This window comes from Cervus canadensis, chromosome 18, assembly GCF_019320065.1.
Source record: "Cervus canadensis isolate Bull #8, Minnesota chromosome 18, ASM1932006v1, whole genome shotgun sequence".
In the NCBI taxonomy this organism is placed as follows: domain Eukaryota; kingdom Metazoa; phylum Chordata; class Mammalia; order Artiodactyla; family Cervidae; genus Cervus; species Cervus canadensis.
In genome coordinates, this window is record NC_057403.1 from 33,004,367 (window position 1) to 33,076,455 (window position 72,089).

The 72,089-nt window shown below is 40.4% G+C and overlaps 2 protein-coding genes and 1 non-coding gene across 4 annotated transcripts in view; 2 read left to right on the forward strand and 1 right to left on the reverse strand.

The window, feature by feature from the left end:
- Nucleotides 1–12,397: 12,397 nt before the first annotated feature.
- On the reverse strand, nucleotides 12,398–22,605 carry ZNF19 (zinc finger protein 19). Its single transcript, XM_043437739.1, has 5 exons — nucleotides 22,560–22,605; nucleotides 20,440–20,503; nucleotides 17,519–17,645; nucleotides 16,853–16,966; nucleotides 12,398–15,735 (listed from the first exon to the last, which is right to left on the reverse strand). Exons 2-5 carry the CDS (start codon nucleotides 20,470–20,472, stop codon nucleotides 14,648–14,650), a joined length of 1,362 nt encoding a protein of 453 aa, XP_043293674.1. The 5' UTR covers nucleotides 20,473–20,503; nucleotides 22,560–22,605; the 3' UTR covers nucleotides 12,398–14,647.
- A 6,903-nt stretch (nucleotides 22,606–29,508) lies between these two features.
- Nucleotides 29,509–29,581, forward strand: TRNAG-CCC. The gene has a single exon. It is a non-coding gene; the product is annotated as a tRNA-Gly (tRNA).
- Nucleotides 29,582–70,681: 41,100 nt separating this feature from the next.
- The window catches only part of CHST4 (carbohydrate sulfotransferase 4), a 6,857-nt gene continuing 5,449 nt past the window's right edge, over nucleotides 70,682–72,089 (forward strand). The window contains exon 1 of one of the 2 annotated variants that reach the window (XM_043437640.1): nucleotides 70,682–70,919. The gene's annotated coding sequence lies outside the window, so the exon portion shown is untranslated. The remainder of the gene's footprint in view (nucleotides 70,920–72,089) is intronic. The other variant, XM_043437641.1, reaches the window with a different exon arrangement.

Sequence of the window (72,089 nt, forward strand, 5' to 3'; positions counted from 1 at the left end):
CCAGTATTCTGGCCTGGAGAATTCCATGTACTGTATATCCATGGGGCTTGCAAAGAGTTGGACATGACTGACCTTCACTCTCAAAGCTTTCACCTTCACTCTCAAAGCTCAGCTACAAGTTTCTTAACTGTGTTAAGGCCTCTGATGGCCATAGCTGAGTCCCAGCATCCCCCTCAACTTAAAAATACCAGAAGCATGAAACCAGTGAGCATGGCTGATTAATCATTAGTCTATTGAGGTGTATTACTCAAGGGGAAAGAATGGATGATTTTAGGTGAGATAATCTTGAAGTAAGAACCAGATGCCAGATATAGTTCATTTATAGAAATCTTCATGGTTCATTGGCCTAGTACAAGGAAAGAGGCACATTTGTGGGTGAGCTGATGATTTATCACAGCTTGATAATTATGCTCTGCCTATTAATTATGATAAGCATGATGATTGGAAATGATTAGCTTTATGTGATATGCATGATTTTAAAAATATGTCCTGTGCAATATTAATCACTTCAATTACCCCTGTGAATGTTTGTGGGGACTGGAATCTAATGTGAGTTGAATTGTTAATGTGTATGGAATATCAACAGGCTGATGTACATACTTATATACACAGGATAGAGAAATAATTCATGATTATACATATCATATACTATGCATGAGAAGGCATAGTATTTATTTACATAAGTGGAAGGGCACAAAATGCACAAAGGACACCATAATATTAGTTTTTAGACGTCATTTTTAAATACACAGCACTTAAAGATCGTGTAAAATGTTCCATAAGCAAGTTGTCCAGGGAATCACTGAAGTAGAGTTCAGCTTTGGGTGTTGATGGAGGGCTGGAGCATCTTCCTTGAATCTTAGGGGAAAATGTTATTTTCCTTTTCTGTTTTAGAAGAACAAACTAATAAGTACACTGCAAAGACTCTTCTTTTTAGGAGGTTCTCTACAATAATGCTTGGTAGTGGTATAAGGACTACAATCATAGGAAAGTACAGAACAGATCCTCTTTGTCAAGTGATAATAAATGAGTGATCAACAGCTTGTCCTCCAATTCATGTCACTGTTAAGAGGTCCCCTAAAAATATGCTGTTAATAGGTCCCCTACAAATACTTTGGCCACCTGATGCAAAGAAATAACTCATTGGAAAAGACCCTGATGCTGGGAAAGATTGAAGGCAGAAGAAGGGGACAACAGAGGATGAGATGGTTGGATAGCAATCACCGATTAGATGGAAAAGTTTGAGCAAGCTCCGGGAATTGGTGATGGACAGAGAAGCCTGGCCTGCTGCAGTCCATGGGGTCGCAAAGAGTTTGACACAACCGAGCAACTGAACTGAGCTGAACAAGTATTCAGGATAAACACTGGCTAATAGGTCATAATGTTATACTTTGCTGTTTTACTATATGAAGTATTGGGACCACTGATAAAATTAGGAATGAGATGGTTAATACTAGAACACCTCCTATTTGTTGTAAATGGATCACAGAATTGCATATGAACATAAGAAATATCATTCTTATTTGATGTGAGGGAGTGCACTGAGGAGGTTAGGTGGAATATAACTCTCTGGGTACCCTAGAAGGTCAGGTGAGACTAGTATTAGTAAGATTAAGATTAGAAATAGAAACAGGACACCCAAGATATCTTTAATTGTGTAGTATGGATGAAATGTGATATTGTTCATTCAGGATGAGATCCATTTTGGACTATTAGAGACTGTTTCATGAAGGAATAATAAGTGAAGAACTGCTAAAGCTGCAATAATGAATGGGAGAATAAAGTAGAATGTAAAGAACAGGGGAAGGGTGGCTTTATCAACTGAGAATCCTCCTAAGAGTCATTTGACTAGATTACTTCCAATGTCAGGAAGTACTGAAAGGAGATTTGTAATTAATGACTAATGCTCTTCAAAAGGATATTTAGTCTTGTGGTAAGACATAACCTATAAATGCTGTGACTATTACCTTAAATAGTATGATGATTCCAATGTTTCATATGTCTAGAAAGTGTAAGATCCAAGTATCAGCCTCTTCCTACATGGATAAACAAGCAAACAAAGAATAAGAATAGGAAGGTCCAATTGCATGTAAATACCAGATAATTCATCCACAGTTTACATTTTAGTAGATATGGGTTACAGATGAGAAGGCAGTTATTGTATCTGATATATAATGTATTGTTAGGAATAACCCTGTTAATATTTGTATAATTAAACAAATATAAAGCAGGGATGAAAATTTCATCACGCTGAGCTATCATCCTAAAAGATGATATTGTGACAGTGCTACACTCTATACCAGCAAATTTGGAAAACTCAGCAGTGGCCACAGGACTGGAAAAGGTCAGTTTTCACTCCAATTCCTAAGAAAGGCAATGCCAAAGAATGCTCAAACTACTGCACAATTGCACTCATCTCACAGGCTAGTAAAGTAATGCTCAAAATTCTCCAAGCCAGGCTTCAACAATACGTGAACCGTGAACTTCCAGATATTCAAGCTGGTTTTAGAAAAGGCAGAGGATCCAGAGATCAAATTGCCAACATCTGCTGGATCATCGAAAAAGCAAGAAAGTTCCAGAAAAACATCTATTTCTGCTTTATTGACTATGCCAAGCCTTTGACTGTGTGGATCACAATAAACTGTGGAAAATTCTGAAAGAGATGGGAATACCAGACCACCTGACCTGCCTCTTGAGAAACCTGTATGCAGGTCAGGAAGCAACAGTTAGAACTGGACATGGAAAAACAGACTAGTTCCAAATAGGAAAAAGAGTACATCAAGGCTGTATATTGTCACCCTGCTTATTTAACTTATATGCAGAATTCATCATGAGAAACGTTTGGGCTGGATGAAGCACAAGCTGGAATCAAGATCGCTAGGAGAAATATCAATAACCTCAGATATGCAGATGACACCACCCTTGTGGCAGAAAGTGAAGAAGAACTAAAAAGCCTCTTGATGAAAGTGAAAGAGGAGAGTGAAAAAGTTGGCTTAAAACTCAACATTCAGAAAACTAAGATCATGGCATCCGGACCCATCACTTCATGGCAAATAGATGGAGAAACAGTGGAAACAGTAGCAGACTATTTTTCTGGGCTCCAAAATCACTGCAGATGGTGAATGCAGCCATTAAAAAGACGTTTACTCCTTGGAAGAAAAGTTATGCCCAACCTAGACAGCACATTAAAAAGCAGAGACATTACTTTGCCAACAAAGGTCCGTCTAGTCAAGGCTATGGTTTTTCCAGTAGTCATGTATGGATGTGAGAGTCAGACTATAAAGAAAGCTGAGCACTGAAGAATTGATGCTTTTAAACTGTGGTATTGGAGAAGACTCTTGAGAGTCCCTTGGACTGCAAAGAGATCCAACTAGTCCATCCTAAAGAAAATCAGCACTGAATGTTCATTGGAAGGACCGATGTTGAAGCTGAAACTCCAATACTTTGGCCACCTGATGCAAAGAGCTGACTCATTTGAAAAGACCTTAATGCTGGGGAAGATTAAGTTGAGAGGAGAAGGGAATGACAGAGAATGAGATGTTTGGATGGCATCACTGACTCAAAGGACATGAGTTTGAATAAACTCCGGGAATTGGTGATGGACAGGGAGGCCTGGCATGCTGCAGTCCATGGGGCTGCAAAGAGTCGGACACGACTGAGCAACTGAATTGAATGACTGACTGACTGAGCTATTTGATAGGGCTGGTAGATCAATAAATGCATTGTTAACAATTTTGATTAATCGGTGGGATTTAATTAATGTTGGTCATTAGTGTTTCTACAGTTGGGACACAGTGATGATTTTTCAAGTCATTGGCTATGATTACATTGTATGTAAGAATAATGACGACACACATTATATTTGCTTCAAGTACTATTTTGGTAGTTCTGTAGGTTTTTCTTCAAACCCTTCACAAATTTATTGTGGGCTTGGGTATCCTAGATTGAAAAATTCCATGGACAGAGAAGCCTGGCGGGCTACAGTCCATGAAATTGCAAAGAGCCAGACACAACTGAGCACCCACTTCTATGGGTTAATAAAGTGGTTGTGTACTGTAATAAATTTTGGTGTTTTGTTTTGTACTTAATGATTTTTAAAATTTGTTTAAGGGAAATATATTTAGTAGTTTTAAGGGGAATGTTTAATACTTTTTAGTTATACAACAGCTATGTCTACTGAGCAGTATCCTGAGGTTTGAGATTCTAATAAAACCTTCTTAGGTATACTTCTTTCATGTTATGATAGAAATGCAAATTAAAACCACAAAGTGACATCCATTCACATACAATAAATGGTTATAATCAAGAACAAACAAAGATGTTGGCAACAATGTAGAGAAATTGGAACCTTTACACATTCTTTGTGAAAGTGTAAAATGGTGTGGACAGTTAGTACACATATTGGCATATGGACAATATGTACACATACTGGCATACACAATGTTTGGCATTTCTTCAAAAAACGTAAAATTCAATTCAAGCTTGATTTAAGAACTCCATGCCTAGGTATATGCCACAAAGAACTGAAAATGGTTGTTCAAACAAAAACTTGTAAATGAATATTCATAGCAGCATTGTTGACATTGGCCTAATGGTAGAAATAATTCAAATAACCCATCAGTGGATGAATAGATAAGTAACAGAGGGTGGTTATATAAAGTTCCATGTTATTCCACCATATACAGAAATGGAGTAAAATAGTGCATCTGCTGTAGAAAAGAATACAGTATGGTGGTTCGTCAAAAGCATAAATTAATGTATGATTTGTCAATGCCACTTCAGGATATACACCCAAAAGGTTTGAAGGATGGAGTGAAACAGATATTTGTACACCCATATTCATAGCAGCATTACTCTGGCCAAAAGGTAGAAGCAACCCAAGTATCCATGATACATGAACTGATAAGCAAAATGTGATATATACACAAAGGTATATTATGCAGCCTTAAAAACTGAGGAAATTCAAACACATGCTACATCATGTATGAGCCTTAAAGTCATCATGCTAAGTGAAATAACCTGGGCATAAAAGGATGAATATTATATGATTCCACTTCTATGAAGTATTCAGAGAACCAAAATTCAGAGACAGAAAGTAGAATGCAGTTGACAAGGGTTAGAGGGAGTTAATGTTTAATGGATGTGGTTTCACTTGGAAAAAATGAAAAAGTATGGGAGATGGATGGTGAGGACATTTGAACAACGAAAATGTAGTGAATGTCATAGAACTATACTTTAAATGGTTTAACTGGTAAATGTTATGTTCAATAGATTTAATCACAATGGGAAATGTGAATGAAGTACTGACAGAAGTTACAACATGCATGAACATTGAAAATACCCTAGGAAGAAGCCATATAGAAAAGACCACCCAGATCATACTCACCTTGTGTGCTTTAACTCCATCAAGGTTGTGAAAATGAAAGTCTCAAGATAACTTCCAGAAAAAGAAAACTGGATCAGAATGGAAAAGACATTTTCATACTTTGGGACAGGTGGTAGAAGTGGGCCTGTAGATTGGATCAGAAGGTGAAAATCATAATGATTTCTCATATTCGGGTTATAGGGGTGTTCCCTGGGACAGTGTCCCTTTTGAGGGTAAAACACGATAGAAATTATCATTTAAACTGGCATATGTGGCAAATCAGTGATGACTGGGAAATGTGAAGTGAAAGTTGCTCAGTCATGTCTGACTCTTTGTAACCTCATGGACTATAAAGTCCATGGAATTCTCCCGACCAGAATACTAGAGTAGGTAGCTCTTCCCTTCTCCAGGGGATCTTCCCAACCCAGGGATTGAACCCAGGTCTCCTACATTGCAGGCAGATTCTTTACCAGCCGAGCCACAAGGGAAGCCCAAGAATACTGGAGTGGGTAGCCTATCCCTGATATCCTGAGCTACCAGGGAAGCCTGGGGAATGCTGAACCTACAAATAAAGAATACACTGTACTGCTACTTCAGGTTTTCTGTATGTTTGAAGTTAGCAGAAAGTAAATAACTTTTCAAAACAAACACGTCATCTACTTTTCTGACATGGTATTAAGACATCAAACTTCATAATGGGGCCAAGCCCTACCCACATTCAGCTCTCCTAAAATGGTTAATTACTCTTAAAGGAATCCAGATATTATTAAGAGGTACTGTGGGAAGATTATATTAGTAGCGACTATGTCTTGGGTGTTATGGATGACTTAGAATGTGGTAGAAACAATGACATTTTTGAATTACAATTTTCCACATCAAACTGCCAAAAGTTACAAGTAATACATAAATTTAGTAAAGTTGTATGATACAAAAGTAATACACAAAAGTCAGTTGAGTTTTTAACACATTAAGGAAGTATCAGAAAGAAAAATTAAGAAAACAATCGCATTTGCAACTGCATCAAAAAGAAAATATCTAGGTGTAAATTTAACCAATGATGTGAATGAAACACTTGCACAATGAAAACTGGAAGACACTAATAAAGAAACTGAAGAAGAAACAAACAAAAATATTCCATGATTGAGCATTGGAAGATTATTGTTAAAACGTTCCTCCAGCCAAAGCAGTGCACACATTCAATTCAAACACAATTAAAATGGCATTTTTCACAGAAACAGAATTAACAATTCTACCATGTGTGTGGAACCAAAAAAGCCCTGAAATAGCCAAAGCGGTTCTAAAGAAGAAAGCACAGCTGGAGTCGACTCACTCCCTGACTTCAAACTACACCACAAAGCTTCAGGAACCAAAACAGTGTGGAACTAGCACAAAAACAGGCACACCCACCAGAGGAAGAGAACAGAGAACCCAGAAGTAAATTCAAGGACATACATTAGATTTAAGTCCCCTCAATAAACTGATGCCCAGGAAACTAGATACAACACACCAAAGAAAGGCACTGGAAACTGTCTACACCACACACAAAGCTACCTAAAATCCACAATTTTCCACATCAAGTCCTCTTCTGGCTCCTATGAAAATGGATCACTACCCCCCACCCAGGAGTCAGCCACGTACAGGAAGCTTCACCCCACTTTTTCTTTGCCTTTTACCCCTGCAGCAGTGCCTCCCAGCAGGTCTTGAAAACACTGAACTCTCGTCTGTACATGTAAGTGTGTCCTGAGAAGACTGAACTGTCTGTGTTAACTCAGCCAGGCATTGTCTGGAAGTCAAAGCCCTGGCGAATCCTGAGACAACCAAGCTCCTATCAGCTGCATGGAATCAGGTCCTCTAGATGAACATGCAGGCACCTCAAAATTCAGAGAGGTAGACTTGGCTCTGCCTCCTGGCCAGCTGGGAAGTGCAGGCTTCAACCACTCAAACCTTTCAGTTGAGGCCCTGTGCCCATCTGACAGGTCTGATGAATCCACTAAATCTGAAAACTCAAATGGAGCCAAAAATCCCATGACAAGCCACAAATGGAAAGAAAAAGATTTTCAAAACACTTACATGATAGAGGATTTGTACTCAAATTATACCAACAACTATAGAACAAACAGCCCCATTAGAAATGGCTTTATATCTGAACAGGAGACCTACTTGGCCAATGAAGATAGTAAACAAGCATATAAAAATATGTTCCGTATCACATATCATTAGGGAATTACAAATGAAAACAATGAGAAAATACTGTACAACTTAAAACTGCTGAACTCAAAAAAAAATGATACTACCAATTGATGCAAGTGTGAGAAACAACGGAAACTGTCCTTCACTGCTGGTGAAATGGATATACAGCTACTTTGCAAGACATTTGGGAAGATTTTTGCAAAGCTATACAAATATCACTGTGGAAAACAATATGGTAGCTCCTTAAAAACTTAAAGTTAATATATGATCTCTCAATTCCACCCCAGTATAAATACCCAAAATATTTGAAAGCAGAAACTGAAACCTATTTGTACAACCATCTCATAGCACCATTATTCACAACAGACAAAGGTGGAAGAAATTCAACTACCCACTGACAGGTGAATGAAAAACAAGATATGGTATGAATGAATAAACAATGGGATACGATTCAGCCTTTAAAACTAAGGTAACTTTCAAACATGCCCACAACGTGGGTGAAGCCTGAAGTCACCATGCTAAGTGAAATAAGTCAGTCATAGAAATACAAATATTGTACAATTCCACTTACACAGATATCTAGAGAAGACAAAAATAATGTGGTTTCCAGGGGCTCAGGGTACCAAGTTAATAAAGAGTTTCACTTGAGAAAGATAAAAGTTCTGGAGATGGAGGGTGAGGATATTTGTACAACAGTATAAAGGTAGGTAATGCCACAGAACTGTACACTTAAAATGTTTAAACGGTAACTGTCATGTTATATATTTTTAATCACAAAGGAGAAAAAATTAATTAAGTACTGATAATTTTTACAATATGGATGAACATTGAAAACATTCTCAGTAGAAAAAAAGCCACATAGAGAAGGCCACCCAGATCACATGTTCATCTTGTGGGCTTTAAATCCATCAAGGTTATAAAAATAAGGGAAAATCTAAGTAATCATTCCAAAACAAGAAAACTGGGTCAGAACAGAAAAAGTTATTTTCACACATTTGGACAACTGTTAAAAGTTTTTGAAGTGGGCTTATGAATTAAATTACAATGTGGGAACCACAGAATTTCTTGATTGGGGGGTTATGTGTCATTCTGAGAGAATTCCTGTTGTGGGTAAAACACACTAGAGTATTCTGTGTGAAGGAGCAAATGTGAATACTTTTTACTGCTGTGAAATTTTGTTTGAAATTATTAGAAAGTAATTTACTTTTCAAAACAACCATGTCAATACCATGCCAGAAAAACAGAAGACCTTGAACTCTGTTATAAATGCCAAGACTTACCTAGAGCCAGTTTAACCAAAGTTGTGATATTAACTGGCCTTGTAGGGGTCCACATGTTATTAAGACATATCATAAGAAGATTACATTAGGAGCCACCATGTCTTTGGTGTTATGGATGACCTGGAATACAGTAGAAACAGTGGGATTTTATTTTTTTAATAATTTTTAAAATAGTTTATTTGCAGGCATCAGGTCTTAGTTATGGCATGTGGGATCTAGTTCCTTGACCAGGGAACAAGCCTAGACTCCCTGCATGGGGAGCACAGAGTTTTAGCCACTGAACTACCAGGAAAGCCCAACAGTGGGATTTTAGAATTACAATTTTCCACTTCACACCACATTAAAAAAAAATGCTGGAATAAAATTCAATAAATTTGTAAAATATAAAATCAATATATAAAAATCAGCTAAGTTTCTATGCACTAATAACGAACCACGAGAAGGATAAATTAAAAAAGCAATCCTACTTATAACTTCATAGAAAAGAGAAAAAATACCTAGGATAATTTTAACCAAGGATATGAGACTCCTACTTGTACTTGGAAAACTATAAAGCCCTGATTTAAAAAATGAAAGAAGACACAAATAAATAGAAAAATATTCTGAGCCCGTATACTGGAAGAAATACTATTACTAAAATGTCTATTCTGCCTAAAGCCATCTGTAGATTCAATGCATTCTTGATCAGATTTTCAAAGGCTTTTTTTCATAAAACTAGAAATAATCATCTTAATATTTGTATGTAACCACAAAGGACCCTGAACAGCCAAAGAAATCTTCTGAGAAAAAAGAAAACAGCTGGGAGTCAGAAGTCTCCCTCTGACATCAAACTATATCGTGGAGCTAAGGTAACAGAAACAGTGTGGAACTGTCACAAACACAGATGTGCAATAAAGGAAAAGAATACAGAGCGAGCCCAGCAAAAAACTCACATGCGGATAGTTAATTCATGAGAATAGGGCCAAGAAGCTACAACATGGACAGTCCCCTGAAAAAAATGGTGTTAGGGAAACTAGACACTATATACCAAGTAATTAATTCGAAAACACATGGGATGAGATTAATATAGACAAACTTTACAACTTACATCCAAACTTACCCCAAATTGTCCACAGACAAACTTAAATTAGGAAACTGTAAAAATCCTGAAAGAAAACATAAAAAAAAAAATCTATATGACCTTGGATCTGGGGATGACCTTAACACACATCACCAAAAGCCTATCAACAAAAGAAAGAAGTTAATAATGTGGATTTTATAAAATTAGAAATTTCTATTCTGTGAAAGGAAAGCCAAAGACAAACCACAAATAGATGTTTGCAAAACACATATCTAGTAAAGGATTTGTTCTCATTTTGTCCTAAGAACTCTAGAACAAAAAACCTCATTAAAAATGGGCAAAGATCAGAACAGACTCCTGGCCAAAGAAGATATGCAGAGCAGAAATAGTCACACAAGAATACACACAACATCACAAACCACTGTTGTTGTTCAGCTGCTAAGTTGTGTCTGACTCTCTACAACCCCATGGACTGTATGTAGCCCACCAGGCTCCTCTGTCCATGAGGTTCTCCAGGCAAGAACACTGGAATCGGTTGCCATTTCCTTCCCTATCACATACCACTAGGGAAATTCAAATCAGAACGTGACAGTACTGCACATCTATTAGAACTGCTAAACTTCAAAACATGACAATATCTATTGCTGGAGGGGGAAGAACAAGAACTCTACTTCTCTGCTGGTGGAGTACAGGTACAATCATTTTCGAAGACAGTTTGGCATTTTCCTATAACTAAACAAGTCTTACCACAGGATATAAAAATCAAACCTCTAATATTAAGACAATTGTTTTGAAAAACTGTGTTCAAACAAAACTACTATAAATTATATACATCAGCTCTATTCATAATGGCTAAAAGCTTGAAGGTACTAGGATATTCTTCTATAGATGAATGCATAAGCATATTGGGGCACTGACATGTGAAGGGCAAGAGCATATGCACCCCAAATATGCCTGTTTAATATAAGAATTATTTTAGGCTGATTAATTTTCTAAATTGCAAACACATAACTATAAATCCATCAGAAGTTACCTTTTTATGAGGTCACTACAGAGGGAGCCTCAGCAAAGAATGAAGAAGGGTACAGGGAAAATCATTTTCCCCATCCTACATAGGCAATGGAATAGTTTAGCTATTGAAAGAAATGAATCACAAACCCAAGCAGAGACAAAGATGACTCTACATACATATTGCTAAGTGTTAAAATATAAAATAACATAATGCAGGAGACAACAAACAAGAACATAATTTATTTGGCATCTTAAGAATTGCTATTCGGAAGACAGACTGAGGTAACCCTGAAAGTGTTCTTGGTGAAAGATTCTTGTTTTGTTTTTTGTTTTTTTCCCATTTATTTTTATTAGTTGGAGGCTAATTACTTTACAATATTGTAGTGTTTTTTGTCATACATTGACATGAATCAGCCATGGATTTACATGTATTCCCCATCCCAATCCCCCCTCCCACCTCCCTCTCCACCCGAATCCTCTGGGTCTTCCCAGTGCACCAGGGCCGAGCACTTGTCTCATACATAGAATCAATATTGTCAAAATGGCTATACTAAAGCAATCTATAGATTCAATGCAATCCCTATCAATAAATATCAATGGTATTTTTCACAGAACTAGAACAAATAATTTCACAATTTGTATGGAAATACAAAAAACCTCGAATAGCCAAAGTAATCTTGAGAACGAAGAATGGAACTGGAGGAATCAACCTGCCTGACTTCAGACTATACTACAAAGCCACAGTCATCAAGACAGTATGGTACTGGCACAAAGACAGAAATATAGATCAGTGGAACAGAATAGAAAGCCCAGAGATAAATCCACGAACCTATGGACACCTTATCATCGACAGAGGAGGCAAGAATATACAAAAGACAACCTCTTTAACAAGTGGAAAAAAGACAACCTCTTTAACAAGTGGTGCTGGGAAAACTGGTCAACCACTTGTAAAAGAATGAAACTAGAACACTTTTTAACACCATACACAAAAATAAACTCAAAATGGATTAAAGATCTAAATGTAAGATCAGAAACTATAAAACTCCTAGAGGAGAACATAGGCAAAACACTCTTTGACATAAATCACAGCAAGATCCTCTATGACCCACCTCCCATAATATTGGAAATAAAAGTAAAAATAAACAAATGGGACCTAATTAAACTTAAAAGCTTTTGCACAACAAAGATTCTTGTTTTATCCCAGAAAAATTCTCATCTCCCAGAGATGAGACAGAGAAATCAAGAAAGTAAAGCAAGCATTTATTTAAGCTAAAGTACACTCTGAGTGGGGAGAGCAGACAGGCTCAGGTGAATAGCTACCCTGAGGTTTTTTGGCAAGCCAGTCATGTGAAATGTAATATTCGCTGGGCAAAGAGGAGTTTGGGGGTCATGTTCTCTGATTTTTATCACAGCGCCATCTTCCTGGAGGGAAGAGGGATTTTTGTCCTTATTTAGCATTGATCAGAAATGTCACAGCATCGGTGCAGGATGGACACTTATCTACAAGGCTTATTTTATTGTAATGAAAGCATAATGAGCAAAAGGTTACATTCAAACACACCAGATATTCCTGCATTTTCCCACATTTCTTTGTTCTGCCTCCAGGACACTTATCTCTAAATGTATGGTTTCCAGCATGGAAGTTCCAAGGATCCCCCTCTCCTCTGCACAAGATGCATGGCTTCCTGCCATCTGACCCACGCTCCCCTTTCTCTGCTCATATCTAGCTTTTTTTGTTGTTTAGCCACTCAGTCATGTTTGCCTCTTTGTGACCCCATGAACTATAGCCCCACGAGGCTCCTCTGTCCATGGAATTTCACAGGCAAGAATTGTGGAGTGGGTTGCCATATCTAGCTACCTTCCTGTTTTAACAAAAACATTCTGGAGGGAGAGAAAGAGACAGGGACTTTTAAAAACAAAAGGCAGTGAGGCTGATAAAAGTTGCCTGGTGACAGTCATGACTGACTCTGTTGGAAGTCTGGAAATGTTTTGTCCTTAAAAGAATCACCAGTTGTTTCAGGGTAGAAGTAAAAAAAAAAAGTTGATAGATTTCCATGAATTACTTTAGTATAAGAAGCCAATAAGTAAACAGGCTGCCTGCCATGAGTTTCTGACAGATGTGCTGGAAGATTTCAACAGGTGAAAGACACAAACAAAATAAACCCTAAAATAAGGAAAATACAAACAGACCAACTGACCATCCTCTGGCCCTTTCTTCCTGCTTGTTCTCCTCTCCGTGTTCTGGGACGTCGAGAAATGAGGAAGAGTTGTCTGGCAGCTCCCCTTAGACATGACTGCACCTAATGTCTTCGCCTCCCCTAAGCATGCCCCACTCATCAGGTACACCATGCCAGACGGAGGCTCAACAGTCAATGATCCCGATGTGTCAGCACTTTTTTGATTACAAGGGACTAGACACACTCAAGTGAAATAAATATTATATTATAGATGACAGAAAGTAATCTTTACAAGAGACAAGTTGAAGAGTGGGTTCAGAGGTGTCAGATCCAAGGGCTCACATAATGTGCAACCTTGCCCCTCTCTGACTGTCAGTCCTGCTGAGTGTCTTACGGTGTGGAGTCACAGGCAGTCTCTCACCAGCACCTCCAGGATGACACAAGCTCAAAGTCCATTCTACTGCAACTAGTTTCTCCCTCACTAGGGTTCCATGAAAACTCATGACTTGGAATGCCTTTGGTCTGGCTTGGATAACATTCTCACCCTTGCACCGATCAAAGCAATCAGAGGACAGAAAATGGAACTGGCTAGTCATGTATCATGTACCCATCTTCCAGATGGGTGGAATGCAGGGTCAGCCCTCTTAAACTGTCTGGACTGGAAGCCCGTGAGATGTAGCTCCCTAAGGAAAGCTGAGGTGCTGTACTTAGACATGTGGACAGATCCTGGCTTGGTGAAAGCAGCAGATCCCACTGCACAGCACAGAATCTGAAGCACAAGGTAAAAAGGGATTTAGAGTCAGTGGCTAGAGCTACCTGTTGAATGCTCTTGCTATCCAGCCACAGCAAGTTCTTCCATTTGCTGAAGAGCAAGAATGATGATGGTGGTAAACTCCAGGCTCCAGCCTTGAACACCAGGTTCTTGCATCTCGAGAGACTGGCCCAGAACAGGTCTCATGCCCTTGCAAGGCCCACAGACCTGTCTTAGTCCTGGGAGGTGGGAGCTCAGGATTCAAGCCTGCCCTTGGCCACATTAATCAACCACTCCCCCAAACCACTCATTTTTCCAGCCTCTTCTCTCTGTGCTACAAAGAACAGACACCAAATCCTAAGGGTGATAAGGAAATCCTTGCTCAATGAAGTACTGGGAGTTTCAAGGATTATTCAATACCATGGAATTCGTAACTGGTAGGCTTTCCAAAGTCCATATGGGTGCATGTGGTTCTCCAAACACCAAGAAGCCTGTGAAACCATCCATTAGGAGGCCACACTGTTCACATATCTTTGACTCTTAACAAGTACAAATGTCAAAAGTTTGCAACAACTGGAAGGTGAAAGGATTGCAGGGCCATAGTCTTCTGTCTGGTTGCTGTGGCCAGGGCCACACTCAACATTAGGAGGGTTATTAACTTGGTCTGGGATTCTAACTGGACTATCTTGGGTCATCTATTGACATATGAACCAACAGCTGTAGCCTGAGGGAAGGAACCTGCAGCTAAGCTGGGCCTGTGTCACACATTCTACCCGAGTGGAAGATGGAAGGCAAAGGAAATATCATGTACTGTTACCAGTAAAAGGGGGTAAAAAATTCTGGGAGCCCAAAACAACCAACATCCAGCACAGGCTTCTCTCCAGGGTGGACACAATCTAGCTGGGAAGATGTCCTAAAGGTTTTTTCATACTTGACATAGTCACAGGGTTTCTTTCTAGTATGGACTCTTTGATGCTGAAGCAGATTTCTTTCGCTAGTGAAAACTTTTCCACACTTATCACAGGAGGTCTCCTGAATATGGATTCTTAGATGTCTTTTCAACTGAGCCTGAGTACTAAACACTTTTCCACAACATATACAGTCAAAAGGTTTCACCTCACTGTGGACTTGCTGGTGCCGAGTTAGTTTTGTACGGAAATTGAAGGCTTGCCCACATATTTTACAAGAGTAAGGCTTTTCCCCTGTGTGAATACGCTGATGCTGACTAAGATGAGAAGTCCTTCCAAAGCTTTTGCCACACTCATTACACTCATATGGTTTCTCTCCAGTGTGGATTTTCTGATGTCGCAGAAGTGGTGTATTACCAACAAAAGCTTTTCCACACTCATTACACTTATAAGGTTTCTCTCCAGTGTGAATTCTCTGGTGTATAACAAACTCAGAACTACTGGTGAAACCATTTCCACACTCCCTACAGAGATAGGGTCTGTCCCCACTGTGGATTCTCTGATGCCTAATCAGATTTGCATTATCGTTAAAGGCTCTCCCACACTCTTCACACTGATAGGGTTTCTCACCAGTGTGGATTCTCTGATGTCGAATTAATGAAGAATTGCCATTAAAGGCTTTTCCACACTCATTACACTCAAAAGGTTTCTCCCCAGTGTGGATTCTCTGATGTCTAACATAATAAGAAAAATAGCTGAAGCATTTCCCACACTCTTCACATCTGAAGGGTTTCCTATCATAGTGGATTCTTAGAACCTTTCCTCTAACATTTTTCACTGTGGGGATTTCCTGGTGTTGCTCCAGTTCACATGTTTCTAGGAAGCTGCTTTTGTTAAGAACGTTCTTCTGTGGTCCATGTGACATCATCATGTCTCTTTCTTCAGAAATTCCCCATGTTGGTGTTAATTCACTGTCCATGTGGGTCCTGGCATCTGACATAACAAACAGAAGACAAAAATGCCACCTGAGAATTATACCAAAAACAAAAGAACATTGAAAATTATAGTGGTTCCCCCTTATTTGCAGTCCCTCTTTCCACAGTTTCAGTTTCCTTATCAAGCACAGTCCCAAAATATTAAATGTAAAATTCCAGAAATAAATAATCCTTAAGTTTTAAATTGTGCACTGTTCTGAAGAGCATAATGAAACCTAGCACCAACCCACTCCAACCAGATGTAAATCATCCCTCTGTATATGCTACCTGTCTATTACTAAGTAGCTGATTCAGTTATCAGATAGACCTTTGTAGGATTTCAGTACTTGTGTTCAAGTAACCCTTATTTTACTTCATAATGGCTCCAACGTGCAAGAGTGACACTGGCAACCTGGATAGTCTCTTGCTGCATCTAATTTATCACAGGTATGCATATATAACAAAAAGACATGATAGATACATAGTTGAATCTTTGTACCCAAGAAAGCAGACCCCACAGTTACAAAGGTCCTGGAGTCAATCCCCTGTGGATACCCAGGAATAGCTACATAGGGTTTGATACTACCCGAAGTTTCAGGCATCCATTGGGGATCTGAAAACATATGCACCATATGTGACTATCCCTGGTGGCTCATTTGGTAACAAATTTGCCTGCAATGCAGGACACCTGGGTTCAGTCCTTGGATTGGGAAGATCCCCTGGAGAAGGAAATGGCTACCTACTCCAGTACTCTTGCCTGGAGAATTCCACGGACAGACGAGCCTGGTGGACTACAGTCCATGGGGTTGCAAAGAGTTGGACATAACTGAGTGATTAACACTTTCACTTTCACAACAGAGATTTTAGAGATTACTAAACTCCTAACATCAGCCTGCTTTTCAGACAAGGCTAATAAAATGAAAGTGTCAAATATTCACAGGTAGAGAACAGTTGACAAGGAAATGGATTTGAGAATTAATGCATTAATTAATTAATCAGAAATATATGCAGAAGAGTTATGGTGGAAATGGTTTCATATTTGCCTATTTTGAGAAATCATCTATTTAAATCCTTCCCAGCATGGTTCATTTTAAACATACTGCTCTGTAAAGCTCTATAGTCACTGCCTCACTTACTTTTATAGATGTCTTTGGTCCCCTGTGCAGGAGGATTATCCTGTGTCTCCAGGCCCGCAAGCAAATCCCCTCTCTCTAGAAGTGAGACTAATATAGGTTTGGGAATTGGGTATCCTGAAAAGGGTAGAAAATGGCACCTTTCAGTCCTGTGTCTGCTGTGTCAAAAGAACAAAAAGCTCAAGAGTCTCAGTGAGACTAGAACAGATCCACAGGAAAGGGCTCAGGACTGGGGAAAGCCAAGATTTTTGCTCAAGTGGAAAATGAGCATTTGTGATCTCTTCCTAAAACTAGACCCAAGAGTAAGTTAGTGATCCTGAGGGACATATACAAACAAAGGGAAGGAGTCATACCCTTCCCTAGACTAGAGGGAGACAAAAGTAAGCTGAAAACTTATCTAACAACAGACACTATTTACCCTGCAGAGGCCCTGGGAGGATGCAGCATACTCATACCAGGGGACAATTCCCTACATTGGGACCAAACTGACCCAAGACTTGTCCCTACCCAATAACCTCCCAAGTGGGTCATTTGGTCTCAGTCCCAGAACCATGGAGGATACAAGAGATGACTTCCCGCTTTCCACACCACACCCCTGGCTGATAAGGAGGAAAAAAGGAAGGAAATAGGAAAGCACAGATCTGAGAACCAGGAGAAAAGTGGCCTTACCCAGGGACATCAAGTTCCCACAGATCTCCAGCATCACACTTCTGTACAGGGCCCTCTGTGCAGGAGAAAGGCCAGCCCATTCTGTCCGGGTGAAGTAAACAGCCACATCCTCAAAGGTCACCACCGCCTAAAACAAGAGGTTCATACTGTGCCAGAGCCAATTCTCTGGCTCCGAGTGTGGGGCACAGGGGACAGGGACAGTGAGCTGAGTGTTAAATGACTATTGGTACAACAAAAAATCTGGAACTTCTCTCACTAAAAGTTAGAGCTTTCATTTGGACACAAAATTTAGTCTCATGAAACCTAACATCATGTTGTGAAAACCCTGGAAAGTCTCCCATGAATTAAAATCCCTAGAGCAAAATCTCTTTGATTTTATAAAACTTTCAATCTTTTATTATTGCACCTACAAGTAAACAGTTAGCTTTAATCTCTTCAGACACCCACTTAGAAGAGACATTGCAGGACTGACCTGTTCCCCCTTCATTGCCCCGAGTGCCCAATCAATCCATCTGTTCCCCATGCATGCTCACTCTACCCCAGACTTCAAGTTCACATGACAGGAACAGAGTCATGGTTTGCCCTGATGACTGGCCTCATCCGACCTCATCTCCTGCTTGAAGAAGGGGCTGTGCAGCCTGTGCTCAAGAATGTCCAGCAGAGAGATCTCAGTGCTGCATGGGACAGTGTATTCTGCTTCCTGATGGATTTTCCTGGGAGAATATGCTTCTGGAATCAAATTGCTGCTGGGTAGTTCTTTTAACTGCTTTTCTTCATACACCTCCGAAATAATCTGTAAATGTTTCTGTCAACTAAATATCATGCTTTTCCAATAGCCACCTTTTCCCAACCCTGATAGCCCCACTCTACCTTGCCAGAAAGCTCAGGATCTGGCTTAGAATTTTTATTCATTCCCCAGACTTTGATATCAAACTTGGTTACCTGAATATGCAGGGAATGTCCTCCCACCTTTCAATACCTCAACTGACTTTGCAGATCTCATCAGCACTGTCACCATCTAACACCAAATGCATCCACCCGATCTGCCTCCTGCCAAACTGGCTCTATCTTCAATTCATGTAACTAACCAGCACAGAGAGTGAAAGTGTTGTTTCTCAACACGGAAATAGTACGAATTTCATCCCAGTCTCCTAAGTTAGAAATTTGAGATTCATCCTGGACTAACTTGCCCTACTCACCACTCATTTCCAATAAGCAGTCAGTAATCAAATCCTGCCAATTTTATTTTCTAAATATTTCTGGAATCTGGTTCCTCTTCACTATCATATAATCAGTTCACTAATACCTGCTGGGGATACTTAACTCCAGTTCTAGGCCTGTCCTGGATTGACTCCATCCTCAGTCAGCTATGCAATCATGGACATATAATGACAAACTGACTCAGTCAACAGAATGACTTCTTTGAATGAGATATCATGAACTACAACAATGGTTCTCAAGGTGTGGTACCCCACTGCACTAGCAGGATCACCTACGAACTTGCCAGAAAGGAAAATTCATAGGCCCCATCCAAGACCAATCTGTGCTTTCATAAGCCCTCCAGGTGATTCTTATGCACACTAAGTCCAAGAACCCTGGACTACAGGATAAAATCCGAGCTTAGGAAACCAAGTTCTATCAGGTAACACATGATAAGGGGAAAGCACAAGATTGTACAGAGAAACTGGCTAGGAAGCTCTGCAAACAAAATCTAAGAAAAGGAATGACAAACCCTGAAGGAGGTCAATATAAAAGATGGGACAAATGGAAGAGAGAGTAGCCAGAAAGAGTCAGACTATGAAAACAGTATCAAGGGAGAACAGAGTCAACAACTACTCAGCAACCTAGAAACTGAGTGGTCAGGATTATGACAGGGTGATACCAGTAACTGACAACTTATATAAGATCAGAAGATGGGAGCAACAGGGTAGACAATGTCAGGCAGAAGGACAAGTCAGATATCAGAAATCCAGGACGGGGACTTGGGATATGGTTCATAGATGCTGAGTTACTAGATAAGTAAGTACCAGGAAGAAGGAAATAGTTAAGGAACACCCAGCAATTCATCAGTCTCAAAAAGTGAAATCAGCTAAAGAAGTCAATTTCCTTATCCCATAAATGCTAAAGTATTTAATGTTCACTTCACAGATGAAGTTAAGGTGCAAAGAGGTTAAGTGACTGGCTCAAGGCCACAATGTCACAGAGGCTTTACAGGATCCCTAACTTCAGGTGTTTTGTCCTAGTGCAGATTTTTCCTGTCATAGCCCCCTGCCTTGATTAGCCAAGTCAACTTCTGAATAAATGATACAAGCTCCCTTCTTCTTTTTTTTTTTTATTAGTTGGAGGCTAATTACTTAACAACATTTCAGTGAGTTTTGTCATACATTGATATGAATCAGCCATAGATTTACATGTATTCCCCATCCCGATACCCCCTCCCACCTCCCTCTCCACCCGATTCCTCTGGGTCTTCCCAGTGCACCAGGCCCCAGCACTTGTCGTCTTCTTCCTGCCATCGCTCTGCCCCTACTTCCCAAGAACCTTGTGATCTCCCTGATCTTGATTACTCCCACTGTGTAATGGACACCTATAATGCCAATCTGAGTCCCTCATTCTCACAGGGCGCTCTGCAGGAGGAACCACTAAACCTGGGAACCCACTAGCTCAACAGAGATCCTCAGAGTACAGGAGACTATCCTTTTGCATCCCTGGACACTCTATGCAGCCACTGCTTGCTGGACTTCTGGCTGCTCATTCCCACGTCATCTGCTTTCCCCCAGCATCCAGTCCGACTGCAGAGAGTCAACAAGGGTCTTCCAACTGCTTTGGCTCTAAGGCTTCTTGCCAGAATCATTTCTGTCATCCCCCTCTTTCTTCACATCAGATCTCTCCAAGGCTGACCTGAAGGAATCACAGCTCACCTGGTGCCAGACTTTCAGGGGCATGACAGCCATTATTGGGCTCTCTCTCAATGAAGGGCAGGGGCTGAGGGAAGAAGCAAAGAGAAACAAGAGTAAGCCGATCCAGGCAAAGGCTCTTTTTTTAAAACAAATCTGCCAATAACAGCAACAACCATTTACTAAATGGCACTGAGTACATGGCATATTGCTATTTCCCCACAATATGCCATGAGGTTTGAATTCTTAGGAAATTAAGATTTTGAAAGGTAAGTAACTTGACCTTGGGTACCAGAGACTGTACTCACCAACATCGTGCAACGCTGTCTGCCCTAAGACATGAGAACAGGGGAACACGAACACACAAAGAGCAAACAAGCACGACATCAGAAAATTCAAAGCAAACCCTATAAGAAGGAACCTAGACCTTTATTTTCAAAAATAAAATTTTACTGAGAAACATAAATGGTTAAAAAAAAAAGAAATATGTTTTTGGATGATAAATACATATCCACTCAATCACCTCAATAATTCTTTAAACCTTTTCTTTTTCCCACATAAGAAAACAGTCTAAGAGAATAATTTTCTCTATGAAGGTCACTCAGCCAGTGAATGGATGAACTTGGATCCCAAACCAGACGTGCCTGATTTCCAGAGGCCAAGCTTAATAACTACATCAAATTGCTTCCAACAGGAATCCCAACAGGATTTTTTTCTTTTAGAACTCAATAAAGTGATTCTAAGGCTAAAAAAAAACAGATAAAGGTAGCCCCCCCAAATCAGAAGAATCATCTTAGAGTAAGGTTTCCTTTTCTTGATCTTGGGGCAGACATCTTTTTTTGTTCACCACCCTCTTCTAGGACCCAGTGATAACCAGAAACCAATTAGCAAAAGACCATGAAAAGACACTTCAACATGCCAAAATGTCTGGGTCATTACTTTAATTGTATCATCCCCTACAGACACTTTGTATTCTTGTTACGCACTCATAGCCTACCAAAAAGCCAGGATCTTCACAAATGAAATTCACTGCATGTGGCCATTTCCTGCTAGCCTCATCTTTGTGCCACCCTCTTTTCTTTTAGTTTAGCCACACTGGTCTTCTTTCAGCTTCTCTATTATGCTAATTCAGGACCTTTGTACCGGCTCTGCAAGAACCACTCTTCTTCAACCTTTAGAACCTTTGTAACTAATAGACTGTGTGCAATACTTTTCAGAAGTCGGCCCTCTGTTCATATAGGTAACTGCCAGCTCACCACAGCCTGTCTCTACAGACCAGGTCAGGGCCCCAGGTTACACACTCCACTAGCACTGTATTCTCTTTCTTGTATACCACTTCTCTTAGTTTAAGACACTGTGTTTTCTTTATCCAACTTTTATCACAAACTTATTTCATTCCAGGCCAAGTGTGAGACACAGGACAAACAGTAGAGAAAGAAGGGTGTGATCCCTTCCTTCATGGGGCTTAAACTAAAAGAAACACAAATATGAATCAAAGATCCTCAGAATTAGCTTTAAGAACACAATCGTGACTAGTGACAGAGATACTTTATCCTAGATGCGGAGGCTTAAGAATAGGAATTACTTAGGTTGAAAGGAAAATCTTTCCAAAGTTAACAGCATGTGCAAAAACATGGTCTCGAAGTGAAAGTCCAAAGAATCAAGGGGAATGTGCCTAAAACGAAGGTGAAGAAGTTGTAAGAGTTCAAGTCCTGCAAGGCCTTGTGCACATCAAGAATAACCGCACTGGATTAACAGAAGACTTTTAATTAAACTGAAAGGTCCCTGGGAGAGGGGCCCACGGCCCTCTCATTCGCAGCTGCATCTTGGGAACCTACAGCAGCAACTAGCATTTAGCGGCTCAGTTAGTAGTTGCTAGCCCAGGGAGCACGGGAGGCTGCGACTGTGTGAGGTCAAACGGCGTCTCCTTTTCATCCACGGCCTTACACAAGGCGGCCGCTAAGGACTGGGGCGAAGACACCGCGGGCGGGGGAGACTGGCCGCCGGGGGCGTTAGCTCCCCAGACCAGGGGGCGCCGCCCGACTCCCTCCACCTGGACATGAGGGACTAAGCGGACAGCCTTCTCCAGGGTGAAAGGTGTGCCCCCAGCAGGCTCGCTGAGGCGACAAGACCCAGAAACTCACCTCAGGAAAAGTGCAATGTGTGGTGTGACTGGAAGTGCGTAACTACGTCGGCCGCAGCACCCAAGTATCGCGAGCTTCCTCTCTAGGAAACCAGACCACACGTCTCTGTGGTCCCTGGCTTTCCTCCCCAGGCACGCGATTTTAACCGGCGACATCAAATAGAAAAAGCTTATCGTTAAGCTAATCTCTAGCTGAAATCTAGAATTTCCTTCAATTTTGTGTTGGCGAGGACCACAACAGTAACAGCAGTGCCTTGTGACCTTGTCAGCAATAGGAATCCCACGTTTTCATATCACATTACAATTGCAGTTATAGGGGAACTTCGATTTCATGCACCATCATTTTTGCCTTAGCTGACCAAAAAGTACAGTCAAACTAAGTGTTTTGTTGCAGTGTGTATATTGGTATGATTTGACGTGATTGTGCCCTTGCTGTTGAAAACATAATGGTCAGAGACAGAATGCCTTCCCTCTAACGTTGACAACAAGGCAGGTATGTCTGCTCTTCCCACTATTATTCAACATCGCACTGGAGTGCTAGCAAGTGCAGAAAGGCCAGAAAAGGAAATAAAAGGCAGAGATTAGAAATAAAACTGTTAAGATTTGCAGAGGACGTTATTATCTACATTTTTTTTTTTAAATCAAAGAAAGCTACAAAACTGCTAGAACTAACAAGTGAGTTTAGCAAGATCACAGAGTTAAAGGTGCAAAAAGATAAACTGTTGGAAACTGAAATACGCAGCAATAAAATTTCCTGTAATACAATGTCAATAAAAATTTTAAAATAGTACCATTTACAACAGCACAGAAAACATGACATAGGTATAAATCTCACAAAATATGTGTAAGATACACATCATGAAAATTACAAAATAATGACAGGAGATGAAAGAATACCTAATAAACTGAGGGAGATACTCTGTTCACTGATTGAAAAACCCAATACTAAGATGTCAATTATCCCCAAATTGCTCTATATATTTAAAGCAATCCAATCAAAATCCCAGCAAGACCCTTTATAGAAAACGAGCTGATTCAATTTAATTGTATGTCAATCATTTGATAGAGCTGAAAAAAAGCAGTGGAGAAAGGAGGGGTTTCTTAGTAAATTATGCAGCAACATTTGGATGTCACAACAGGAAAAGAAAATAATATTCTTACTTCACACCGTACTAAAATAAATTCTAACAAGGGTGTCCACGCTCACCACTATTATTCAACATAGTTCTGGAAGTCCTAGCTACAGCAATCAGAGAAGAAAAAGAAATAAAAGGAATCCAGATGAAGAAAGAAAAAGTAAAGCTCTCACTGTTTGCAGATGACATGATATTGTACATAGAAAACCCTAAAGATAGTATCAGAAAATTACTAGAGCTAATCAGTGAATTTAGCAAAGTTGCAGGATACAAAATCAATACACAGAAATCACTTGCATTTCTATATCTAACAATGAAAAATCAGAAAGAGAAATTAAGGAATCAATCCTATTCACCATTGCAACAAAAAGAATTAAATATCTAGGAATAAACTTACCTAAGGAGACAAAAGAACTGTACACAGAAAATTATAAAACACTGATGAAAGAAATCAAAGATGACATAAACAGATGGAGAGATATTCCATGATCCTGGGTAGGAAGAATCAATATTCTGAAAATGACTATACTACCAAATGCAATCTACAGATTCAATGTGATCCCTATCATATTACCAAAGGCATTTTTTCACAGAACTAGAACAAAATATTTCATAATTCATATGGAAACACAAAAGACCCCAAATAGCCAAAGCAGTCTTGAGAAAGAAGAATGGAGCTGGAGGAATCAACCTTCCTGACCTCAGATTATACTATAAAGCTAGTCATCAAGACAGTATGGTACTGGCACAAAAACAGAAATATAGACCAATGGAACAAGATAGAAAGCCCAGAAATAAACCCATGCACCTATGGGCACCTTATTTTTGACAAAGGAGGCAAGAATATACAATGGGGCAAAGACAGCCTCTTCAATAAATGGTGCTGGGAAAAATGGACAGATACATGTAAAAGAATAAAAATTAGAACACTTCCTAACACCATACACAAAGTGAAGTGAAGTCATTCAGTCATGTCCGACTCTTTGTGACCCAATGGACTATAGCCTACCAGGCTCCTCTGTCCATGGAATTTTCCAGGCAAGAGTACTGGAGTGTGTTGCCATTTCCTTCTCCAGGGGATCTTCCCAACCCAGGGATTGAACCCAGGTCTCCCACATTGCAAGCAGACGCTTTACCATCTGAGCCACCAGGGAAGCCCACACCATACACAAAGATAAACTCCAAATGGATTAAAGACCTAAATGTAAGACCACAAACTATAAAACTCTTAGAAGAATTCTAATAGGCAGAACACTCGATGACATAAACCAAAGCAAGATCCTCTATGACCCACCTCCTACAGTAACCAAAATAAAAACAAAAGTAAACAAGTGGGACCTGAGTACACTTAAAAGCTTTTGCACAGCAAAGGAAACTATAAGCAAGGTGAAAAGACAACCTTCAGAATGGGAGAAAATAACAGCAAATAAAACAACTTTATCAAAACTGACAAAGGATTAATTTCCAAAATATACAAGCAGCTCATACAATTCAATGCCAGAAAAACAAACAACCCAATCAAAAAGTGGGAATAAGACATAAACAGACATTTCTCCAAAGAAGACATACAGATGGCTAACAAACACATGAAAAGATGCTCAACATCACTCATTATTAGAGAAACGCAAATCAAAAACCACAATGAGATATCACCTCACACCGGTCAGAATGGCCATGATCAAACAGTCTACAAACAATAAATGCTGGAGAGGGTGTGGAGAAAAGGGAACGCTCTTGCACTGTTGGTGGGAATGTAAATTGTATAGCCACTACCGAAGACGGTATAGAGATTCCTTAAAAAACTAGGAATAAAACCACCAAATGACCTAGCAATCCCACTCCTAGGCATATACCCTGAGGAAACCAAAATTGAAAAAGACACATGTATCCCATTGTTCACTGCAGCACCTATTTACAATAGCTAGAACATGGAAGCAACCTAGATGTCCATTGACAGATGAATGGATAAAGAAGTTGTGGTACATATACACAATGGTATCGTACCCAGCCACAAAAAGGAATGCATTTGAGTCAGTTCTGATGAGATGGGTGAACCTAGAACCTATTTTACAGAGTGAAGTGAGTCAGAAAGAGAAAGAGAAATATCATATGCTAATGCATATATATGGAATCTAGGAAAATGGTACTGAAGAATTTATTTACAGGGAAGCAGTGGAGAAACAGACATAGAGAATAGACTTATGTACATGGGAAGAGGGAAGGAGAGGGTGAGATATATGGAAAGAGTAACATGGAAACTTACATTACCATATGTAAAATAGATAGCCAACAGGAATTTGCTGTATGTCTCGGGAACTCAAACAGGGGCTCTGTATTGACCTAGAGGGGTGGAATGGGGCAGGAGATGGGGAAGGAGTTTCAAAAGGGAGGGGATATATATATATATACTTGTGGCTGATTCATGTTGAGGTTTGACAGAAAACAAAATTCTGTTAAACAATTATCCTTCAATAAAAAATTAAAAAATAAATTCTAGTTGGGAGAAAAATCTCACTGTGACAAATCTACATCTTTAATCAGAAAGTAATGGCAGAACTTCCCTGGTGGTACAAAGGATAAGAATCCACCTGCCAATGCAGGCACAGGGGTTCAGTCCCTGGTCTGGGAAGATTCCACATGTGGAGGGGCAACTAAGCCGGTGCGTCACAGCTACTGAAGCCCGAGCACCCTTAGAGTCTGTACTCTGCCACGAGGAGCCACTGTAATGAGAAGCTCACACACAAAGTGTAGGCCCCTCTCACCACAACTAAAGAAAGCCGGCACGCAACAAAAGACCCAGCACAGCCAAGACAAAATAAATAACTTTTTTAAAAAAGAAAGTATGGGCAATATGATTTCTACAATGTGCTTTATCTTGTCTGTCGCTGCATGTGATGTCTGAACCACATAATGGATACCTCAACACAGGGCTGCTCAAGCTACACTCCAGCACTCCCCCAGATGGACATGTGCATTCAGAGGCATCTCACATGGCCTCCCTGTACATGCTTGTACCCACTTCCTGCCTACTGTGCCATAATACCCAGTGGGACTGATAACCTCTTCATGGTCTGGGTTGTTTTCTATGACTGCCCCTCCTGCCCTTCTGCAAGCCAAGGAAAGAAGCCTCAGGAGAAATCAAACCTTCTAACACCTTGATTTTGAACTCCCAGCCTGCAGAACTGTGAGAAGATAAATTTCTGTTATGTAAGCCTCAGTCTGTGCTGTTTTGTCATGGCAGCACATGCAAACTACTTTAGACATGTGAAGTTAAGACATATTGGTAGTGTCAGAGGCTGCTGGTTGCCTACACGAACATCCATTCATCCGTTTTGTTTAGTAACAGAAAACTTAATTAGGGATTGGCACCTTGCCGCTCAGCCAAGGACATTTCTTGCCACCCTTGTAAGTCTGTGGGTCTCCCAGGACCAAGGTCTACACAATGAAGTGGAAGTGTTTTCAGTACTCATAGAATACTCCCTCGAAAGGAAGGTGACATGATCTTCTTCCTTCCCTCCATCCCACAGCCGGGAATGGCGAGAGCTCCAGTTGCTTCAGACCATGAGGATATGGCCACATCTGAGGGATGGCAGTGTGGTGAACCTGAAGGAACCAGGATTCCCGCTGACGGTGTGCAGCTGCCTATCTCCATATCTCTATTTTTAAAAGGAAAAAACCAACTCCAGTCTTATTTTAAGCTCTATTATTTTGGATTTTCAGTTATATGCATGTGAACCTAACCAAGTCTGATCCAAAGACAGTAAATCAGTTGGAGAGGGCCTCCAGCAGTGGTACCTAGGTCACATATCATGGATAATCTGCTAGATGCTCAAGTTCCAGGAAGATGGAGCTACTCCAGCGCCTCAGAGATGAAAGGCACCTCAGGGGTCCAGCTCTCTGGCTCAGGCACTTATTATGAAGGCACTATTTTCGAATAGTTGTAGTGACAAAAATGCCAGTGCCACACTGCCACTAATCCTTAATCAGGAATCTAGGAACTGGGTCCACTGCCTCCTAGAGCTATATTTTCTTCCACATGCACCTGGTCTCCTTGGAGCCTACCCCGTGAGGTGATGATCCTCCTATCTCCTCACAAGGTCTCCTATGGTTTTGGCATCACCACATGTCTAACTCAGATGCCCTAGCAACTGTAAAGAAATAATGTTGCCTGCCATTTCAGTTCTACAAGGATCAAGACACTAGCCACTGCAGTCTCCTACCCATAATTCGCCCGAGGGCAATTTAGGATGGAGAAAAATAGGAAGCGTTCTGTGCTTTGGTACAACCCCTGGTTACATAGATACATATGCAAGGAAAATTTTCAGTGAACCTAAATTCTTGAATCTTTCCATACAGAAAAAAGCATTAAAATCATTAACTTGAGGTGCCTGTACTTTGTGTTTAGCAGTAATCTTTTAATGTTTGATATGGTTTTTTTGTTATTGTTGTCCCCAACCCCCAGCAGAAGTTTATATATATATACTGGCTCCTTCCTTATCTCTTCAGAGTAGCAGAGGATCCCCAGAAAAAGTAAACTCCACTATAGATAAGCACACAAACTTAAAAAAAAAAAAAACAAGCAATTTTGATTGACGTTAAGTGGATGAGACAAAAAGCAAGGTCCGAGATCTAGGGTTAATAAGAAAAGAGAATGTAAGATAAGTCTGAACATAAATAAAGACATAAAGGAAGAAATCAAAACCTTGAGGAAAGTGATGTTTTATAAACAGATATGAAAATGAACTAAATAGAATTTTACAAATGAATATATACATTGAAGTTAAATCCTCAGTGGATGGGTTGGACAACAGAGCGCAGTCAAAGAGAAAGTGAAACTGAATACAGACCTAGACTATAGCACAGCTAGACAGAGATGGGAATTATAAAACCACGATACCAAACATCAGTGAAAATGAATGAACTTGAGCTATGTGGTTAAATATCAATTCTATAGAGTTGAATTTAAAAAGTAACTGGTGCTCTAGTGGTTAAGAATCCGCCTTGCAGTGCAGGGGACACCAGTTCAATCCCTGGTCCAGGAAGACCCCAAATGCCACAAGGCAACTAAAGCCTGTGTGCCACAACTACTGAGCCTGTGCCCTGGAGCCCTCAAGGTGCAGCTACTGAGTCCACGCATTTAGAACCTGTGCTCCACAACAAGAGAAACTACCACAATGAGAAGCCTGTACACTGCAACTAGAGAATAGCCCCTGCTTGCCGCAACTAGAGGAAACCCACAAGAAGCAATGAAGACCCAGAGCAGCCAGAAATTAAAAATGATATTTTTAAAAAAGTAAGCTGCAGAAGAAAACATCAAGTTTACTACTTATGTATATTCAAAACATGTAAAATAGTATTATGATGCTTATGGAAATAACCATAAATAACAAGTTTAAAAGTATCTATGGACATGAGTAACACCAAATTCATATGGTAACTACCTCTGGAACCACAGAGAGGGAAAGCAATTCAAAAGAAGTACACAGGGGACTTCAATTCCATCTGCAACAGTTTAGTTCTTAAAAACATACGTAACAGCCATGACAAAATGGCCAGAAACAATAAAGCTGAGGGCAGGTACACAGGTGTTTGTTATTCTCTTTATTTTCCTACACCTGAAATATTTTAAAGAATTTTTTTTAAACCTCAACAGTTTCACTGGTAGAATAAAACCAGGAGAAATATCTTTTTTTAAAAAATCGATGAAAAAGCAAAAGGGACACAAAACAGGATAAAAGTAATAATTACAAGCTAAAGGCATTCAAGATGACAGACATCAGACCAAAATTTATCACGAGTATAAGTTGGGGGACTTCCCTGATGGTCCAGTGGTTAAGACTCTGTGCTCCCAATGCAGGGGGCCTGGGTTCAATCCCTGGTTAGGGAATTAGATCCTGCATGGCACAACTAAAGATCCCACACGCTACAACAAAGATCCTGAGTGCTACAACTAAGACCGGGCACAGTCAAATAAATTAAAAAAAAAAAAGTGGGTTAAAAATTCTTAGATGCATCAATACAGAAAACAGATGAAACATACTCTGCCTAGATGATTGGGGCTACTTTCCTTAAATCCAAAGGTGAATAAGCCTTTACCAAGGCATCCCTCACAAGCCAGAGCAGTTCTAATACCTGGAGAGCCCTTACTCTTTTCACTGAAGGCAAGACCCTATATACTCATGAACTATACTATCCTAAATATAACTTTCTAAATTACTAATGCAACAAATTAAATGTGAGGTCTCATGAACCATTTTCCTGTATTTCATATGCAATATGTGCTTCCTGATATTTCTTGCCAAAGCCCAGGAATCATTAAAGACTTTGGGGACAATAAGTTCTGTGTTACATGTGGATTCTTGTACCAAACTGGTGGGTTTGGATGCTCCAAGACCACTGGACACTTCAACAACTGTGGTTAAAGCCTTAGCTTTTGGTAACAGAACCCAGGGGACTGTTCATCTCCCAGGGCCGAGGCAGAGACTCCAAGGTGGGAACCACTGCACAGGGAGGCCCTCCACCAGGAGCATTGAGGCCAGTGCCCTCCCTGGTCTCTTCCTTCCAGCATGGATAGCCTCATGCATTACCCAGCTCAAGGGATGTAGAATGAATCATATACAAGAGACGGTCAGGGTTCAGGGAGTTTTAATAAGGCCACAGCAATCACGTCCTGGGATCAGGAGAGGGGAGAAATGGAACAATTTCAAACACTGGAAGGCCTCCCTTGGTTCAGTTCAGTTCAGTTCAGTTGCTCAGTCTGTTGGACTCTTTGCGACCCCATGGACTGCAGCACCTCAGGCCTCCCTGTCCATCACCAACTCCCAGAGTTTACTCAAACTCATGTCCTTTGAGTCAGTAATGCCATCCAACCATCTCATCCTCTGTCGTCCCCTTCTCCTCCTGCCCCCAATCCCGCCCAGCATCAGGGTCTTTTCCAACGAGTCCCCTCTTCGCATCACCTTCAGTTATCAGTCCTTCCAATGAACACCCAGGACTGACCTCCTTCAGGATGGCCTGGTTGGATCTCCTTGCAGTCCAAGGGACTCTCAAGAGTCTTCTCCAACACCTCAGTTCAAAAGCATCAATTCTTCAGCACTCAGCTTTCTTTACAGTCCAACTCTCACATCCATACATAACTACTAGAAAAAACATAGCCTTGACCAGACGGACCTTTGTTGGCAAAGTAACATCTCTACTTTTTAATATGCTGTCTAGGTTGGTCATAACTTTTCTTCCAAGGAGCAAGCATCTTTTAATTTCATGGCTGCAGTCACCATCTGCAGTGGTTTTGGAGCCCAAAAAAATAAAGTCTGCCACTGTTTCCACTGTTTCTCCATCTATTTCCCATGAAGTGATGGGACCAGATGCCATGATCCTTGTTTTCTGAATGTTGAGCTTTAAGCTAACTTTTTCACTCTCCTCTTGCACTTTCATCAAGAGGCTCTTTAGTTCTTCTTCACTTTCTGCCATAAGGGGAGTGTCATCTGCATATCTGAGGTTATTGATATTTCTCCCAGCAATCTTGATTCCAGTTTGTGCTTCATCCAGCCCAAACGTTTCTCATGATGAATTCTGCATATAAGTTAAATAAGCAGGGTGACAATATACAGCCTTGATGTACTCCTTTTCCTATTTGGAACCAGTCTGTTGTTTCATGTCCAGTTCTAACTGTTGCTTCCTGACCTGCATACAGATTTCTCAAGAGGCAGGTCAGGTGGTCTGGTATTCCTGTTTCTTTCAGAATTTTCCACAGTTTGTTGTGATCCACACAGTCAAAGGCTTGGCATAGTCAATAAAGCAGAAATAGACGTTTTTCTGGAACTCTCTTGCTTTTTCGATGATCCAGCGGATGTTAGCCATTTGATCTCTGGTTTCTCTGCCTTTTCTAAAACCAGCTTAAACATCTGGAAGTTCACAGTTCATGTATTGTTAAAGCCTGGCTTGGGGAATTTTGAGCATTACTCTACTAGTGTGTGAGATGAGTGCAATTGTGAGGTAGTTTGAGCATTCTTTGGCATTGCCTTTCTTAGGGATTGGAATGAAAACTGACCTTTTCCAGTCCTGTGGCCACTGCTGAATTTTCCAAATTTGCTGGCATATTGAGTGCAGCACTTTCACAGCATCATCTTTTAGGAGTTTAGGACCTCCCTTGGTCCTGAATATTAAATAGCACACATGAGCATCAGCTACATTTTTTTAAAAGCACAATGGTGACACCTAGTGTCAGCTAGGTAAACCTCAGCTAGCCTTGCAACTGACTTGAAATTCAGAGAAACAGGGTCTTGATGCCTCCTTTCCTTTCAGGATTCTCACTTCAGCTTCCTGTAGAGCTGAGAAATTTTTTCTGTTTTTTTCCATTTTCTAATTTGCCTTTTAATTTTCTTAACAACTGTTCTTTTTTCACTTTGTTGAAATAAAATTGATATACAATAGACTGAACATTTAAATTTTTAAAACTGAAATGACACAACATTGCGTAAACTTAAGGTGTATGTTAATTTGGGACATTTATATATTGTCATATGATTGCTGTTATAGTGATAATTAGCACCTCTTCCACATTACATAATTATCCTTTCTTTTTAGTGGTTGGAATTTTTAAGTTCTAGTCTCTCAGAAAGTTTGATGGCTATAGTATATTTTTATATTCACTACGCATACATGCTAAGTTGCTTCAGTCCTGTCGGACTGTTCGCAACACTATGGATGATAGCTCACCAGGCTCCTCTGTCCATGAGATTCTCCAAGCAAGAATACTAGAATGGTTGCCATGCCCTCCTCCAGGGGATCTTTCTGACCCAGGGATTGAACTCATGTCTCTTATATCTCCTGCATTGGCAGAAGGGTTCTTTACCACTAGTGCCACCTGGGAAGCTCTGTATTCATTATTCATTCGTTTAGTTGCTAAATAGTGTCTGACTCTGTGACCCCGTGGACTGCAGCACGCCTGTCCTTCACTATCTTCTGGAATTTGCTCAAACTCGTGTCCATTGTGTCAATGATGCCATCCAACCATCTCATCCTCTGTCACCCCCTTCTCCTCCTGTCCTCAGTCTTTCCCAGCATCAGGGTCTTTTCCAATGAATCAGCTCTTCGCATCAGGTGGTCAAAGGATCAGAACTTCAGCATCAGTCCTTTCAGTGAATATTCACGGTTGATTTCCTTTAGGATTGACTGATTTGATCTCCTTGCTGTCCAAGGGACTCTCAAGTGTCTTCTCCAGCACAAACAGAAAGCATCAATTCTTTAGCACTCTGCATTCTTTATGGTCCAACTCTCACATCTGTATATGACTACTGGAAAAACCATAGCTTCCCCAGTGGCTCAGACGGCAAACAATCTGCCTGCAATGCAGGAGACGTGGGTTCCTGGGTTGGGAAGATTTCCCTGATGAAGGGAATGACTACCCACTCCAGTATTCTTGCCTGGAGAATTTAATAGACAGAGGAGCCTGTCAGGCTACAGTCCATGTGGAAAGAGTCACACACGACTGAGCCACTAACACTTTCAAATTCACTATTTGTGCATTAAATCTCTGGGACTTATTCACTACTTGTTGCAAATTTGTAGCTTTAAACAACATCTGTCATCCTCCCACCAAACTGGACATTTTTAGGGTATACAATTTGATGAGTTTTGACCAACAGAGAATGAAAGAGACAAAAATCCCTGCCATCATAGTCTTGCATTCTTAACAGCCAAAATTATGTCACATGGCTGCTTCCAACAGCAGAGGAATTGGGAAGGCAAGATTTTAGCTTTTTGGCTTCCATAACAGAAAGAAAATGGAAAGGGTTTGCTTTGAGCCAACCTACAGTTCCTGCCACAGTAGAAGCACACTTGAAATGTGTAAATGCTTAGGTACACCAGTTAGGTTTAAAATATGTTTCAAAAGTATTAACATACCTACTCCTTCAGTCAGTCTCTTTCATTACGATTAACATTAACTTAGATTTCTTCTTATTTGATGACATGTAAATAGAGTTCCCTCGACTTCCCGATGGCTCAGCAATATAGAATCCACCTGTAATGCAGGAGAAACAGGAGATGAGGGTTCTATCCCTGGGTTGGGAAGCTCCCCTGGAGGTGGGTATGGCAATCCACTCCAGTACTCTTGCCTGGAAAATCCCATGGAGGGAGGAGCCTGGTAGGCTGCAGTCCATCGGGTTGCTACGAGTCAGACACAACTGAGCAACTTCACTTTCACACATTGGAGAAGGAAATGGCAACCCACTCCAGTGTTCTTGCCTTGAGAATCCCAGGGACGGGGGAGCCTGGTGGGCTGCCGTCTATGGGGTCGCACAGGGTCAGACACGACTGAAGTGACTTAGCAGCTCAGCAGCAGCAGAAGTGACTAAGCACACATACATACACAAATAGATCCCCTAACACAAATCCTTGCCCACAGGGCTCCTCCGCTCAGTGGTAGATACCATCTTGGCACCAATAAGGTACACATCCCAATGGGCCACAAGTGTTGCTCAGGTCCCTTTCATTAGCTCACTGTAAAGATTCCCTGTTAATTTATGGGCTCAGCTGGCTTTGCTGACATCTCACCATACTCACAGCCTCTTTGCTTTCCGAAGTCCCCTTAACTGAAAGAAACAGATGCTTACTACATAGAATGAAAGGAACTGCTCATGTGACTCAGAATATATCCATCCTTACTGCATCAATATTAAATCAGTTTATAAAAACCCATTCCAAAAGTCCCGGGACTTTCCACCAGGATACACTTTGCAAAGGAAATTCCATCAACACAGCTCTTAAACTGGGATGCATGCTGGACTCACCTGGGAAGATTTTTTAAAACTGTGATGCCTGGGTCTTGCCCCCAGTGCAGTGATCTTTCTTCTGCCTGACACAGAAATGTCTCTCCCTTAGCACTCCCACTCAGTCTATAAGAAGCACAGTTCAGCACAGTCAGAGGTCTCTTCCGGTTGTCATGTCAAACTAACAAATCAGCACGGAGAAAGGTCACTATGTGCAAGGGGCTAACTAACTTTGGCATTCCAATTTCATCATACAGGCTTCGAAGCTTAGCATTTATAAGGATGTCATCAAAACAGAAAAGGGCTAATCTAGTAAGCAGCAGAGAAAGAAAATTTTGTTTTCTTTGCTTTTTTTTTTTTGGCTCTGCCGTGATGCATGTGGGATCTTAGTTCCCCAACCAGGGGTTGAACTCATGCCCACCACAGTAGAAGCAGAGTCTTAACCACTGAACCACCAGGGAAGTCCCTAGATTTTGTTTTCTAATTGTAGTTTAAACAGAATTCTCAGCAACTTCACTCCTAGGTATAGAACCAAAAGAACTGAAAATAAGTAATCAAACAAATATTTGTACAACTATGTTCATAACAGCAGCACTGTTCATAATAGTCAAAAGGTAGAAACGACCCAAATGTCCATCAGCTGATGAATGAATAGGCACAATGTGATATATCCACTCAGTGGAGTATTATTCAGCCATAAAAAGGGAATGAAGTATTGATACATGCTACAACTTAGATAAACATTGCAAACATTACAGTAAGTGAAAGAAGCTAGTCAGGGTTATGGGTTGTATGATTCCACTTATATGAAGAGTATTAAATCAACAGAAACAGAAAACATGTTAGTGGTTGCCAGGAGGAACGACTGCTTAATGGGTCTAGAGTTTCCTTTTGAGATGATGAAAATGATGTGATGGAAATAGATGTGATGTTTGTACAACAATGTAAACATACTAAATGTTACTGAATTGCATACTTTAACATGGTTAATGGTTAATTTTATGTTTTATGAATTTTATTCAATAAGAAATAAATAAAAGGAAAAAAGACCTAAGTAGTCTCCCTCCTCATTTTTGAAAGTGAAAATGAAGGTTGCTAAGTCATGTCTGATTCTTTGAGACCCCATGAACTATACAGTCCATGGAATTCTCTAGGCCAGAAAACTGGAGTGGGTAGCCTTTCCCTTCTCCAGTGGATCTTCCCAACCCAGCAATCAAACGGGGTCCCCTGCATTGCAGGCAGATTCTTTACCAACTGAGCTATCAGGGAAGCCCTGAAGTGAAAGTGAAAGTCGTTCAGTCATATCCGACTCTTTGTGATCCCATGGACTATACAGTCCATGGAATTCTCCAGGCCAGAATACTGGAGTGGGTAACCTTTCCCTTCTCCAGGGGATCTTCCCCACCCAGGGATCAAAGCCAGGTTTCCCGCCTTGCAGGCAGATTCTTTACCAGCTGAGCCACAAGGGAAGCCATTTTACTCATTTTTAGCTAACATTTAACATTTCTGAATTTTAAAGAGTTACAAAAGATGTAATTTCTGGTGTGTTATATTTCACTGATGCTCTGCTGGCTGTGCTAAAACAGCAGCTCTCTGGTATACTATAAATAATGATAATTTAGAATAAAACTGTTACATCATTCTTTTAAATAAATCTATACAATCTTAATGCTCTAACTTGATACCCCATCATCTATTTGTCAAAATACATAAACTCTTCTTTAACTCTCAAATATTTTATTTATTTTTCCAGAGTTGCTACATTATTTTACTTAAAATATTCAGTTTTCAATAACAAAAAGCCACTTATGATATATACGAAGAAACCAGAATGTATGGCTCATACACATAAGAAAAAAGAACTATCAATATTTTGCATGATTCCTATTCTTCCTTAAAATGATACTGCCATTAAATTCCCCATGTATTTTTATCCTTGTGAGTTTTTTAAGGTTTTTGTTTTTGTTTTAATTTCCTGATACCAAGGGCTCCAAATATTAAAAATTTCTTCTGGATTGGATTATAATAATTGGTATTAGTATACATTTGTCAAAACAGCACAAGTATTATACATTTTGATATATAATACAATGATTAAACACAAAAAATTGTTGACAATACAGATCTCTTAATAGAATGGATAGGGTTTTTTTTTTTCCTGTTTATTCATGAATTCATGGGTAACTATTACCTCTTGCCAAATGAAAGAGTTCAGCACAAACTCCTATTTCTTGATTCTGCTTCTATATGTTCAAGCACTGTTCATATAAACAAGTGGATGGGAATACAGAGTTTTGTTATATCAGTGTCAGTCACTCAGCCCTTTCAAGGTATGTGCCAAAAGCCGCCCAGTAGTTAATCATCAAAAAATTGGTTTCAGTGATCTATCTGCTGACAGCTAAATTAGGTATTCCTTCAGTGAGTTTATTTTTTTAGACTCACTTTTTTAATCATCTTGTCATTTTTGTTATTGAAAAGTTCGTGTATATAAATGTGGAAGAATGATAAAATGAACCTCGATGTGACCACTATCAAGCTTTACACAATTTTGTCAACCTATGGCCAGTCCTGTTTGATCTCTCCACGCTCCCCTCCCCAACTCCCACCCTTCACCACTGCTGGATTATTCTGAAGTAAATCCCAAGTATCATGCCATTTCATATGTAAATACCTCTATATATAGCTCTAAGAAATCAGGACACATTTAGAAACAAACTAGTATCCCTAAAAACTGAGTAATCCAGTATTCAGCCAACATTCAGATCCCTGGTTGTCTCATATCTGCTCTTGTTTTTTGTTTTGGTTTGGATTTTAGTATTGTTTTTTCAACGCAAGATACTAACAATGCCCACGAATTGCTTTTGGCTAATATTTCCCTAGTCTCTTTTAATGGTAGATTCTTCTTCCTGTTTTTCTTTCCTCTTGTAAATGGTTTGTTGAAAAACCAATATTTGGATCATTTTTCGTGTATGGTTTTCCACATTCTGGATTTTACTGTTATATCTCTCTGGCCTCTGTATTTCCTGAAAATTGATATTTAGGCTTGGTCAGATTCTGAGTTGATACTTTAGCAAGAGTCCTTCACTGAGCAATTTTTCACTGCAAGTACATAAAGTCTGGATGTATCTTTTTTTTCATGACAGTACTAATCAGTGGGCTCAGTGTATCCACTCATTATCAAGGTACCCATCAGCTTTTCATCTAATGGTTTTAGCAGTCACTAGTGATCATTTCTTGGGGCTTCCCTGGTGACTCAGAGGTTAAAGCGTCTGCCTGCAATGCAGGAGACCTGGGTTCGATCCCTGGGTCGGGAAGATCCCCTGGAGAAGGAAATGGCAACCCATTCCAGTATTCCTGCCTGGAGAATCCCATGGACGGGGGAACCTGGTGGGTTATAGTCCACGGGGTCGCAAAGAGTCGGACACGGGAAGCCTGGTGGGCTATAGTCCACAGGGTCGCAAAGAGTTGGACACAACTGAGCGACTTCACTTTCACTTTCAGTGATCATTTCTTAGATTCATCATTTCGTTACAAGTTCCTCCATTGATTTTGATGAAAACAAACCATTAACTTGCAAAAGAATTTATTGCTTTCTTATTAGATTCATTCACTTTTTAAATTCCTGTAAACTAGCATAACTTTAAAAAATTTCAAGAATTATTATACATAATTATTAATGTTGAGGATATATAATCATAATGAATTATATGTTACTCCTTCACTTAAGAGATACCTTAATTTGATAAACTCAGAAGATATTGAGAAAATAAAAATATTAACTCTAATGTATCACAACCAACTCAACATTTTTCCAATAAAAATAATTTTATCTCACCCCACATTTAAAATACATTTTTTGTCAAAAAAATCTTAAGAGATTTATGTCATCCTATTTATGGAAAATACTCATCATAAAACCTAACTGGCAACTCTGATCCTCATTTTCAAATCAATAAACTAAATCAGAGATAATTTCTCTGACTTTTAATATCCCAGTAAATGTGTTAATAGGCATTTTGGGGGAATATATAAAAATTACTGAAAAATAAAATGTTCAAGCTGGTTTTAGAAAAGGCAGAAGAACCAGAAATCAAATTGCCAACATCTGCTGGATCATCAAAAAAGCAAGAGAGTTCCAGAAAAACATCTATTTCTGCTTTATTGACTGCCAAAGCCTTTGACTGTGTGGATCACAACAAACTGTGGAAAATTCTGAAAGAGATGGGAATACCAGACCATCTGACCTGTCTCTTGAGAAACCTGTATGCAGGTCAGGAAGCAACAGTTAGAACTGGACATGGAACAACTGACTGAGTCCAAATAGGAAAAGGAGTACATCAAGGCTGAATATTGTCACCCTGCTTACTTAACTTATATGCAGAGTACATCATGAGAAACGCTGGGCTGGAGGAAGCACAAGCTGGAATCAAGATTGCTAGGAGAAATATCAATAACCTCAGATATGCAGATGACACCACCCTTATGGCTGAAAGTGAAGAGGAACTAAAAAGCCTCTTGATGAAAGTGAAGGAGGAAAGTGAAAAAGTTGGCTTAAAGCTCAACATTCAGAAAATAAAGATCATGACATCTGGTCCCATCACCTCATGGGAAATAGATGGGGAAACAGTGGAAACAGTGTCAGACTTAATTTGGGGGGGTGCTCCAAAATCACTGCAGATGGTGATTGCAGCCATGAAATTAAAAGACGCTTACTCCTTGGAAGAAAAGTTATGCCCAACCTAGACAGCACATTAAAAAGCAGAGACATTACTTTGCCAACAAAGGTGCGTCTAGTCAAGGCTATGGTTTTTCCAGTAGTCATGTATGGATGTGAGAGTTGGATGGTGAAGAAAGCTGAGCGCCGAAGAATTGATGCTTTTGAACTGAGGTGTTGGAGAAGACTCTTGAGAGTCCCTTGGACTGCAAGGAGATCCAACCAGTCCATCCTAAAGGAGATCAGTCCTGGGTGTTCATTGGAAGGACTGATGTTGAAGTTGAAACTCCAATATTTTGGCCACCTCATGTGAAGAGTTGACTCATTGGAAAAGACCCTGATGCTGGGAAGGATTGGGGGCAGAAGGAGAAGGGGACAACAGAGGATGAGATGGCTGGATGGCATCACCTACACGATGGACATCAGTTTGGGTAGATTCCAGGAGTTGGTGATGGACAGGGAGGCCTGGTATTCTGCGATTCATGGGGTCGCAAAGAGTCGGGCACGACTGAGCGACTGAACTGAACTGAACTGAAATCATGAAATAGATTTTGTAAGATACATTACTAAACACTAAGATTTAAAAATTATTCTAAATGTGAATAAATTATATGAGCCCCTCAATAATGTAACTCATATAATTTATTCACATTTAGAATAATTTATAAAAACAACATAATCATGCATTTGTCATCAATTATACTTTAAGGTAATGTGCAGTTAACGATGTAAGTTGTTTACAAAGCAAAAAATATAAGGGAAAATATGGCCTTTCTTTGATGTTTGCATGTTTGTATATCAATGCTAGGTGTTCAACTTTTGAAAATAATTAAATAAAATGATATATAAATATCACAATTAACTTTACTAATTTTGCTTCATATCATGATTGAACTTTTTGTATGAAAAGAGAAATGTATATATTGCACTAATTTGTCCAGCCTTTGTATCATTAACATTTTATAAGAGAAAATAAGATGAGGATTGACTGCTATTGGAATAAATATTTCATGATATGTTTTGATAAAATTGCCTTCATGAACTACCAGACTGATGTGCAAAAAATCTGGGAGAAATCACATAAAACTTTTGTTTAAGTTTAACCAGTATATCTTGAATAATTTATTAGTTCCAGAACACATGTCTCGTTGAAAAAAATCAGCATTTTAACTTGTACCAATCCTTTCCATAAAGGACATGTCCTGGATTGAGGATTCAATGGAATCCTTAAAAACAGGAAAGGCATTCTGAGGAACTGATGTTTGCTTTGCTTCCATGAGTTTGTTGTTAGGAGTGAGGCTTTCTTCAATAATAAACTAGAGACAAAAGAGATGAAGTCATTCCTACCCTATTATCACACTCCATAATATGTGAATTCAGACTATTCCAATGCAGGCTAATTCCTTCCAATAAAAAAAATACAAGACAATGGAAGACATATTGTGGGTAGTTTGTTTTTGCTCTTGGACTAATTATTCAAGGAGCCTTTTCAGAAATCCGTGTTTTCAAGTGTCCCATTGTGTGGTGCCTCAGAGGTTTTCCTGGGGGCAGTCCAGGGCAGAGTAAGAGTATTTAAGAAAAGGTCAGATTATGAAAGAGACTTTGGAAAGGGAAAAGCCAGGACAAGTCTTGCCAAAGATCTCATGACGGGAAGGGATACATGTATATGTATGGCTGAGTCCCTCGGCAGTCCACCTGAAATTATCACAATATCGCTAATTGGCTATACTCCCATAAAAAAATTAAAAGTTTTTTTTAAAAAAAGATGTCATAGCCAATAAGTGACCTCTTTGGGAATAGCACCTCCTTTCTACAAATGCATCAGCATGAGAAAATACTGAGAAAACAACAAAAGCAGAGCCCAAGGAAACCATCAATTTAACTAAATAAACTAAATTTAACTAATTTAACTAACTAAACCATCAATTGAACACACACAAAGTATGAAGCATATCTAGCATGTATATTCTAGACAACACATAGGATACCTACATAGATCTAAGTTTATAGTACACTCAAATTGTTTTTAAATCATTTTCTTAACAGTAACAGATGCCAAGAAATATTTTCTGAGTCTACTCCACCAAAGCATGACTTAACATGATTTAACTGACAAGGAAAAGAAACAAAAACCTGAAGCCAGGAAAAGGTAGTCTCTGTCCTCAAATGCACATTCATTCTTGACTGTACAGTGATCTATGACGTATTTCCTATTTCTGTAACCACCCTGCAAGGTGATGCCCCTGCTGCAAGGAATGCCGCTGACCAAACAAGGAAATTTGCAGAAATAATTACATTTCAGGAGATTTTGCGGGTGGGGTTTGTTTTTATTTTTGCTTCACTTGAAACAAAGTTTTCATTTATTTTTTGACTAGTAATGCAAAAGGTATTACAAAAGAGGTTTCTTGTCCACTCTTTTTCTCTTCCACCCTGTTTCTTTTGCCAGAAGTAATCAATGAGAAATAATTTAAAACATGAAATCCACTGTAATTCTATCCATGGAAGGGGCAACATGAGATAAACCACTTGGGGCTAATCTGAAGCCCAGGAAGTGTTTGGGTACTGTAAAACCTTAGTTATGGAAGACTAAGTAAAGAAAGTTGGAAGCAGGGTTGAGATAAAAAATGCCAGGGCACACAACTCTTAAATTCTAGAGCTGAGAAAAGCCTTAGAAATTATCTAACACATCTAATCTCAAAGAATTTGGCCTCAAGGCTCCATAATATTTTATTATTATTATTATTTCTTTATTTTTGGCTGTGCTAGGTCTTCGTTTCTGCATGGGGGCTTTCTCTAGTTGTGGGAAGCGAGGGTTACTCTCTAGTTGCAGTGCACAGGCTTCTCATTGCAGTGGCTTCTCTTGTTGCAAAGCATGGGCTCTAGGGTGCATGGGCTTCAGAGCTGTGGTACATGGGCTCAGTGGTTGGGGTTCCCAGGCCCTAGAGCACAGGCTTAGTAGCTGTGGCACATGGGCTTAGTTGCTCCCCCATAGCATGTGGATCTTCCTGGACCGGGGGTCAATTCCTGTGTCTTGTGCTTTGGCAGGTGGATTCTTTACCACTGAGCAACCAGGCCCATAATACTCTTAAAGATATTGAGAACTCCAAAGAGTTTTTGACTATGTGGGCTGTATCTATGGACATTTACCATATTAAAAATGGACACTGATGGATTTTTAAGAAAATTTATCAATATAATTTTTAAATGATAATAAGCACATTGCATGTTAACATAAGTATGACTTTCTAGGTTAAAAAAAAAACTATATTTTCCAAAACAGAAAAAAATAAGTGAAATGATTGGCATTATTTTTGAAAATCTTTTGAGTGCCTGACTTAACAAGAGATAGCGGGATTCACACCTCTGCTTCTGCATTCAAGGTGTTTGCTATCACATGGCATGGAGTCTCAGGGAAAACTCTATATAAGAGTGGGTTTTTTTTCCATTTATTTTTATTAGTTGGAGGCTAATTACCTTACAATATTGTAGTGGTTTCTGTCATACATTGACCTGAATCAGCCATGGATTTACATGTATTCCCCATCCCGATCCCCCCTCCAACCTCCCTCTCTACCCGCTCCCTCTGGGTCATCGCAGTGCACCAGGCCCGAGCACTTGTCTCATGCATCCAACCTGGGCTGGTGATCTATTTCACCCTAGATAATATACACGTTTCTATGCTGTTCTCTCGAAACATCCCACCCTCGCCTTCTCCCACAGAGTCCAAAAGTCTGTTCTGTACATCTGTGTCTCTTTTTCTGTTTTGCGTATAGGGTTATTGTTACCATCTTTCTAAATTCCATATATATGTGTTAGTATACTGTAATGGTCTTTATCTTTCTGGCTTACTTCACTCTGTATAATGGGCTCCAGTTTCATCCATCTCATTAGAACTGATTCAAATGAATTCTTTTTAATGGCTGAGTAATATTCCATGGTGTATATGTACCACAGCTTCCTTATCTGTTCGTCTGAAGAGCGGTTTTGAATGTACAGACTCAACTGTCTTGGGAACCTCAGAGGTTCCTGCATCACAGTTTGAGAACTACCAGTCTGATGTAATTTAGGATTACACTTTCTGTTAACACCAGTTATTAGCAATGTGAGCTTCAGTAAGTTACCTGATCTCTCTACACCTCATCTTCCTTAGCTATGAAGTCAGACCAAAATAGTCTTTTTTATGACTATGTGGATTCCTATAAATGTGTTTCCTCATAGTCATTTAAAATATATAAATGAGGAGGCGGTCCTAAGATGGCGGAGGAATAGGATGGGGGGACCACTTTCTCCCCCACAAATTCATCAAAAGATCATTTGAACGCTGAGCAAATACCACAAAACAATTTCTGAACACTGGCAGAGGACACCAGGCAGCCAGAAAGGCAGCCCATTGTCTTCGAAAGGAGGTAGGACAAAATATAAAAGATAAAAAGAGAGACAAAAGAGTTAGGGATGGAGACCTGTCCCGGGGACGGAGTCTTAAAAGAGAAGTTTCCAAACACCAGGAGACCCTCTCACAGGCGGGTCTGTGGGGAGTTTTGGCATCTCAGAGGGCAACATAACCGGGAGGAAAAAATAAATAAATAAAACCCACAGATTATGGGTCTAACTACAACTTCCAGAGGAGAAGTAGCCCAGACACTCGCGTCCGCCACCACCAAGTGGGGGCTGAACAGGGAGGCACAGGCTGCACTGCTTAGGGTAAGGACCGGGCCTGAATGCCTTGAGGGCAATCTGAGGGAGCTAACATGACATAGCAACCCAAACCATGGGATAGCCAGAAATGAAAAAAAAAAAAAAGAGGAAAGAGAGAGAGAGAACTTTCCTGGGAAACGTTCTAACCTAAGGCACTGCCAGCCCGCTCACAGAACAAAGAACTGAGCAAATATCAGAGGAGAGCTAGCCGGCTGTGGACAGGCCCATCCCCCGCCAGAGGCAGGGAGGCAGGCGGGTGCCAGCCAGAGCTGGAAGGAAAGGGGCAAACTCGGCCCCAGAGATGGCATCCCCTACCAAACTGCACTCAGGTTCTCAGTCGCTAACCAAGTCTTCCTGGGATCTTGGACGGTTGACATCTGTCAGGGGAGTCGCAGCCAGAGATCAGCTCCCCAGAAGACACATGGCACACCACCCAGGAAACTGAGCAGCTGGGACCAGGGAGGTGGTCAGATGCACCTCACCTGGGGGTGTGTACTCGACAAGCACCTGGTCGCCTGAGCTGCTCGGACCTGGGAAGGGCACAAAACGCGGGCCCAACCAAGTCTGCGCCCCTGTGGAGCACCCGAGAACCTGATCCTGAGCGGCGTAGATCCGGGAAGTGCATGCAACCCAGGGCCCGCCCCAGAAAGTTCCCCAGCAGAGCAGCCTGGAGCCTGAGCAGTGTAGACCAGGAAAGCACACACCCGTGAGCGGGGGCAAACCCAGTGTGGCCCAGGCACTGCGAGCACTCCCCACACACGCCAGTGATATTTTGTTTGCAGTGTTCCTCCCTCCCCGCAGCACAGTTGAACAAGTGAGCCTAAATAAATGACCACCTTCGCCCCCTTGTGTCAGGGCAGAAGTTAGATACTGAACAGACTTGCAAACAGAGGAAGCCAAAATAAACCAAGAAAAGGGAACGGCTCTGGAAGTGACAAGTGCCACAGATTAAAAGCCTGTAGTTAACAGTGACTACAGTGGAAGGGACCTATAGACTTTGAGAAGAAGTATAAGGCGGGACAAGGAACTATCTGAAACTGAACTGACCACCCACTGCCCTCAACAGCTCCAGAGAAATTCCTAGATATATTTTACTATTATCCTTTTTAAATTTCTTTTTAATTTTTTTTATTTTTAAGTTTTTTATTAATCCTTTACTTTTCATTTTTAAAACCATTACCTTGGGAAAAAAAGACCCTATTTTTAAAGCAAATTTCCTATTTTTTTATATAACTTTGGTGATTTTGTTTTGTTTTTTTAATATTGTATTTTGGAGAGTCTAACCTCTACTTTAGATTTTTAATCTTTGCCTTTTGGTAATTGTTATCAATTTTGTACCTTTAAGAATCCAATCTTCAGTACCCATTTTTACTTAGGAGTGTGATTACTGGCTTGATTGCTCTCTCCCCTTTTGACTCTCCTTTCTCTCCCCCAGGTCACCTCTATCTCCTCCCTCCCCCTTCTCTTCTCTCCTTAACTCTGTGAATCTCTTTGTGTGTTCTGGGCTGTGGAGAAAACTCAGGGAACTGATCACACGCTAGACTGGTCTCTCTCCTTTTGACTCCCCTTTCTCTCCTCCTGGTCACCCCTATCCCTTCCTCCCTTTTCTCTTCTCTATGGAACTCCGTGAACCTCTCTGAGTGTTCCAGACTGTGGAGAGCAAATAGGAAATTGATTACTGGCTAGACTGCTCTCTTCCCTTTTGATTCCCTCTTCTCCTCCTAGTCACCTCTATCTCCCTCCTCCCTCTTCTCTTCTTCATGTAACTCTGTGAACCTCTCTGGGTGTCCCTCACTGTGGAGAATCTTTTCACCATTAATCTAGACGTTTTGTCATTGGTGCCGTATGGGTGGAGATGTCTTGAGGCTACTACAAGAATAAGACTGAAAGCCAGAGGCAGGAGGCCTAAATTCAAAACTTGAGATCACCAGAAATCTCCTGACTCCAGGGACCATTAATTAACAAAAGCTCATCCAAAAGCCTCCATACCTACAATGAAACCAAGCTCCACCCAAGAGCCAACAAGTTTCAGAGCAAGACATACCAAGCTAATTCTCCAACAAAGCAGGAACATAACCCCGAGCACAAAAATATAGGCGGCCAAAAGTCACACCAAACCCATAGACACCTCAAAACTCACTATTGGACACTTCATTGCACTCCAGAGAGAAGAGATCCAGCTCCCCCAACCAGAACACCAATGCAAGCTTCCCTAACCAGGAAACGTTGACAAGCCACTCGTCCAACCCTACCCACAGGGAGGAACCTCCACGATAAAGAGGAACCACGGACTTCCAGCACACAGAAAGGCCACCCCCAAACACAGCAACGTAAACAAGATGAAAAGGCAGAGAAATATTGAGCAGGTAAAGGAACATTATAAAAGCCCACCAAACCAAACAAAAGAGGAGGAGATAGGGAGTCTAACTGAAAAAGAATTCAGAATAATGATAGTAAAAATGATCCAAAATATTGAAAACAAAATGGAGTTACAGATAAGTAGTCTGGAGACAAGGATTGAGAAGATTCAAGAAAAGTTTAACAAGGACCTAGAAGAAATAAAAAAGAATCAATCAATAATGAATAATGCAATAGCTGAGATCAAAAGCACTCTGAAGGAAAACAATAGTAGAATAACTGAAGCAGAAGATAGGATAAGTGAAGTGGAAGCTAGAATGGTGGAAATAAATGAAGCAGAGAGGAAAAAAGAATTAAAAGAAATGAGGACAACCTCAGAGACCTCTGGGACAATGTGAAATGCCCCAACATTCAAATCATAGGAGTCCCAGAAGAAGAAGACAAAAAGAAAGGCCATGAGAAAAATATTTGAAGAGATAATAGTTGAAAACTTCCCTAAAATGGGGAAGTAAATAGCCACCCAAGTCTAAGAAACCCAGAGAGTCATAAACAGGATAAACCCAAGGCGAAACACCCCAAGACACATATTAATCAAATTAACAAAGATCAAACACAAAGAACAAATATTAAAAGCAGCAAGGGAAAAACAACAATTAACCCACAAGGGGGTCCCCATAAGGATAACAGCTGATCTTTCAATAGAAACTCTTCAAGCCAGAAGGGAATGGCAGGACATACTTAAAGTGACGAAAGAGGAAAACCTACAACCCAGGTTACTGTACCCAGCAAGGATCTCATTCAAATATGAAGGAGAAATCAAAAGCTTTACAGACAAGCAAAAGCTCAGAGAATTCAGCACCACCAAACCAACTCTTCAACAAATCCTAAAGGATCTTCTCTAGACAGGAAACACAGAAAAGGTTTATAAACCTGAACCCAAAACAACAAAATAAATGGCAATGGGATCATACTTATCAATAATTACCTTAAATGTAAATGGGTCAAATGCCCCAACCAAAAGACAAAGACTGGCTGAATGGATACAAAAACAAGACCCCTATATATATGCTATCTACAAGAGACCCACCTCAAACCTAGGGACACATACAGACTGAAAGTGAAGGGCTGGAAAAAGATATTTCACACAAATGGAGATCAAAAGAAAGCAGGAGTAGCATTACTCATATCAGATAAAATAGACTTTGAAACAAAGGCCATGAAAAGAGACAGAGAAGGACACTACATAATGATCAAAGGATCAATCCAAGAAGAAGATATAATAATTATAGGAGCACTGCAATATGTAAGACAAATGCTAACAAATATGAAAGGGGAAAGTAACAGTAACACAATAATAGTGGGAGACTTTAATACCCCACTCACACCTATGAATAGATCAACAAAACAGAAAATTAGCAAGGAAACACAAACTTAAAATGATACAATGGACCAATTAGACCTAATTGATATCTATAGGACATTTCACCCTAAAACAATGTATTTCACCTTTTTCTCATGTGCACATGGAACCGTCTCCAGGACAGATGACATCCTGGGCCATAAATCTAATCTTGGTAAATTCAAAAAAACTGAAATCATTTCAAGCATCTTTTTTGATCACAATGAGGTAAGATCAGATGTCAACTACAGGAAAAAAAAACTATGAAAAATACAAATATATGGAGGCTAAACAACACACTTCTGAATAACCAACAAATCACAGAAGAAATCAAAATATGGATAGAAACAAATTAAAATGAAAACACAACAATCCAAAACCTATGGGATTCAGTAAAAGCAGTGCTAAGGGGAAGGTTCATAGCAATACAGACTACCTCAAGAAACATGAGAGAAATCAAATAAATAACCTAACTCAACTAAAGCAACTAGAAAACGAAGAAATGAAGAACCCTAGGGTTAGTAGAAGGAAAGAAATCACAAAAATTAGGGCAGAAATAAATGCAAAAGAAACAAAAGAGACCATAGCAAAAATCAACAAAGCTAAAAGCTGGTTTGTCAAGAGGATAAATAAAATAGACAAATCAGTAGCCAGACTCATCAAGAAACAAAGGGAGAAGAATCAAATCAACAAAATTAGAAATGAAAATGGAGAGATCACAACAGACAACTCTGAAATACAAAGGATCATAAGAGACTACTATCAGCAACTATATGCCAATAAAATGGACAACTTGGAAGAAATGGACAAATCCTTAGAAAAGTATAACTTTCCAAAACTGAACCAGGAATAAATAGAAAATCTTAACAGACCCATCACAAGCACAGAAATCAAAACTGTAATCAGAAATTTTCCAACAAACAAAAGCCCAGGACCAGATGGCTTCACAGCTGAATTCTACCAAAAATTTAGAGAAGAGCTAACACCTATCCTACTCAAACTCTTCCAGAAAATTGCAGGGAAAGGTAAACTTCCAAACTCATTCTATGAGGCCACCATCACCCTAATACCAAAACCAAACAAAGATGCTACAAAAAAAGAAAACTACAGGCCAATATCACTGATGAACACAGATGCAAAAATTCTTAATAAAATTCTAGCAAACAGAATCCAGCAACATATTAAAAAGATCATACATCATGACCAAGTGGGCTTTATCACAGGGATGCAAGGATTCTTCAATATTCACAAATCAATCAATGTGATACACCACATTAACAAATGAAAAGATAAAAACCATATGATTATCTCAATAGACGCAGAGAAAGCCTTTGATAAAATTCAACATCCACTTATGATAAAAAAAAAAAACCCCTCCAGAAAGTAGGCATAGAAGGAACAAACTTCAACATAATAAAAGCCATACATGATAAACCCACAGCAAACATTATCCTCAATGATGAAAAATTGAAAGCATTTCCCCTAGAGTCAGGAACAAGGCAAGGATGCCCACTCTCACCACTACTATTCAACATAGTTTTGGAAGTTTTGGCCACAGCAATCAGAGCAGAAAAAGGAATAAAAGGAATCCAGATTGGAAAAGAAGTAAAACTCTCACTGTTTGCAGATGACATGATCCTCTACATAGAAAACCCTAAAGACTCTACCAGAAAATTACTAGAGCTAATCAATGAATACAATAAAGTTGCAGGATATAAAATTAACACACAGAAATCCCTTGCATTCCTATACACTAACAGAAAGAGAAATTAAGGAAACAATTCCATTCACCATTGCAATGAAAAGAATAAAATACTTAGGAATAAATCCACCTAAAGAAACAAAAGACCTATAGATAGAAAACTATAAAACATTGATGAAGGAAATCAAAGAGGACACAAATAGATGGAGAAATATACCATGTTCATGGATTGGAAGAATAAATATTGCGAAAATGAGTGTACTACCCAAAGCAATCTATAGATTCAATGCAATCCCTATCAAGCTACCAACAGTATTCTTCAGAGAATTAGAACTAATAATTTCACAGTTTGTATGGAAATACAAAAAACCTCAAATAGCCAAAGCAACCTTGAGAAAGAAGAATGGAACTGGAGGAATCAACCTGCCTGACTTCAGGCTATACTACATAGCAACAGTCATCAAGACAGTATGGTACTGGCACAAAGACAGAAATATAGATCAATGGAACAAAACAGAAAGCCCAGAGGTAAACCCACGCACCTATAGACACCTTATCTTTGACAAGGGAGGCAAGAATATACAATGAAGAAAAGACAATCTCTTTAACAAGTGGTGCTGGGAAAACTGGTCAACCACTTGTAAAAGAATGAAACTAGAACACTTCTAACACCATACACAAAAATAAACTCAAAATGGATTAAAGATCTAAATGTAAGATCAGAAACCATTAAAACTCCTAGAGGAAAATATAGGCAAAACACTCTCCAACATAAATCACAGCAGGATCCTCTATGACCCACCTCCCAGAGTAATGGAAGTAAAAGCAAAAATAAACAAATGGGACCTAATTAAAAGCTTTTACACAATGAAGGAAACTATAAGCAAGATGAGAAGACAGCCTTCAGAATGGGAGAAAATAATAGCAAACGAAGCAACTGACAAAGAATTAATCTCAAAAATATACAAGCAACTCCTGAAGCTCAATTCCAGAAAAGTAAATGACCCAATCAAAAAGTGGGCCAAAGAACTAAACAGAAAATTCTCCAAAGAAGACATACAGATGGCTAACAAACACATGAAAAGATGCATAACAGCACTTATTATCAGAGAAATGCAAATCAAAACCACAATGAGGTACCATCTCATGCTGGTCAGAATGGCTGTTATCAAAAAATCTACAAACAATAAATGCTGGAGAGGGCGAGGAGAAAAAGGAACCCTCTTACACTGTTGGTAGGAATGCGAACTAGTACAGCCACTATGGAGAACAGTGTGGAGATTCCTTAAAAAGCTGGAAATAGAACTGCCATATGACCCAACAATCCCACTGCTAGGCATACACACAGAGGAAACCAGAATTGAAAGAGACACGTGTACCCCAATGTTCATCACAGCACTGTTTACAATAGCCAGGACATGGAAGCAACCTAGATGTCCATCAGCAGACGAATGGATAAGAAAGCGGTGGTACATATACACAATGGAATATTACTCAGCTATTAAAAAGAATGCATTTGAATCAGCTCTAATGAGGTGGATGAAACTGGAGCCTATTATACAGAGCAAAGTAAGTCAGAAAGAAAACCATCAATACGGTATATTAATGCATGTATGTGGAATTTAGAATGATGGTAACGATGACCCTATATACGAGATAGCAAAAGAGACACAGATGTAAAGAACAGACTGTTGGATTCTGTGGGTGAAGCCGAGGGTGGGATGATTTGAGAGAATAGCATTGAAACATGTATATTAACATATGTGAAATAGATCACCAGTCCAGGTTCGATGGATGAGGCAGGGTGCTCAGGGCTGGTGCACTGGGATGACCCTGAGAGATGGGATGGGCAGGGAGGTGGGAGGGAGGGTCAGGATGGGGAGCACATGTACACCCATGGCTGATTCATGTGAATGCATGGCAAAACCACCACAATATTGTAAAGTAATTAGCCTCCAATTAAAATAAAAAAGTTAAAAAGAAAACAAAACAAACAAACTCTTGGGAAAAGAAAAAAAATAGATAACTAATAAAAACCTATTATATGGACAGAGAACTCTGTAATCACAGTACTCTGTAATCACCTATACAGGAAAACGATCTGAAAGAAAAGTGAATGTGAACTGATATCACTGACTCACTTTGCTGTACACCTGAAACTAACACAACATTGTAAATCAACTACACTCCAATGATTTTTTTTTTAAAAGGAAAAAAAAAACTCGAGGTTAAACACAAAAAAATAAATAAATAAATAAAATATATAAGTGAGATGATACTCCTATGTGTTTAATACAGTGCTTGAGAAATCACTCAAATGATGGCTCTTCTACTACTGTTGTTAATATTTGATATCAACAACATGCCAAGCACTGTACCAGGCACCAAGAATCATATCAAAGTAAGATAGCCTGAGTCATTTAAGAATAGGGGAGATAAAATAAATATATAACTGTAGAACAAAAAGTTATGTCAAGAATGATAGAAAGAGGGAGTGGTCCCACTCATTCTCAACACATATTAATGAATTGCCTCCTGTGTTCCAGGAGCAATAGCTAGTAGGAGGCCAGTATATTGGAGAAGAAGGATAGCAGGAGGTAAGCAGGGGTATGGAGAGATAGGGGTGGCCCATGGGCATATGGTGTAGGTCTTGGTAGGCCAGTGTGATCTGGGATATAACGAAATGTTTTATCAGAAAGTGGCATTGAGTTAGAATCTGAGAAGAGGTAGGGTTTGAGAACAGAGTTGACAATGAGGATGAAAAAGGAGAGCAAAAAAAAAGCTGGCCTGAAAGTCAACATTCAAAAAACTAAGATCATGTCATCCAGCCCCATCACTTCATGGCAAGTAGACAGGGAAAAAAATGGAAGCAGTGACAGATTTTTGTTTTCTTGAGCTCCAAAATCACTGTGGATGGTGACTGAAGCCATGAAATTAAGAGATGCTTGCTCCTTGGAAGAAGAGCTATGACAAACCTAGACAGCATATTAAAAAGCAGAGACATCACTTTGCTGACAAAGGTCCTTACAGTCAAAGCTATGGTTTTTCTAGTAGTCATGTATGGATGTGAGAGTTGGACCATAAAGAAGGATAACAGCTGAAGAACTGATGCTTTTGAATTGTGGTGATTGGAGAAGACTCTTGAGAGTCCCTTGAACTGCAAGGAGATCAAACCAGTCAATCCTAAAGGAAATCAATCCTGAATATTCATTGTAAGCTGTTGCTGAAGCTGAAGCTCCACTACTTTGGCCATCTGATGTGAAGAGCCAACTAACTAGAAAATCCCTGATGCTGGGAATGATTGAAGGCAAAGGGAGAAGGGGGTGGCGGAGGATAAGATGGTTAGAGAGCATCACTGACTCAGTGGACATGAATCTGAGCAAACTCTGGGAGGTAGTGAAGGACAGAGGAGTCTGGCATGCTGCAGTCCATGGGGTCACAAAGAGTAGGACATGATTCAGGGACTGAACAACAACACACATCCTTTCCTCATCCAACAAACATTTGATTTTTCTACCAAGTTTCCCATGTTGTACAAACTAAGGACCCCTTCTTTCAAAGAAGATATCTTGCATTTGACTGTTTTAATAAAAAAATATATGATTCAGACTTCCCTGGTGGTACAGCGGATATGGACAGCCAATGCAGGGGAGGCAGGTTCGATCCCTAGTCTAGAAGAATTCCCACATGCCACCAAGCAACAAAACCCGTGCACTATAACTGCTGAGTCTGCTCTCTAGAGCCCAGAGCCACAACTACTGAGCCTGTATACTGCAACTACTGAAGCCCATGAACCTAGAGCCCATGCTCCACAATAAGAGAAGCCACCACAATGAGCAGTGCACTCACTGCAACTAGAGAACATCCATGTGCAGCAATGAAGACCCAGTGCAAACAAAAATAAACATAAATTAATTAATTAAAAAATAAATAGATGATCACTTAAAAAAAAACCCAGAATATACTAAAACTAGGTGCACAAAAATGAGAAAATAAGAACCTAAATAATACCCCTCATCCAGAGAGCACCATTTCAGGGCCAGGATTAAGGTGAGGTGAATTTTGCCTCAGGTGCAAAATTTAAGAGGAAGGGGAGGCACTAAAAAAAAAAAATCAGTAATATCCTAATTTAAAAAAAAAAAATTATTGTAAAGAAAGTCCAGGATGATATAATACCTAAGTTTTAAATAAAGGCAGGCTCCACCCCTGTGCATGCCCCACTCAGCCTCACTGTGCACAGTTATTCCCTGTATGTTCCCTCTTCCCAGCAGATCCATTCTCTGCCCTCCTCTGCCCAGTTCTGGTTCCCCCTGGGCAGGCTGGTCCCTAAGGACTACATCGATGGGCTTCTTTGCCTTCTGGCTTCCAGTTGGGCTCAGCCATTAGGAGGCACCTATTAGAAACTGGAGGGTGGGAGGAGACAAAGGTTGTCATATATCTCTCCCCACTCCATCCATCCCCATCATCTACTAGAAGGAGACCCTGGAGTTGGAGCAGCTGTGGCTACTTGGGCCCAGCTTTGTTACAGATCTGAGGAGTTCAAGTGGGGAGCTGCACACCTGTGCGGGTTCTTTCGGCATCCTGAGGACAGGATGTGTGTGAAGCTTCGGGACTCAGCTTTCCCAAGGTCCACCTGCTCGTTTTGGCCCTAAGCCAGCTGACCAGTGGTTCTGTCCACAGGGAACTTGAAGAAGCTGGAAGAGCAGGCCCACCAGGGGAGACTTCCTCCTCACCCCCTAAGTAAATTGTGCTCTTTCATTCAGTCCTCACCACCTGCTGATTACATTTCATGCCTGTCTGACTGCAGATTTGAGAAGTTGGAAGGAACATTCACCATTAAAAGAAACCACATCCTGGGGCCCAGAGGACTTAGCCCTCTCCGCCCCACTCTCCTGGGGGGCCTGCTCAGGAGGCAGTGGGTGGAGGAGGATGTGGTGGGGGGGGAGACAGACAGACCTCCTCAGAAAAAGGAAAGTTCTCACAGGAATGTGAGAAAACAAGGGAAAAGTGAAGTGAGGAGTGAGCATCCACACTGGAAAAACAGGAAGGCAGAAAAAGCAACTGTGCCCTGAGGGACACCCAGGAGGGGTCCAGGTGGCAGGAGGAGAGAAAAGCAGGCGAGAAGCAAGCAACACAGCAAGTCGGCAGGGGAGCTCCTGTAGTGAACACCATTCCCCTGATGGCTACTGGAGGGCTGTGAAAACTCCTTCTCAAATGGTTTAAAGCAGGAAGAAAATGAATCTAACTGGAGATGGTTTTAGGTGTTGCCCCTTTATCTTGTGCTTAGCCTGTTAGCTGGATTTAGAATTCTCTTCCTGGCCTTTAGATTCTCTCCCCATAGATTCCACAACACCCTCAACACTCTTGTGGTCCAACAGGGCAGAAAGACATGTAAAACAATGTGCATAATTACAGAAATTCGTACAACCCAGAGAATGATCATTTCAGTGGGGGAGGGGGAGGAGACTGAACTGAGTGTGGATAAGGAAACGTTGCATAGACAGTGCATGTCTGAACAGGGTTTAGAAGGCTTAACAGGAGCTTCTTTCGTGACTCAGACAGTAAAGTATTTGCCTGCAATGCTGATGACCTGGGTTGGGAAGACCCCCTGGTGAAGGGAAAGGCTACCCACTCCAGTATTCTGGCCTGGAGAATCTCATGGATAGAGGAGCCTGGCAGGCTACAGTTCACGGAGTCACAAAGTGTCTGACATGACTGAGAAGCGAACACACATCACTAACATAAGATTTTTGATATTTTTCCTTCCTGACTCTAAGTTCTGCTTAAATAAACAGTGACACATACCTGGTAATACAATCAATGGATTATGAAACATCTTTTGAGGACAAAATGACACCCTCACACCTGAAAGGTAAATGCAACCACGACACAGGTGGAGATGTACTCTTAAGACACAGGGGAGATGTACTCTTAAGAGCTTAGAATAGTTTATTCCAATGTTGATTTTGGTTTTGGTTACAAGGAGTCTCATTCATCCTTCCAACTGACCTCTACACCAGGCTCTCATTAGTTTTTCACAGAACTAGACTAGCAGGGGCCAGGGGAGTGTATCAAAGGCAAAATAGAATAAAATGAGACAACCCAATGGTTGATGGGTGGGGTGGGGTGGGGAGGACCAATGGACAAAGGCTAAGACAGTGAGGGAGAGAACAGCAAACTTTCTGATCTCAAAATAATTCCTTGGTCATTTGCATCCAGCAGAAATCCAGACTTATTCAAGACATGGGATTTAACAATAAACGGGAACAGGGACTAACCTGGTGTTACACTGGATAAGAATCTGCCTGCCAATGCAGGGGACACAGGTGTGATCCCTGGTCTGGGAAGATTCCACATGTTGCAGAACAACTAAGCCCATGAGCCACAACTACTGAGCCCATGTGCCACAACTACTGAAGCTTGTGTGCCTTGAGCCTGTGCTCTGCAACAAGAGAAACCACCACAATGAGAAGCCCGAGCACTGCAACTAAAAAGTAGCCCCCACTCTCCACAACTAGAGAAAGCCCATGTAAATTAATTAATTAAAAAATGGGAACCAAATCTGAATAACATAACTTTGTATTAAATTATTTGATATGACTATTAGCCATATGTCTGCAAAAACCATCCGTACACCATGCTGCTAGAATCCAGCAGCTAGGACTCACCCAATCCTTCATTATGTCACTCCCTTGCTCAAAAATTAACTATTGCCTGATGAGAAAAAGATAATGTGAAAATGCCCCTAGCCTTATATTCAGGGATTTCCACAACTGGGCTCCATCCTGCTCTACTACTCTCAGACTTTTTGTTTGTTTTTAGTTTTGTTGTTTTACTATTTCTTTGCAAAAAACTCTCTTCTTCGGCAAAACTAGTTTGCTCAGTGTCCCTAAAACATGCAATTGTTGCTGACCTTTCATAACAATAATATTCTTGCCTTCCCACCCCCATACTTGACTAGGCTATTAGATAAGATATTTTTCCTCTGTAGACTCCTAGCAGAAGTTCTCTCTCTTTTTTATACTCATACAATTTTTTTTTAAGAAATGCAAGTTTCTTGACATGATTTCGGAAATGTCTGTAGTTAACAATGGTTTAGCATTATGTACTGAAGATAACAGGCAAGGATCTCTAAACCAAGTCATATCCACTTACTTACACTCTAACCTTTAAAGTATACTTGCAGGATTTAGATTATCTTTAGATTGATCTATAAAACATAATAAATTATAAAATCAATTGCCCAATGTTTAAGAAACTGCCATTGTACTTGAGGTGGAAAAGTGCTTTTATCTGTGATGAGAGTTTATTACGTACTGTAGCTTCACATATCTTGTTGAACCAGGTTTTCCGTGGGTGTGTCTGTTTGATTATGTTGTTTAATTTTGGGGAATTTTGCAACTGTTGTGCATAAAGCAGCGAGGCCCTTTGTGAAGGCTGAACAAAGGTTCATTCACTCATGCCTTTACAAGCTTTCACTGAGCACCTTCTATGTGCCAGGCACCATGCTAAGTGCCAGATGTATACAGATAAAGGTGTCCTGTACTAAATGAGTTCCTTAACATTAGTTCAGGAGACAGGGTTAAGGCTTGTGACAGAGCTACACCCAAGGGGCTCCGTGTCAGTGATCCAATGCCATAATAATGCTGAGTACCAACCAAGCCCATAATTTTAGTGGATGAAACAGTAACTGTTAATTTCTTATGCATCTGGAGTGGTTGCCTAGGCAGTCTTGCCCATTTTGTTTGGGTTCAAGGAAGTGTCCAGGGGTTAATTACTGTTGGTTGATCTAGGATGGCCTCACCATGTTGATTCATCTCTGTTTCAAGGGTCTCATCCTTCAGCAGGTTTGTTCTCATGGCACTGGCTTAGACATAAGAGGAAGAGCATGCTCAACTAACTGCACAAATGATTTTTAAGCTTCTGCTTTAAACTATCCCATTGGTCAAAGCAAGCTGCATGGCTGAAACTGGAATCAGAGTTATACAACACAGGGCATAGATCAGAGATGGGAGAATTGGGTTTGTCACTGCAAAGTACTGCAGGTTCTGAATACACATACCAGAGGCACCTAACTCCGCCTAGGGAGATAAGGAATGGCTTCTCCAAGAAGGTGGTGCTGACTTGAGCAGAATTTTGAAAGAGAAGATGGAAGTTAGCTAGGGAATAAAGAAGATTCTTTAAACAGAGTGACCCACATAAGCTAGTATAAGTACTTCCACATGTTTGCCTCACAGACGCATATACCTTTTGCCTGTGAACCTTTTCCTCCTTTCCCATTTGAAATTTAGATGTGCATTCTAGACATGTGGCAACCTTCTTATGACCATGAGGCAATAAGTGTCAGGTTGAAGATCTGCAGAAAGATGACACTTAACAGCAGCATCAAGTCACTGTAACAGCCCTAACTGACTATGCCCCAACTTCTTTGTCAACTGTGTCAGCTGAACATAGATGCAAAAATACTTAACAAAATTCTAGCAAACAGAATCCAACAACATATTAAAAAGGTCATACATCATGACCAAGTGGGCCTTACCCCAGGAATGCAAGGATTCTTTAATATCCACAAATCAATCAATGTAATACACGACATTAACAAATTGAAAGATAAAAACCATACGATTATCTCAACAGATGCAGAAAAAGTCTTTGACAAAATTCAACATCCATTTATGATAAAAACTCTCCAGAAAGAAGGCATAGAAGGAACATACCTTGATAACCCTATATGCAAAACAGAAAAAGAGACACAGAAGTACTGAACAGACTTTTGGACTCTGTGGGAGAAGGTGAGGGTGGGATGTTTCGAAAGAACAGCATGTATATTATCTATGGTGAAACAGATCACCAGCCTAGGTGGGATGCATGAGACAAGTGCTCAGGCCTGGTGCACTGGGAAGACCCAGGGGAATCGGGTGGAGAGGGAGGTGTGGGGGGGATCGGGATGGGGAATACGTGTAAATCTATGGCTGATTCATATCAATGTATGACAAAACCCACTGAAATGTTGTGAAGTAATTAGCCTCCAACTAATAAAATAAATAAATAAATAAATAAAATTAAATTAAAAAGAAGGAACATACCTCAACATAATAAATGCTATATATGACAAACCCACAGCAAACATTATCCTCAATGATGAAAAATTGAAAGCATTTCCCCTAAAGTCAGGAACAAGGCAAGGATGCCCACTCTCACCACTACTATTCAACATAGTTTTGGAAGTTTTGGCCACAGCAATCAGAGCAGAAAAAGGAATAAAAGGAATCCAGATTGGAAAAGAAGAAGTAAAACTCTCATTGTTTGCAGATGACATTATCCTCTACACAGAAAACCCTAAAGACTCTACCAGAAAATTACTAGAGCTAATCAATGAATATAGTAAAGATGCAGGATATAAAATTAACACAGAGAAATCCCTTGCTTTCCTATACACTAACAATGAGAAACAGAAAGAGAAATTAAGGAAACAATTCCATTCACCATTGCAATGAAAAGAATAAAATACTTAGGAATAAATCTACCTAAAGAAACAAAAGACCTATAGGTAAAAAAACTATAAAACATTGATGAAGGAAATCAAAGAGGACACAAATAGATGGAGAAATATACCATGTTCATGGATTGGAAGAAGCAATGCAGTGAAAATGAGTGTACTATCCAAAGCAATCTATAGATTCAATGCAATCCCTATCAAGCTACTAATGGTATCTTTCACAAAACTAGAACAAATAATTTCACAATTTGTATGGAATACAAAAAACCTTGAATAGTCAAAGCAACCTTGAGAAAGAAGAATGGAACTGGAGGAATCAACCTGCCTGACTTCAGGCTATACTACATAGCAACAGTCATCAAGACAGTATGGTACTGGCACAAAGACAGAAATATAGATCAATGGAACAAAATAGAAAGCCCAGAGGTAAATCCATGCACCTATGGACACCTTATCTTTGACAAAGGAAGCAAGAATATACAATGGAGAAAAGACAACCTCTTTAACAAGTGGTGCTGGGAAAACTGGTCAACCACTTGTAAATGAATGAAACTAGAACACTTTCTAACACCATACACAAAAATAAACTCAAAATGGATTAAAGATCTAAATGTAAGACCAAAAACCATAAAACTCCCAGGGGAAAACATAGGCAAAACACTCTCCAACATAAATCACAGCAGGATCCTCTATGACCCACCTCCCAGAGTAATGGAAGTAAAAGCAAAAATAAACAAATGGGACCTAATTAAACTTAAAAGCTTTTGCACAATGAAGGAAACTATAAGCAAGGTGAAAAGACAGCCTTCAGAATGGGAGAAAATAATAGCAAATGAAGCAACTGACAAAGGATTAATCTCAAAAATATACAAGCAACTCCTGAAGCTCAATTCCAGAAAAATAAATGACTCAATCAAAAAATGGTCCAAAGAATTAAACAGTCAGCTCTCCAAAGAAGACATATGTCATCAAGACAGTATGGTACTGGCACAAAGACAGAAATATAGATCAATGGAACAAAACAGAAAGCCCAGAGATAAATCCATGCACCTATAGATTTTGTTTGTTAGCCATAGATGGCTATAGATGGCTATAGATAGCCATAGATGGCTAACAAACACATGAAAAAATGCTCAACATCACTCATTATCAGAGAAATGCAAATCAAAACCACAATGAGGTACTATCTCACACACATCAGAATGGCTGCTATCCAAAAATCTACAAACAATAAATGCTGCAGAGGGTGTGGAGAAAAGGGAACCCTCTTACACTGTTGGTAGGAATGCGAACTAGTACAGCCACTATGGAAAAGAGTGTGGAGACTCCTTAAAAAACTGGAAATAGAACTGCCATATGACCCAGCAATCCCACTGCTGGGCATACACACCAAGGAAACCAGAATTGAAAGAGACACGTGTACCCCAATATTCATCACAGCACTGTTTTTAACAGCCATGACATGGAAGCAACCTAGATGTCCATCAGCAGACGAATGGATAAGAAAGCAGTGGTACATATACACAATGGAATATTACCCAGCCATTAAAAAGAATACATTTGAATCAGTTCTAATGAGGTGGATGAAACTGGAGCCTATTATACAGAGTGAAGTAATCCAGGAAGAAAAACACCAATACAGTATACTAACACATATATATGGGATTTAGAAAGATGGTAATGATAACCCTATATGCAAGACAGCAAAAGAGACACGGATGTATAGAACAGTGTTTTGGACTCTGTGGGAGAAGGCAAGGGTGGGATGATCTGAGAGAATAGCATTGAAACATGTATATTATCATATATGAAACAGATCACCAGTCCAGGCTCGATACATGAGGCAGGGTGCTCAGGGCCAGTGCACTGGGATGACCCAGAGTGATGGGATGGGGAGGGCTGTGGGTGGGGGGTTCAGGATGGGGAACACATGTAAACCCATGGCTGATTCATATCAAAGTATGGCAAAAACCACCACAATATTGTAAAGTAATTAGCCTCCAACTAAAATAAATACATTAAAAAAAAAAAACTGTGTCAGCAAAAGGAACTTGATAAAATCCCCTGAAGAATTACCTTGTACTTCAGTATTTTACACCCCACCATGACTTCCCTTTCTTCCTTCAATCAGAGCCCCCATTCCTTTGGTCAAGTCAACTCCAGAAGCTTTGCATCATTTGCAGCAGTGGTGGCATTTTTCTCCAGAGAAACTATTTATTCCCAGAATGATGTTTCTAAATTTCTAGAATGTCAGGTGCTCTGGATAAGACAACATCCCTCCCCAGGCCTCATCACCAACAAGAGTAAAAATGGGTGAACCTTGTATTCTCCTGGCAGGTCCTTCACACTTCCCTTTCCTCAGTACCCAAAGTCTGGCCAGCGTTACCTGCCTTGAAATCATCATTATCTGTCATCATGATTCTCTTTATGCTGGTTTATTCTAGTCACACAAGAAGCCCAGGTTTCTAGGTCATTCCTTTTCCCTTGCATTACATTTAATCCCAAATGGTCTTTTACATCCTGTTTTCTAATCTGATTTCATACCGTCTCTATCTCCTGAAACTCTTCAGGAATTGGTTGTTGGGATCAGTAAAATCCTTCTTTCCTCAAAGTCTCTGAATTTTCCCTTCTCCTTGCTCTAAAGGAAATCTGGCTCCTCTTTGAGGGTAATGCTTCCTCTGTAGCCCTCTCATGGGGTGGCTGTGTTTCTCCTACACCCTGCAGTGGAAGAGGTGTCCACTTTGTCCTTATTGCTACTTCCAGGCCATTCTGCTTTCCTCCTTCCCAAACATGCCCAGCTTTGATTCTGACATTAACCAGACTATGCTACCCACTGGAGTGGGTTGCCATGCCCTCCGCCAGGGGATCTTCCTGACCCAAGGATCAAACCTACATCTCCTAATGTCTCCTGTACTGGCAGGCAGGTTCTATACCACTAGCATGCCACCCGGGAAGCCCCCATTGCTGTCATGTAGCCACTATCACTCTCCAACCCTGCTCCTACATGATCTCAATACCCTTACAGACAATCCTTCCAAAACACTAATTTCTAAAATCTTTGACCTCCTCTCCTCCAAACATCTGTCCTCCATTTTAGCCCATTTATTCCCTTTGTATCCTTGATTCTCCTCCTATCTCACTTAGATTCTGTGTCTGTTATTATAATCAATCCTTCAAATACAACCTTAGTTTTCTTTCCAAGTACAATTCACTGTATTTTGCTGATAGAACATAAGTCTTTTAATTAAATCTGACCTTCTTCCCCTATACATGCACAAGTGTAGCAGCTGAACATGACTGGAAAATTCACATCTCTCTGCTGACTGCTCTCACTTTCAGTTTATGACTGCTCACCTTAAAAAGGCCTTCAATGTCACTCATCAACTCTACTTACATTATCCTGGCATGGTTATTAAACCATTCTCACAGACAGCCATTCCACAACTCCCCCTCTCTTCAAAATTTCCATAACATCTTCCTTATCCTAAGATGACAACCTTGTCTCTTAGTTGACCAGAAAAAAACAACAAAAAGAAGAGAAAGTCCAGAAGGTCTCCACCTCCCTGCATCCATGCTCATGCATTCTGCCTTCCCTCCTATTAATAATGATTAACATTTGCTGTTGTTGTTGTTTAGTTGCTAAGTCGTGTCTGACTCTTTTTGACCCATGAACTGCAGCAATGATGAACAGTATGTGCTCCTAACTTGGGCCAACTCCTCCACCTGTGTACACCTGGTTCTATCATTCCAACCATCCTCTCTCTCCTGGACCATTTTCCATCAGTAAATAAACAAGCGGTTACTTATCTCATCTTTAAAAACAACAACTGACTCTCGACCTCACTTCTCTAACTACAATCCCATTTCTCCTCCCTTTCAGACAATAAGAATTGGCATCTCCAACCCTTTCCTCTATCAGATTTTCATGCTTGGACTCCACAGAATGTCCTCTTGTCAAGGTCATTAACGACATCCACATTACTATATCTAATGGTCAGTATCTATCCTTAATCTTTCTGAAGGTTTAAATACAATTGATTACTCCTTTCTCCCTGAAACAGTCTCTTCTCTTGGCTACCAGGGCACCACACATACTCCATGGCATTATATGTGTGTGTGTGTATATATATATATATATCTCCAACTTCCTGATCAACATTCCCACTTGGTTGTCCAATAGGCATCTTGAACTTAACACATCCAAAATAAAATTCCTGATTTCTATCCCCAAACCTAATTCATTTTTTTTTATGGCAACCATACCCTTGAGTCAGCCTTGACTCCTCTTTTGCTTTCACTCCCATATCTGATCCATCAGTGAATTGGTTGATTCTACTTTTAAAAATATATGTTTTAATAGATATTTTAGGATCTACTAATTCCACTGCTTTTACCCTGATCTGAGACACTGGTCTCTTGATTCGCCTCCTAGCTGACCTCTCAGTTCTGCCCTTGATCCTCTTATGGTTTATTCCCCTCCCTGTAACCCAAATGATCCCGTTAGAATATGTTATTCTTAAACTTATACCCTCAAGTAGCTTCCCATTTCACCCTAAGTGAGAGTCAAACTCCAACTAACAGGGACTCCTACACAATTTGTTCCATCCTGCCTTTGTTACCTCTCAACTCCTCTTTCATACCGTCCTGCTTCCTCACTGTGATCAGTCACACAGATTTCCTTGTGATTCCTGGCTTAGCACCTCTGCACTTGCCTGTTCCTTTTGCCCAGAATGGTCTTTCCTCAGGTATTTTTCTTACCTCCTTTAGGTCCCCACCAAAATGCTACTTTCCCTGACCTTTCTATTAAAATCTGGGACTTCCCTGGTGGTCAAGTGGTTAAGAATCCACCTGGCAATGCAGGGGACACGGGTTCGATCCTTGATCCAGGAAGATCCTACATGCCGCGGAATAACTAAGCCCATGCACTACAACTAATGAGCCTGAGCACTAAAGCCTGTGAGCTGCAATGAAAACCCCCAATCACCCCAACGAGAGAAATCCCGTGCACAGCAACAAAGACCCAGCGCAGTCAAAAATAAACAAATAAATAAACCTTTTTTTAAAATAAAAGTTGGTCACAATCTCTTTTTTCCTTATTTTTCGCCATAGCACTTATCACGAGTTGATACATTACACATTTTATTTGTGTTTGTCTCCCAGGCAACAGACTTCAAACTCAATAGACACGGAGCATTTTTTCTGATTTGTTTCCTGCTGTTTTCAGGGACTAGAGTAGTGCCTGGAGTGTTAGAGATGCCCAAAAAGTATTTTTGGAATATATCACATGAAAGAGATTATGATGGAGCGCTGAAAGGCAACAGCACTTTTTAGAAAATGCTTAATGGCACACCGAGTCTTCTTCTCGTCCATAATGAGCTCCACTGCAGCGTTTCCATCAGAAGAGTGACAGGGATCAGACCTGGACAAAGAAAGATCAGTCTAGCCACAGGGTGGAGCAGAGACTGGAGGGGTAGGATTGGAGGTGGAAGGAATACTTGAGAGGATGTTGCCAGAAATTCAAGTTAGAAAAATTGAGAGCCTGAGCAAAGACAGAGGCTATGGACATAAAGAGAAAGGAAGTGAATTTGACAGTTACTTAGGGGCAGAAGAGACAGACCCTGGTGATCAATGTGATATGTGGAAGACAGCCCACCAGAAGACACCCTTTTATTCTCCCCAGATTTCACCCCCAGAAACACCTAGACTGGGCCATTATGGATTACCTGTAGCAGTCTCTGCAGATTTTTGAAAGCCTGGAGCTAGAATTCTTAAATCCCACCCTGTCCTAATTCCAGGTAAGGCACAGTCTAACAACATCAACCTCCTGAACCACTAAGAATTTACAGGTTTGGGCTTTACCAGGAACTCCTGGCTCTATTTCCCATTTTCTCACCCACTCTGTCTTCCCTGTTAAGGAAACTCAAGAAAGCAAGAACCACCAAGAAACTTAAAACCATATTTACTTTTTTTTTTTCCTTTTCCTTTATTTATTTATGTATTTATTTTTTTCCAGTGGGTTTTGTCATACATTGATATGAATCAGCCATAGATGTACACGTATTCCCCATCCCGATCCCCCCTCCCACCTCCCTCTCCACCCGATTCCTCTGGGCCTTCCCAGTGCACCAGGCCCGAGCACTTGTCTCATGCATCCAGGCCTGGGCTGGTGATCTGTTTCACCATAGATAATATACATGCTGTTCTTTTGAAACATCCCACCCTCACCTTCTCCCACAGAGTTCAAAAGTCTGTTCTGTACTTCTGTGTCTCTTTTTCTGTTTTGCATATAGGGTTGTCGTTACCATCTTTCTAAATTCCATATATATGTGTTAGTATGCTGTAATGTTCTTTATCTTTCTGGCTTACTTCACTCTGTATAATGGGCTCCAGTTTCATCCATCTCATTAGAACTGGTTCAAATGAATTCTCATGTTTACTTTTTACCTTCTACTGACCTACCTTAATTCAGCTTGTTCTCACACTGTTGACATAGATACTTCACAGATGCAGAGAGATAAGGGCTATCCTATTGCCAGGGAACCCCCCACTCAGGGCCCAGTTCAAGGAAGCAAGTGCTATTGATGGCAGTTGTCCATTTGATAATAGGATTTACAGTAACAAAGATTCCCTTCCTGGCATACTTCTTCAGAAGGTCTTGGCTTCCCAGGATGCTAAGGTCCAACTACTATAGTCTATAAATGCTAGGCCACAACAGAAAGCTCTAGTCCTCCAGAAATCATTCTTTAAGCCCAACCCCTTAGCCAATATCCTAATTGGGACTGACATCAGGCTTTGTTATGCCACACAGGGCAGTCAACCAATGGAGGGAGTTTAATGTCACTTAAGTTTCAGACCTTAACATCCACATTGCAGGCTGCTACATACTGAGTGAAAAGAGGCGAGCTGGAGCCCCCACATGAAAAGGAACACAAGGAAAACTGGACTGTCCTTCCAGTGTTACCATGGACAGGAAAAACAAGTAGCCAAGTACATCAGTGAAGAAACTCCAACCCTAGTACACAAGGAGTGATGGTCTGGGTGAAGGTAGCAGGTACGGGTAGTGTAACTGGCACAGGGCTTTCTCCTTGATCTCTGAGAAAATCAGACTTTGTTTCAGGGGATGACCCAGGATCTCTTCACCATTCAGGTGGGTCCCCAGACTGTAAAAATCTAAGAGCAACTGTTAGAGCTCAGAGCTCTGCTGTATATGGTCCATGGGAGACAACTGGCCCCACAAATCACAGTTTGAGAAGCACCTGAAGGGCATGCAGGCTTCTGTAGAGATCCTTAACTTGGGACCTCCTTGAACCTGAATATGATTTTGTGTTTGTATGATGAGCACATGTGTACTTTATTTAGAGAGAAGGTCATAACCAGATTCTCTGAGACTTAAGAAAGAGACTGGATCTGTACAACCTTAACTCCATTTTCCAAAATGGTAAAATTAGCCACACTTCAAGTGTTCAATGTCCACATGTGGTAGTGGTCACCATATCTGTGCAAAAACATTTCCTCACCACAGAAAGTTCTACTGGACAGTGCTGTCTTAAAGAAATGGTCCATGGGATAATAGGAAGGTAATATTACCTGATGAATAAGCCTGGGCTTTGAACTCAGACCTGAGGTGGAGTCCAGACTCTGCCACGATAAACCATGTAACTGTGGATACATTGTTTAGCTTCTCCAAACCTCTATTCATCACCTGGAAATTATGGAATTTACCTCCCAAGGCCATGGCAAAGACTAAAGGTGAAAACCCAAATAAGTGTGAAGTACAGTACCTGGTTTGTAGCAAGATCTCAATGAGTGATAGCTATGATGGTCTTCATAGTCTTCATGCTCCATAATTCCTGATTGGGAATGCCCTCTGTTTTGGATACCCTAAGTTTTTTATTAATTACTGTGAATACCTATTTCTTAACTACTGCTTCCAGCCTGCCTTTCTAGAAGTTATTCCTAACAGATTTCTGAGTCACAAATGAAAGAGGCCAAGATCTGTGTATCGACACATGTAAGGAAGGAGGTGAGAATGGCTACTTGTACCCAGGACTACGTGAGGTGCTTCATTAGTCGTTAAAATCAGTGCGACTTCCCTAGTGGTCCAATGGCTAAGACGCTGTGTTCCCAATGCAGGGGGCCTGGGTTTGATCCCTAGTCAGGGAAATAGACCCCATATGCCCATATAAGATCTTGCATGCTGCAACAAAGATCAAAGATCCCATGTGTCGCAGCTAAGACCTGGCATGGTCAAATATTAATAAAGAAAAATTTTTTAAAAAATCATTAAGATCACCATATTTGCCACAGTGTTATACGTAATAATGAAAAACTGGATACATTACACAGGAGTAAAAAACAAACCAAAAAAAATCCATAATTGCATGTAACAATGTGATGAATCTTACAAGGATAACATGAAATGAAAAAAGCAAATCTCAAAAGAATACATGTGGTATAATTCTACCTAGAAAGAGGTCAAACTGGGGAAAATTCAATTGTGCTGCTTAAGGTGATAAACTGTAAGGAAGAACAAGGAACTGCCTACCATGGAAGTGGTCACCCCGGAGTGATGAGGGGAGGGATACTGAGACAGCTTTGGCAATGTTCTGTTTCTTGTTGTTTTTTTTTTCTCCTAGAGTGGTAGTTCCTTTATACTATTTGTTAAATTGTACCTTTATGTCCTAATTTTAATTCATAATTTAAAATATTTTAAAATAAAGACAAAAGGAAAATAAACATAAAACTACATTTTCAGTGTGATCTCAATTATACAGATGTCTGCAGGCATGGGAAAAATGATCAACAGTGCTCTTCTCTGGGCAGCAAAATGTAAAGAGATTTATGCTGTCTTCTTTATACATTTAGCATTTTTCAGATTTTTTATAATTAACTAGTATTACTTTTACAATAAGAATAAAAGCAGAACTACCGACCGCCAGTTTTGCTCTTCAATTTGTATCTCTGCAGTGGTAGAGTCACTTTGAAGAAGAGAAATTTCTCTTCCATCTGCTAGAGAGAAACACGAAGGATGCGAGGGCCACACAACTGAAATCAATACAAGGCACCACCACAGGTCTGCTTATTCGTATTGATGATAGGCCTTCAGGGGCTCAGCTGATGGAAACCAGAAAAGATACTACTGCCTATCTTATCCCAGAACCCACACAACTCTGCCTATTCTCTCTCTTTCAAGGCCTTGGAAAATGAGCCAACAGCTGAGAAAGAAAAAAGAAACATTATTATGATTCAATAATAACTACCACTTTTAAACATTATTGTCATAACAGGGGCTTCCCTGGTAACAGGGGCTTCCTTGGTAGTTCAAACGGTAAAGAATCTGCCTGCAATGTGGGAGACACAGGTATGAACCCTGAGTCAGGAAGATCCCCTGGAGAAGGGAATGGTGTAATATTGTGTTAGGGTTGTTACATGCATTAATTCAATGCTAACATTCACAAGCATTCTATTAGGTGACTATATATTTCGTGCTGATATTCTAAGGTTAGAGAGGTGGAATGACTTGTCCAGATGTCTGACTCCAAACCAGTTGCTCTCACTCCACCACGATTTATCTTTACTCCTGTACATGTTGTAAAGAGCTTCCTCATCTTTTTCTCCCCTACTCCTAGCCAAGATGAGCCAAGTGAAATGTAGGTTCCATTTCCCCAGAGAGTGACAGCTCATTTAATTCCACAACAAACTCACCACCAGGAAGAAGGGAGTATATAAAGGTCTGTGTCAATTACACAGTGATTGTGGAATTCATAACGTGACAAATCCAGTGGCTGAACCTATGATTATGACAAAGAATATACAGTGGAAGAGGCCCTTTGCCTGCCAAGAAAGAGAAGTCAGTCTGTGCCAGTGCTGCACTACCTGCGACTTCTCTCCTGGATCTCCCTTCTCCACGACAGGGAGCAGATGTCTGTCAGATGGATTCTGAATTAAATTCCTGGAAACTATACAGGCTATTTTTCATGGCTGACTCAAGGCTTGGGAAATCTGGTGTGTTGCTTTATATAATTCGGCCTTTAACCTGAAGACTTCCCTTTAGTGATCTGCATTTTCTCACCTGTACAATCATCTCTTCCTCTATATCCACAGGTGAACTGTTCCAGGACTCTCACTGAAGCCATGCTCTAGTCCCCTTAGAGAGAATGGTGTAGTCTCTGCTTATAACCTATACACATCCTCCTGTGTACTTTAAAATAATCTCAAGTTTACTTGTAATAGAATAGAATGTAAATAGCTGTAAATACACTGTAAATGCTATAAAAATAGTTGCCTGTGCCTGGCAAATTTAAGTTTTACTATGTGCTATGTAGAAGGCAATGGCACCCCACTCCAGTACTCTTGCCTGGGAAATCCCATGGACGGAGGAACCTAGTAGGCTACAGTCCATGGGGTCGCTAAGAGTCGGACACAACTAAGCGACTTCACTTTCACTCTTCACTTTCATGCACTGGAGAAGGAACTGGCTGCCCACTCCAGTATTCTTGCCTGGAGAATCCCAGGGATGGGAGCCTGGTGGGCTGCCCTCTATGGGGTCGCGCAGAGTCAGACATGACTGACGCGACTTAGCAGCAGCATGTAGAACTTATTGGCAAAAAAATAATTTTCTGCACATTTTTAACCAAGGTTGTTTGATCCCGCAGATGGAGAAGCTAAGGACAAGGTGAGCTGACTGTACTTAGTGTCTGTGATTAGATAATAGGCCATCATGACAAGCCTGTAATTTCCTGAGGCATTTTTTATTTAGTTACTTTGGGACATTTTATAATTCACTTTCTCTTTAGAATATTTTGTAAATGGCAACTAAAACCCATTTTTAACAAATACCTATAAACAACCCAGTGTTAAAAATAAGGAAGCAAAAAAAATTGCCCAAACTCTGAGGTCACTGACACTGTTTTTGGAGAGAAGTCTACCAACCACTGAATGCGCGCCCCCTCCCAGCCCCTTTCAGACAGAAAGGTCTGCAGTTCCTATGCACTGTGGTGGGGGGGAGGTAGTAGTCATTTTTTAAAATAACTTTTATTCAATTTACTTAGTAAATTGAATTATTTGTAATTAACTAATTAAAATTAATTCAGATTAATTTATTTAATAATTTGGGTGACTGAGTTTTTCACGTTTAAGTTAACTGAATAAAAAAATTCAGCTAAACTGAGTCACTTTGCTGTAGAGATCAGCACAACACTGTAAATCCAACTATACTTCAATTAAAAAAATTTTTTTCAACTTGGCTATTGCTTTATACTCACAACAACCATGTAAATTAGTTCAAAGTAGTTGCATGATTTGCCCAAGTACACACAGCTAGTTAGAAGCTATAATCTTTTACAATAACATTTTTTTTTTCTTTGAGGGGGAAATTTCCCATACCCCAACTAAAGGCCATTACATCTACCTCCTCCCATAGAATGAGTTACTACATCTAGGCAGGACATCTAGTTATTGCCTCGCACAAGAAGGGTGAAGATGTTGAAAAAACACAGAGGCCAAAAAAAACTTATCCCCATAAATACAGTGGGGTGAGCAGGAAGGTACAACCCAGAAATACCTTCTAGGTTTTCTCTCCTCTTTTTGCAACAGAGATTAAGAGTAAGGTATCACACTGGGTCATTTTGGCTGTCATTGTCCTGTGACTTCCCTATCAACCTCAAGTACTTCTGGAGTCCCCTTCCTTTCTCCACTTCACCTTAAGAGAGTTAACCTTTCCGCTGCCTTCAAGGAAGTTAGCATCCAGCATCACCTTCCAGTTGTGGGAGAGAATACTTCCTCCTTTGCTTCTCCAGGCCCGGCCCATTCAAGCAGCATCTCCCCACCCCTCGAGTCTCTTAGAGTTAAAGCTGCTGGGATCACACCTCCCTGGCAGCCAGTGCGTTCTTAACCCTGTCTTGGAAGGTGGGTGATTTCGGGCCAGAGGAAGAAGACAGTGAAATGTGCTCTGAGTAGGGATGGTTATGCAAGATTCGAGGAGGAGAAGGAAGCTGAGAGAGGAGCTGGTGAGTCAGAGGAAAAAAGCTGCACAACTTGGCTGGCAGAGCCTTCAGAGTGGTGGAGAAGCCCAAGCCGTTAACAAGGTAAGGAGAAAATTTCCCGTGTACACCTCCAGAGCAGGGCCATTATTCCTAGGTCCTTGGAGTGGAGTTTCAGATAACATGGGGCAACTAAGCTGGGCATTTCTTTGTGAATGGCAGATAGGAGGTGTTGGAGAGGGGCTGGATCAGAATCACCTGGATAATCTTCCCCAAAAGCACAGGTTGCCTGCCAGCAGCTCTCCTAACCCCACCCACCCCCATCCCTAAGAAAGAGCCTAGAAAGTGAGTGGGGCTATTCTGATGTATACTTTACAGCTGGTTCGTCTTACTTATTCCGATGCTGGCTTCTGTGTTTCCTGTAGCTTCTCCTCTGCTCAGGTGCTGGGAAGTGAGGACCAAAGGTGCTAATAGCTACAGATTTTCTCTAGCTCAGCTGAGATTTAGTGTGATAACTGAATTCTCAGATCTGGAACACAAAATATCCAGGTCTAATCAGGCGGGGCTGTTTTTATCACTGAGAATTAAAGTTCACTTATTCGGAAATATGGAGGTGTGGCTCATCACTGTTCTACGTGATGTATTTAATTGGACTGTTGTCATTACTGTGGCTAGAAGGGCTTTCAAAGTTGTGGAGCTCCATTCCAATGTAAAATAAGATTAAATTATGAGGCCAGTGAGTTAGCCAAGGTAGGAGAGACTTCTGTCTTGTAAGGCTGCGGACGAGTCTGGAACTTCTAACTGGAAGTAAAATACCTTTTTTTAAAAAAAAAAATTATATATTTTGGGTCTTCTGGCTACTCACTAGTTGTGGTGCTTAGGCTTCTCACTGTGGTGGCTTCTCTTGTGGCAGAGCACAGACTCTAGCGGCACGGGCTTCAGCAGTTGCGGCACAGGGGCTCATCAGTCACGGCTCATGGGCTCTAGAGCACAGGTTCGGTAGTTGCAGCACCCTGGCTTAGTTGCTCTAATGCCTATGGGATCTTCCCAGATCAGGGGATCCAACCCGCGTCTCCTGCATTGGCGGGTGGATTCTTTACCACTGGGCCATCAAGGAAGCCCCATGTGGACTGTTTTTAAAGTCTTTATTGAATGTGTTACAACACTGCTTCTGTGTTATGTTTTGGTTTTCTGGCCACAAGGCATATTGGATCTTAGCTGCCCGAACAGGGATCGAACCTGATCCCCTGCCTAGGAAGGCAAAGTCTTTACCAC

Excerpts from the sequence above, each read along its gene's own strand:
- ZNF19 (XM_043437739.1), bottom strand. The coding sequence starts at position 20,472 with ATGGCTGTCATGCCCCTGAAAGTCTGGCACCAG. Across the intron at positions 16,967-17,518 it reads TGGGAACTTGATGTCCCTGG|GATACCCAATTCCCAAACCT; the intron begins GTAAGGCCACTT and ends TACCCTTTTCAG. Across the intron at positions 15,736-16,852 it reads GACCAAAGACATCTATAAAA|ATGCCAGGACCCACATGGAC; the intron begins GTAAGTGAGGCA and ends TTGTTATGTCAG.